Consider the following 72,089-nt stretch of genomic DNA (forward strand, 5'->3'; position numbering starts at 1 on the left):
GTGCTCGTTATGACATCAAGTACTTAGACATTTTCCATTCATATCAATCAAATGATCTCTTAGCTTCAAATGTTAGTTTTCTACATAGATTTTTTAAACTTCTTGCTTGTAATTCCGATCTTGTAGTGATATTGTGCATTCTTAGAATATGAAGCAATTATGTACCTAATTAGAGCACAGGAGAAGACATGAAGAAAATGAGCAAGGAAAGGATGATTAAAGGTAAATAAATGAAGTTAATGTGTGCACCCCGTGGAGCAATGAGATCCATGTGGCAATTCCATGGGAGGAATTAGCTTGAAAGGCTAAGCAGTTGACATGAAACAACGTGTTTTGACAACAAAGTTGGCCACATTGGAAAGAGAAAATTCCAATAATATTTCAAACATGATGAAACATTATGGACCTCGGAAACCCTAAAAGTAAAAAAGGGTATTCATTGACATAAAATGGGATTATCATGAACCACTGTCTTTTTATAGACATGGGATTATGAATATCATTCATAAGTACAATGTTACATATTATATTGAAGAGAGACATATAGCATGTTGTTGTCGTGGTATATTACAATTTTCTAAATGGCACAGTGCTGCATATCCCAAAAAATAAAGTGTATTTATAAGCATATTGATTAATAAATCTTTGAAGGATTTATATTGCCCAAGGCAACTTCCTAAATGAACGGAAATGCTTGAAACTTACTCATGGAATAAGGAAAAAGTCCAAAGCCCATATGCGCTCATTTTGTTATAATAGAGGTACGGCTAGCTACTCTGTTCACCATAGTTTCTATCTATATCAAGATAGTTTGGTTTAAATGTATTGTTGATACATAAAAATAAACAGTGTTGTATATTCATACTCAATCTATGTGTTTTTTTTTTTTTTTGAGAAATAGATAACTTCATTAACTTATCCATGGCCAGGAGGCACATACATCACAAGCTGTCTCATACCAACAATTCTAGATGGTACAAGCTGCCAAGCAAATGACAAGTGACCCTCACTGCAGACAAATGCGCTCACTTATTAAAGTGCCTAGCTAAATGCTCAAAACCCAAAACTATCTAAGCTTCTTGTTATAGCAACCCTAATCGCCTAGAGACCTCAATTAGTGTACAATTAGAGAAGCTAACTTACATAGCACTAGACTCTGAAAAAACAAAAACTAGGCACAAAAGCAGGAAACTTAGAGTTTCCCTTTGCCCTTAGCTTTAGGGCCAATCTCCTGGGTAGCATTAACAGCAGGATAGGTAAGTCGCAAGGCGGTCAAACCCGCTTTCTTGTGAGGCCTAGGACCATTGTTTTTGCTTCCAAGGGGCTTGCCCACCTTCTTCTTCATTGTCACCAGCGCGACATCATCTTCAGCTTCAGTCAATCCAAGAGCTTCCGCATGCAAAGTGGGAATCTTGCCTCCCAAGATAGTTTTGAATTTCTTAGGAGAAGGTTCTGCCACCCCTTGCTGGCCTCTTTTCTTATAGGTCAAAACTTCCTGCTGGCCACCTTGCATAGTGGATGCTGGTGGAAGGTCCTTAGTTCCTGAAGCATACAGTTCCACCGAGGTCACCTCGGTAGCCATGTCCTGCAATACAACCCCATGGTTCATACCTTCCAGAACTGACGAGTTTGATACGGTGCCATCAAGACCTGCAGATGCAGTAGTGGATCGCTCTAACCGTCAAATAGTTGGCTTCTTCTTGTTCAGCAGAGAGGAAGAAGGCATAGGTAACTCTCGGGGGTTCTTGGCAGAGAACGCAAAGGCACCACCCGAGGAAGAAGAGCCGCCACCAAAGTTCACAACCCTATCTAGGATCAGAAAGAGTCACGGGCTCCTCACACTTCGCCCTAGAATGCGTGATCATACCACATTGGGGACATCTACCTTTAGGATGTTCAAACTGGAACTGTAGAATAGGTTCTACACCGGGGGCCAGGAAAACCCGATGCTTGAGAAGAACGGCTTTGAAATATCATGGGAGAAGAGGAGGCGCACAACACCTTTGCAAAATTCTCTCTTGTCATAGTCCAGGTAGCCGCCCAGAAGGTTTCCAATGAGAATGAGGTTTTCGGGTTCCTCATAGAGAGGAGGGATACCCGAAACCCTAACCCACATCCTGAGATGCTTCAGGGGGACATCAGCGATAGGGGTGACACCATCATACTCCTCTAGACAAACCGGAGCCCGATCATAACACCAAACACCACCCTTAAGCACCTTGTTCCGATCTCTGGCCAGATCAAAGGAGAAGAGAAACCTGTTGTCCGCCTTTTCTTGGATGCGGAAGTCCTTCTCCACCATCCAGGTCCTAAAAAACTGAGATTTGAAGGCATTGGAATCCACCGGTTTACGAGTGAGTGGTTTTCCGAGAAGAAAAGATTGCGCAGACCGCGTAACTGGCCCTCCACCAATCTTTTCCAAGTCTGGGGCTATACCCCCTTCAGCCAGCGCCAGGGAGGCAGCAAAGCTGGCAGTTACAGCGTCAATGGTAGCCATGGCGCAGTGAGGAAGAGAACAAGGACGACGGGAAACGCCGACTAGAAAGTTAGGGTTTAGGGGAGGGCTGCTAGGTCGAGAGGAAATCTTGCTTTCTTTTTTACTCAATCTATGTGTTATCACCGAGCAAGTGTTGTTTAGGCACTTGAATAATAAAAATAACTAGTTTAGTAAGCAAAGTGCAATAAACCACATACAGAATGCAGTTGAATTTTTAACTCTTTACTTTTCCTTTTCATGCGTACTTGTGACCTTTTGGTCTCTGCTTCTTATTGATTCTTTGAAAGGTTCTTCAATTTCTTTCTAGGAGGCTCAGAAACAAGTCTAGGAGCCAATGAATGACTCTCATGGCATAGGTAGAAAGCAACTGACGAGTCGAAGTATCTTCTTTACGTGGACGCCTCTGATTATTGGTTTTCACTTGTAGTTCCCAAAGTAATGTAGAACTTGGATTTATGATTCTTCTATACTCATCATTTTATTCCTCAAACCACTTCTCAAATCTTCTCATATGTGGTCTCACATGAACATCGTTTAGATAAAAAAATTCAGCTTCATACCTATTCTCTTTTTTGCAATTCTATTTCTATTTCTCTTAAGTCATGTAGCCGAACTAAGTTCTTGGCCCACGAATCAAAAGAGAAAACTGTCGTAGAGGATTTAATCCAGGCCTAATACCATCGATCGTCCCTCATTTTTACCGCCCATCTCTCCTCTCCTTATTTCATCTTCAGAGAGTTGATGAGGAGGGTGAGTTTCACTCATTCTAATTCCTTCTTAATTTTCTTTTCTGAATTTTGTACTGAAACTCAACTTTTATCATCAGTTGCTTAGCTTAGGAATTGAAAATTGATTTTCTAAATTTTAGTTGCTTTCTGATAATTGAAATGGCGAATGAGAAAGAGAATTGCGGAAGAATGATAGTTAAGACATTTGGCCAAATAAAGCTGAATTAAAAGAACAGAAAAATTAAAAAGGTGTAAGAAATTGATCCACAAGTACGAGAATGTAGATTGATTGTTAACGTTTCTCTATAGTTGCAATGTAATGCTATTCATACATGAGATTTGGTTCTATGATAATTAATGGGATCACGAATTTGGCTTAGACTACTTGCATAAAAATTCAGTTATCTCGGGCATTCTAGTTTTAAGTTTTCAAGGGTATCCATACATTTTTTCAACAAGGACTTTGCTTCGCCATTTTTCTCCACTTCGTACAGATGCAGAAGCGTACCCTCAAATTGTACATTAGTAGAGTCAATTGACCGAAGGTCTCCATAAAGCGTGATGATCACTAGAAGGCACTCTGAAGCAGTTACATGAACCTATAAATGAGGACACAAAATGCAACATACATTAATAACTAAAGCCAAGTAGTATCTTTTCAGGTCAAAATTACGTCTTACTAAAGGCAAAAGTTTTTCGGAAATCATCTAAATCTCGGGTAAGTATTAGTTGCTAAATTAATATTCATTAACTTGCAAGAAAAGGACAGTAAAAAAAACTAAAAAAGAATCATTGAGACAGTCCAAAGTAGCAAGAGAAAGGTGGAAAACAAATAAAAATGCAATGGTTGAAAAGAAAAAGAAGATATGCAAGAGGGCGGTTGGTAAGGTTTTGCAAACAAATTTACTATTTTTCAATGAATTTATATGAAAAATAAATGCATTTGAAAAAAATTCTAACAAAAAAAATGAATGTAGAACGTTTCACCTCCCCCCATTGTACCAAAAAAACAAAGTTAACTTTAGTAGGGTTCTCAGATTTAGATAGCTTTTGTATTTTCCAGTCCAATAAAAGATGAGCAAAATTAAGAATGAAAAATAAGGTCAATCCAGAGTCTAATTTAATAAAGTGGCGGGTAGGGCATAATCTTTACATATGTTTACTACACATGGGGATCCATTACTTTTGATTTCCTGATATTTACTTTAAAGCAATGGACAACAGGATACCGAATGTAATGTGCACAAGATACCAACAGAGGAAAAAGGTCACAAACCTGCCCAACTTTAATTGTGCTTATGCATTCGACAACTTGAGGTGCCACTGAGTGAAACAACTGAACAGAAGCAGTGAGAAAAAATAGATCAATAAATAATTAAAATAAGAGTTTACATATTGCATGGAGATATATAAAGGATGAATAATCTCGCCTACCTCCCGAACTAACAAAATTATGTTGGCATGAGCATAAGTTTCTTTGGAGTCACCCAGAACCTTCTGGAAACTTGAAACAAGTTCCTTTATCAATGAAAGGGCAGATATTTTGACTGCCACGAATATCAAATACCAAAGGTTTAGTCTTGTAAAGATAATTAAAAAAAAAAACGAAACAAAAGAGGGCCACACCACAAGAGGGTACCTGTCCATGGAAATCCAGGTGACAGAGCAGTAGTCAACACATGCATCAAGTTCTTATGTTGTTCAAGAATATCTTTTATATTAGCCACATGAATGCAAGCGGTCATGCAGTCCAAGATTTTCTCATGTGAAACAGGAACCTGCTCAATTTGATCCTCTTCTGCAAAGAAAGATATGTTCATACTGCTAATCTTACAAATTAAAGCTTAACATCCAATATAAAGATATAAAGTTCAAGGAACTGCAGTATAAAAAGCATGACTGCAAGGAATTTTTACTAGATTGTTTCCATAGAATAAAGTTAACTATATACATGCAGAGGCATGTTGATGCTTATTTTCTCTTGGAGAACCTCTAAGAGTATGTGGACGGTGGGGAATAATCATTGACGATTTTCCCCAGACCTCCCTCCCTTTCCGCACACTACACTTTTCCAATATGTTGTATATCTAAGTTCTTTTATAAAATGTATCAGAAAGTCAAAGTGAACTCCATGGTTATCCTTGCATAAGATCGATGAGAATTAATTATACCAACCTGCTTTAGCACCATTGCCAGCCAAAGTTGCTTTCCCAGAAACACTGAGAGTGGAAGCATTACACATATCGTATAACAATGGAAATGCCTCATTAAAGAACTCTTGATTACCAAAGGCTTTTACAACCTGAAAGCAGACACAAGAAGGAAAACTATGTTAACAGACATGTGTTAAGAACTTTGCTTAAATATTGTTATGGGAAGCAGAAACAGAATATTTTCCACCAAGGCCCACCAAAGAGTTAAAGAAAGAATATGAACGCAGGCATACAACTAAACGGTAATTCTGGGGACTGCACAGTACACTGCAGACGGAAAGTCTGAAAGCTGTACAATCAACTAGTTTGACAGAACATGGGAAAGACTGGAATTAGAATATCATCAGAAAGGATACTCGGGTTGACTAAATTAATCACTCAGGAAAATAAATCAGATTTCAAATTCATCAGACATTTGATTTCTTTGAAAATTCAACCAATACCAGATCTTGTTTACACCAAATTATTGGCAATAGGTAAAGAATGACAATATTCTGTATGTTATTATACCCTAAATGGTTAGAGCTCCCAAATAGGGGGTTCTATATTCTTCAAAACACAAAGTATATGCAAACCAGGTGGGGCCACACACATGAATCGATATTGGGTGACAATGAGAACACAGGACCAATTCCCTCATCGAATTCATCTGGCTCAGCATGAATCTCCCAATCATGATTCCAACCCGGGCTCAGAGTGGTTCTAATGAATAACTTGATTTGATACCATGTTAACATTACAGCGTCTGACCCGGAGCCAACCAGCAATGCTAGAGAGGCTCGAAATCTCAACAGTTCTTGTGCAAGACTTGGGAATCCTGACAAGAGATTGTACATTCTCCAGGTTGCATGTGAGGCAGTGTTTAGAGATGATGAATATCACATCAGGATTTAGGCACTTAAAATGTTCACTGTTTATAAAAATTTTGCAAGATAAAGCACTATCAACAAAAATAAATAATAGTAAGGTTGTACAATAAGGTTGCCCATGAAAATACAGTCAAGTTGATCTTCAGGCCAGAAATTAGTCTAAAACAGAACAAGCACAGCCGCATGACAAAATTTATGCTTGAAACCAACAAGAATATGGTGCAATACACAACTTGACTTACCTTATCGATAAACAAAAATTTAAAAAAAAAAAAGGCATCAAAAAGACAACAAGTATTATAACTTGTTTACACAATACGAAAAGTAATGCAAATCATTTGCAAAATAATATGGTTTTCTCATTCTGTTTTTCCTTTTCCGATAAAATGCAAGATATCATGACAATAAGAAATGATGTAAAATATGATTGCCGGCTCACAAGAATACTGTCTTGTTGATCTTTGCGCCAGAAATTAGAATAAAAGGAACAATTTCAACCGGATGACCAAAAAAATTCCTTGTTCGGAACTGAAGGATATGGTACAAGACGCAAACTTAAGACGAGATGCCTGTGCAACATGCTTACCTATCAGGAACACCTCAACCAAACCACACTGCCTAGCTTTTAGAATAAACCAGACATAAACGACTCGAGAAATGGAACAGGGAGATAAAATCTATGATACCCTATCTCAATACCCTATCCCCTAGAGGCACTAAATCTACCAGCCGTCTTCCATTGCTCAACATTCAAAAGTTAATGAAGCTACGAAAACCCGCAAGGAAATTCCTCCATTTCTAAACAATTTATTTCACTTTCATCACGTCATCCAGAAAAGACCAATCAAAATGGGCAGAAGTTTCCTCAAAATAGATCTGAAAAACCACAATTCCTTGTTCTCCCTAAAAGCTCCTCAACTACTTCATTTGCAATTAAAGCCCAGTCCAATTGACAGATACCTTCATTGAATAAAATTTGATATAGTCAAAGCCATGCACCCCCTCGATCTTTAGACAGTGTCATTGAAATAATCTTATAACTAAACGGGAATAAAATCTTTCAATCTCAGGTGAATCAAAAAATAAATCTTCCAATCTCAGGTGAATCTTTCAAGGCAGGCGTTAGCAAAACCATTACAATACAATTCAGTTAAGACCCTAGCAAGTTCTTGTTGATCGCATACCAACAATCTCAAACCAGGCCAAAGTGAAACCATCCTGTCCAGGAGAGAAACATCCCTGCTAAAATAAGATGGCTGCACTTCTAATATCTGCTAAAACAAAACTAAAACCACGCCGCTGTTCTGCACAGGGTCCAACTTGAACAAGTTCCCGTAAAAAAAAAAAAAAAAATTATTTACTTATAATGTTCCTTCCTTACATTAGTAACATCCTGACATCGAACTCTTCCACAACCATCAAGAAATTAAGATATTGTTATAAATTAGGAGTATAGACCAATAGATTATCTAAATTTGTTCATGCATTAGAAGCAAGGCCAACAGCACGAAGTGTGCACCTAGTCTGGGGAACGCAAAGAGAAAAAAAATAGGTACCACGGATCCAAAATGGAGTATTACCTGTTCAAGACAGGATAGAGCTGCTTCACGATATTTCTTTGCCTTTTTCGTGCATGCTGAAGATAATACCCTCAAAACTTCATTCAGAGTATGAGGATCATCAGTTGAAATTGCTTTATGACAAGACACAGAAAGTGCAGCAATTGAATACAATAGAGCTTCCTTTCCCTGCCCACACCAGCGGAAAGAACTATTACTTTAAGTAAATACTCTGCTATCGCTAGAAGTGGAAAAGAGCAGTCAGTAAAACATCTTGCTTATTTAAATAAATGAATCTGTTCTCTACCTCCCATAACCGACCAGGAATCTCTTTCATAAGAGATTTGAGCAAGACATTATAGTAAGAAGCCAGAGATTCACCCAAAACTTCACTGATTTTGGAAATGGCCTGGGCTGACTGCAAGTTGAAAAATGAGACATCAAATATGTATATCAATATTTGAATTATAAAACTAATTAAAATGCAATTTCTAAACAAAGAAAGTGATGGCAGGGTAAAAACAAAGCAATAACATTTACCTTCTTTTTACTTGCCCAAGAAGATGTTGCAATGCTCCCACAAATAAGAGAAACAATTTCTGCCAAGTATAACTGGAGGGCTACACGTTCACTACTTGTATGCTCTTCCCACAACTCTTCAAACAGGCCAGAAACATACTTGTCATCGTCAAATCTGTTCACAAACATGTCAGATTATAAGGCGAATCAACAATATATGAACAATAATATGTTTCAACATAAACTACCAGAATTTCATTCATAGAGGTATACCCAGTTGGCTATTAAGGAAACATAAACAAATAAAGCTAATGTAGGAGATTTCAACTAAACTTCAACTAGCCATTTAATGAATTCCTGTTACAGTCCAAATTTCATAATCTTTAGAAAGTCTCTAAGGACGAGAGTCAGCATGTTCAATGTCTAACAAAACATATACAAAAATGAAAGGTATGTTAACAATTTACTGAAGTAATAGCTTAGCTGTCATGCCTACTAAGATAACTCAGCACTGTACTCAAACTCATATGGCATATGTTAATAAATAAAATGATGAAACCTTCACATAAAAAAATGAGAAAATATTCTTTCTGGACTTGTAACAGTAATAAAAGGAACCAGTAATATCCACACCTTGAGATAAAAATTACTGGAAGTATAGCTGCAAGATATCTATCCAAAATGTCTGAGGCCTTGGATGAATAGCTTTTCAATAAAACTGCACACGCCACTTGAGCATTTCGGTCACCAATATGCAAAGCTGCAGTGTCATCGATCAACTTTTCGGCCTGAGAGGCTACTGTATGTTTTAAAAGTACTGCACATGCATCAGCAAAGGCTCGTTTTGATGCAGCACTTTTTTCGTCCTTCACAACTGGAAACAACAGCCTCAGTAGCTTGCTCGTATATGGTTTGATTTCAACACCAACTTCTTGAACTAGTAAGGTAATAAAGCTGGCAACACCAACCCTGCACCATATATACAATAAGTCGTTAATAGAGAATTCCTCATGTCATTAATGTTAGGTAGTGTAGTGGGGACTTCTTTTGAACTAGAACTGGAAAATGCTTAAATTCTTAGCAATAGACTACAAAGTTATCGAAGAGAACAATGTAAGCTCAGCTCTTATTGCCTGTTGTTAACTCTCATGACAATGTTGGGAAACATTTTAACAAGATAAGCTTTTGCAAACCAGTGTAAGGTACTAATAAAACTAAACATGTGCGGAAGCAATAGATCCTACGAAAATGCTTTTGTTATATGTCCTTTCATTGTCTCCCTAGTCTTCCTGTGTTTGGCTGTTATGTTTATATTTACATCCATAGGCGTACAAATTTAAACATAATTGTGCTTTGAAGAACGTGCTTATGGGTCAGCATGGTTACATATGTCATTCCCACCAAGCTCGATCTCTCCCCAGATGAACCATATAGTTTGAGAAACCATGAGCCAGAATGGAATAGCTTTCCCCACCCATAGTCATTCCCCCCAACCCACCAAAGTGGAGTTGCATAAAGCAGAATTTTTCGACTTTAAACGAGGATGATGAAGGCTTGGATAGTTCAACTGGAGCACATGGGTATATGACTGACAGCTTTATAATTGACATCATGGGTATGGGGCCGTTAAAATCAAGATGTTGGATGGTGTCATGCGTACTTAGGCTGGTGTGGCAATGTTGGATAGTGTCATGCCAACTTGGGATGATGTGGCGTATCTCCCAAAGCTACAGAACACATGCCGTGCGTACTTTGGCTAATGTGGGCATATCTCCCACAGCTACAGAACAATTGAATATCCTTGAACCACAGGGCTATTAGTGTTCCATACCAGGCAGAACCATCAAAATCATGCCAGGTAGCATGGTCCTAATGAAGGGAGAAAAGTCTAGTTTATAGTATCATCCGATAGGTACTACTCAGGCCTCAATATTATTGAGAAATGAAGTGAACAGAAGATCAAGAACTTGATGCAAGCCTAGTTTGCAGACATGGTAAATCATAATCCTCTTAAACTCCAATCCAGTGCAGAAGTTCCCATATACAGATCCATGACTGGGAAGAGCACAATTTGTTTTGGGAATTTAGTGGCGCTGATGACAAATGCAGAAGTGATACTTCTAACTCCACCAGTTCACAGTGTTTAGAATGTAGAAATATAAGTTTTTATTTCCTCTTATTTAAGCATGTTTCTTATCAGCAGGAGAAAAGAAAGAAAAGATCCAGTCATCTGATATTTAATTTTTGAGTAAAACCCACCAATAGGGTCAAAACTTTTCTTCACCGGACAAAATGATACCCAACTTTCAAAAGTGATCAAAATGATACCTAAAGTTTTAAAAACAAATCAATTTGATACCTCGGTTTAATTTTTTGTAACTTTTTGTTAAAATTGATCACGTGTGGTGCAGTATTTTATGGGGTTATAATAATATTTTACACAAAAAACTATTTTTCAATTATTTTTTATTTTACTTTGTTAATTCTCTTCTTCTTCTTCTATCTCTTCCTCTCTCTCTCTTCCCATTTTTCTTTGTTTCTTTAGAAGTTGGGAAACATCCGAACTTTATTTGTTTCTACGATTGATGGTAGAATTGAAATTGAATGGAAGATTTTTTTTTTTAATTCTATAGAAGAAGAAGATTGGGTTATAGATGATTGATGGCCCTCTGACCACAAATCACTTCAATTTTTGTGCTTGATTTTGCATTTGATTTAACAAAGAAGTTAAAAAAAAAGGGCTAAATACTGACTACTACGTAGTTTGGGTCTAAAATCAATTCAATCTCTAAACTTCTAATTTCATTAAGAACACCCTTGCACTTTCAATTTTGAACTAATAGGTCCAATTTGTTAGTCTTCAGACAATTGAGTCATTTAACTTATTGACGTGGCTCATATATGGCCTATGTTTTATGATGTGGTGTTGAGGTGGCCTGCATAGTCAATTTTGGAGTGAGTCATACTATTAGAAATCTATTAAATAAATAGTTTTTCAACAAATAATCCAACTATAACTTGAACTCATAACAGAATATTAATGAATTGGACCTATTAGATCAAAATTGAAAATACAGAGGTGTTTTTATTGAAATTAGAAGTCCAGGGACTGAATTGATTTTGAACCTAAACCACAGAGTAGTAACTAGTATTTAGCCCTAAAAAATAAACTGAGGTATCAAATTGATTTGTTTTTAAAACTTTAGGTATCATTTTGATCACTTTTGAAAGTTGGGTATCAAGTTGATTTGTTTTTAAAAATTTAGGTATCATTTTGATCACTTTTAAAAATTTAGGTATCATTTTGATCACTTTTGAAAGTTGGGTATCATTTTGTCCGGTGAAGAAAAGTTTTGACCCTAGTGGTGGGTTTTACTCTTAATTTTTAGAAAAGAAAAACCATGAGAAAGTGATTGGAGTGCAGATAAATCATATATGTTCCTAATTGTCTGTTCCTTATGTTGTGCTACATTAAGTTGTAAAATTATATACCTTGTATTGAGACCAACCCCAGATCGAACCAATTGACCAAGACGAGGAACCAATTGATCTAATGATCCTGCATCCACGACTTTTATGCAGAGATCAAGAGTTTCCCACATGGGAGAGCCTTTTGCGATCGAAATTCTCAAACTTTCGAGCTTCTCTGTCTGTATCCCAGCATTTGCTGCATGCAACTGGAAGTGGAAAACGAAATTGAACAAAGCTACAAGAAGACAGAATGAGCTAAATTCTAAACACAACTTACAAATAAAATCTTGCCTACCTCCACGTAATTAAGCCCTTGGTCCTCAAGGCTCGATAAACTTTCCAGCATGCAACAAACTAGATCAGATAAATGTGGACGAATTGCAATGCCAGCCCCCTGAAACAAATCAAAAGATAAACGATGGTTGTCAATAACAATTGAATTCTAATTCAAACAAGAGAAGATTGACCATTTAAGGTTGAATACACACACACACACACATGTTAGAGATGCTAACAGAACCCTTTTTTTTTTCCATTGTATAAGATTCAAATTAGGTAAGCATGAACAACAGAACTATTTTTAAATCTCAAACAGAGGAAGAAAAAACCATATATATCCGGGCTCAAGGAGCTAACCAAGTTAAGGTCTAACCAGCTTTTTGGTCCACATTGGCAAAGATTCACCTAGGTACCACTACCATGTTCAGATAGGTACTGTGGTCAACTGTGCTTATAATGACTAAATAGTAGTAGCTAGACATGCCACAAGAATAGAACAGGAAAAAATAATATGTTCCCTTAAATGGAATTAGTAACAAAACCATTTACCCTTGCTGAAGGAGCCAGCTGTACACTTAACACACCTCAACAAAATGTAATGAAATTGAAAGTTTATCATATCGTGGAATGTTCAGCTAGTTAGGTATTGTTACTTGGTAAAATGGAAAGCATTATATTATGCTGGGGTTCCATATGGCATTCCCCTATAAGACAACTCCATAATGTATTTAATAAATACTCGACTTCCCTTGAGAAGTGTTTATAGCTTTTGGACCTTTCATTTCTTGCATATCATGTGGAAGTCTGACTATCTAACTTCCACAGTAGGGGTAGTCTATTTCTCATGTATTTTTTTCTGTTACTTGTTTTTCTTTGTATGAGTATCCTCTAAGTGGGCCTCTGCTAACTTCTTCTTTTATTTTTCTATAGGAAAAGACTTGTTTGGGTTGCTGACGATTGAGCAAATAAAGTTGGTCCGTTTCCAAAACCAAAGTTAAACAAAATAAAACTAAAGAGAGAAAAAAAAAAAAAAAGCAATGCCATTGTTAGAGAACACAACTTTGTGTGCAGTCCAAATATTTCTGAACTGATCATAAAGCAATGCTAACAGGTGAATAGTTATTTTTCTATAACGCAGAAGAACAATACTGACCTTTGCAAGCTTCATAACAACCTCGATAGATGCCTTTCGAATACTATCAACTTTACTTAGTATGCCTTCTGTAAGCAAAAGAGGCAGAACAAGATCCATTGTTTGGCTTGCATCTGATACATCAGTTAGGGTGACATCAGAAAGCCTCACCGTCAATGAAGTTAAAACACGGCATAACTTGTCGCCAGAATTTCGAACAGTCTCTTTAATATCATCCATGGCACGGAATGCTGCTGACCATAACTTCCTTAAATGCTTCCCAACCTTTTAACCCCACAAAATAGAAAGAAATAGAGCCAACAAAAACCATATTAAGATTTTATCAACATAGGAACAAACAGAGAACAAATGATGTATATATGGAATTATGCTGATCAAAAGCGTACTCACTCAACATAAATAACGATGACAGAAATGAGTGGATAGAAATATGAAAGTTTTTACTAACTCCCAATGCTATGAGAAGACAAGCACCTACATATAGGTATGAACTGAGGGGGCAAAACTCAAAATATGGCAAAAATAAATACTAGATCAGGACAGACACAGGCCATGTTCGGGAAGTCTGTGAGCACACACCTATACCTACTGCAATTTGCACTATATAAACGATATCTATATCACCTGATCAAACTTCCGGCCCTGGATGATATCTGCAAGGGCAAGACAGGATGCCTCTCGTGTGCGCCAAAGCCTAGATCCACATTGTATTAACAAGTCATCAATAATGAGGTCCAAGTGTTCATCAATGGTTTTCTTTGAATCTTCCACCAGTGACTTCCATATGTGTGACATAGCATCCTAGATACATCGTATGAAAGTATGAACAGAAAGTTAATACAAAGATGGATACTTTCAACCTGTGACAACTCGTAATAGAAGGAAAGATGAAGGATGAAATACAACTAACTGAAGAATATAGGAAAGACACATTAATAATCATTTGACATTGAGAAACAGATACCACAGATGAGTTAGAAGTTATAGAGTTGTCACTGTTAAGAATCCATAGCTTTCATAGTTTAGGAAGAATACCGACTTATCTCATACCTGCACATTTTTGTCAGGATCGTACTGATAACGAACAAGCCTTGGAATTAAGGACCGCAAGTGTGGCTTCAGAGCATCACCTGCTTGCTTTGCTATCTTTGAAAAACCAAAGGCAGCACCCCTTTTTGAATTCAGAGAAGTTTGATAATTAGCCAGATCCATAAACTTATAAATCAGATCTGGTTGTCCCATCTCATTCGCTACATTGCACAGCTCCTTGTATGTACTGAGTTTGCCTCCACTAAGACCTTCACCAATAACTCCCTCTTGAAAAACTTCAGAGTCTTCAGCAAGCTAAATAACAAAAATCTAAACGCCTAAGAATACAAAGTATTGCAGATTGACAGAAAGAGACAGACAGAAAGAGATGTATATACTGACCTTTATAGCCCTTTTTTTCTTCCCGGAACCTGTCAGAGTGTTTACAAGTGCATTTACCAAGTTTCCTTTCATTGATGCATCACCAATTTCATACACAACGCTCATCCCTTGTGAGGCCAGCTCCTGCGTGAGTTCATTCTGTTCTCCAAGAAGGTGTGAAAAAGCCTCCTACATGCACACAAAAATTTATAATCTCATACATCAAGTTACAACATCCATCACATGTCAATTTAAATATTCATCAGAAATGACTGATCTGTATAAATTTCCTCCCCATAACCATAAGCTTCAGGGTAGACATGAGTGATTTTAATAAATGAATGAGACTAGATATGTATGTCCATAAAATCATAACAATAATTTACTTTTTCATAGTATCAGGAAATGAAGAATTAAACAAAGATGAGTTTCATGGTGAAGCAACAGTATATTCTATAAATGACGAACATGTCAGAAGGAATTTAAACATAGAAAGAGGGTTTAACTCAACGACATAAAAGTAAGGATACTGCACTACCAAATGTCATATTCTCATTGATCAACATAAAGATCATTTTTCCTTTAGTTTAAGATCTTGTGTTCTAATCAACTGTAAAATCTTAAATCCTTGCAGTTATAAAGACAACCACCATGACGATATTTTCCAATCAGTCTTGAATTTGTGAATTCCTTATCCACAACCAACTTTTTTTTGTAGCTCACTTGTTCTAACAGAACTTTATTTCTCCTTACAAAATAATTTGGAATATGAAAACAGTGCTGATTCCATATTTGACCATGGACCCATTACATCCGCGATTAAAATACCCTGATGGCTATGATTAAAGCACTTTCATTTGAGTATTGTAATGTATGAGAAGATAACTCTTTAAATTGAATCCTGTGAGAAGGTGAATCAAAAGGATATGAATGGCTAAATGATGACTGAAATTCTCCAAGCAAAAACCTGAATTTCTGGCAGCATTTTCTGAATAGCTGGTTGATGGCCACAATACATGGTAATTGATAATAGCCATACAGTTCCAGCACAGCGATCTTCTTTTCTTGTACTGTATAGAAGATCGTCAAAAAGCTTTTTAGTAATTGCTTCTCGAACCATGTCATCACGATCTTTATTAGCTTCATTCATTTCCATGGGGCTATGTTTTGAGAGAGATAAACTCGCTTCTCCCATGAGAAACTTAGAAGCCATGGAGAGTGAATAATTAGTTCTGAGAATCAAATCAGCAGTCACTGGAACACCACCCCACAAAAACGACAGTGCCTCGCCAGCGGCAAAGAGGATATCCTCAACCTGTGTTAATCAACAGTTTCAAGGATTAGAAATTTTACTTTTGTATGTGGTTGCAACTTAGTACTTCCACCTAGGAAATCAGCGCACCAGCCTTTGTTAATTTTCATCCACTACCAGACTTTTTCAGGAGCTTTTGACTGAGTAATGGTGGACATATTTAAACCCTTGGTAATTTCTAAGTATGCAATTATTGACTAGTGAATAACAAACATGGATAAGACAACCATTTACATGATTTCTATATGTGCACTACCTTACTAAGTATAAATGACTCCAGATGCTTAACATATATTTCCTCACTGGCAAACTTAACTTTGCTTAGAATTTTTCTTTTTTTCTTCAGTTAATAGTTGACGTACCCACAACATATCCCCATATCATTATTAGATTTCCTAAACTAAGTAACCAGAACCAACCTAACAACCTTCAATAATTAATTCAAAAGCACTCTTGATTCTTATCTTGTTATCCAAGTCGGTTTAGGAAAATAGGAACTGAATTCCTTTCTTACTGGTGGAGAGCTTACCTAATAAGAAAATTAGTGTATAAGAAATATAAGAATTAGTTTGTACAAACCTTAGATCGGGAAAGACTGAATATTAACTCCAGAGCAATATTAAGACACGCGGATGATGTTTCCTTGACACAGATGTGGCCAATGGATATAATAATTTTCTGAATTGCTTTGGTATCATCACCCTTAAGTAGCTTTCTCAATCTTTCTTGTAAAAGCACCAGAATATCAACTGCAGTTCAATTCATGAGTAATAAAGATCTGTATCTTATGGTAGGGATAATACATGATGAGAGTAAAAACAAGTGGGTTACCTGAACAAGACTCAATAATAAGTGAAGGCAATGCAACGATCAGTCCAATATGACCTAACGCTTGGACCGCTACTGATGCTAGTGTCGCAGTCTCAGAATTAACAACATCGACAAGTAACTTTAGGGTAGTTTGAAATAATGCCTCTGGGATCTGCAGAAATATAGACGTCGTCAGACATAATCACATAAAACAGCGAACAAAACAAGTTCAAATTTGAACATAAGCAAACTGAAGACTTTTATTGATATGGAAAGGAAAAAGAAAAAGAAAACAAATGAGCAGTAACTGAAGACAAAAAATTTATTTGGTAAATAGCAGACAAAACCGAAAGAACTGAAATAAAGAGTAACATAGCATGCATACTAATTACCAAGGGAATTATAATTCTATACGTTGCAACCGCTAGCCCAAGTCAATATGGGCCAGCTAGCCCACTTGGGTATCCTAAACCCTGCCAGCACACACACAATTTTGGATTCCTTACACAGAGAGCAACTACTAGATAGGCTTGATGACTGAACATCTGGAAACAAAGGATGGACTTGGCATACTTATTTACTATTCAGCAAAACAACTGAACAAAACAAAAGAAATAAACAGAAAATCTAATGAAATACATTAAGGTGAACAGGGGCTATCAAGGCCAGATTTCTTTTCCTAACAGAAAAAATTAAAAAATTAAAAAATTAAAAAAATTAAAAAAATCAAATTTTTCTTTCTGAACTACTTCATGTTTGAGAGTAGTCTTCTCCTGTGTATTCAAGACCTTCCTTATTTTCTTTGTTTATTAGGATATGTAATAATACAATCATGCCCACCTAAGAGACAGTTTTAATGAACTGTGAGGGACATCTCAACCACATATTAAATTTAAAAGCTGAAATTATAACAACTTAAAACTGTACATTTATTTTCATCCATCAGATTCACTTGTCCCTCACAGTGCGTCAAAAAATGTCCTTTAGCTGAGCAGGCCTCGTATAGATATTATAAAGGAAAGCTCGAGTATCACCCAAATAACAAAAATATAGAATTAGAGGGAACAGCATCATTTATATAACTTACAGCTGGTTTTCTAGACATACAATCTGCAGTTACATAACCTAATGCACATAATGCTCCGTGTTGAACCTCAAACCTGGTAATATTAACCCAAGTCATAAAATGAGAAGTTATGTCATTATAAAAGCAAAATGTAAAACTAGAAGACAATTTTGCTAATCTCAAGCAGGTAAACATTATTTTTTGTAAAAGATAGATGCAACCAACCTTAACTTATGTATTCCCCTTACTGAGGCAATTATTTCAGAAATAAGATCACATGAAGCAGCTGGAGGAAGAACAGAGGAAGCAATACCAAGTAAACGTGCTGCAGCTTCACGGGTATCTAAGTCAATATGACTCAATAATTGTTTTAGCCATGGAACTTTTTTTGCATAACGTGAAGCTACAAGCTGTAAAGAACTATGATTTGTCAGATGTGCACATGAAGAGATCAGGAAAATAGGAAATAAGATAAAATGCAGCCATGAGTCATGATCACGACCTCTGGAATATGAGATCCAATTGCAATCAATGCATTGGAAGCCTTGGCATGCAACTCAACAGACCCTTCATATGCCATAGCATGTTCCAGAAGTAAGCACATTGCTTCTACAGACGAGTGAAACTGAGTTGATCCTTTAATTGAATTGTTATGCTCCAATTCTGACTCAAAGCACTTCAACAAAAATTCAATAATAACTAGATACGTTTTTGAGGGAAACTGAAGCTTCTGCTCCCGTATCTCAGCTGGTTCTGACAAGTTTGGCTGCTGTGAAAGAATATAATCTAACATGTCTCCAAGTTTGGGGTAATGTAGCTCTTGTATCTTACTCATACTTGACCCATCATCTTTCATAGGAAAAAGGCCTTCAAATGCAATCTCCCTTCATAAAAGTTAATACTTTAGGGTTCCCATAATAAATATATCTATACAAGGATATTACAAAGAAAAAATGCAATAAAGAGGATGGCAATAGTTATTCTAGGAATAAAAGGTTTATAGAAATGTGTATATGTATGCATGTACATATATTATTTTCCCTTTCTTTTACAGAAACAAAGATACAATTAAACTAAAACAAGATACAAACAAGGTGGATATGAACCTAGTGAGAAGCGAGGAAAAAACAGAACCAACTGAAAACCCAAACAGCAAGAACAACTAAAGCCTGATAAAAGCAAGATGGGACATTCGGACTAAAGAGCTAGAAGAACAGAGCCCCTCCCATATATGCAATTGCTGAGAACGAGTCATCCCTGAAGTTCAACAATCTTAGAAAGGTATGCAGCTGTCCAACAATTTTAGGTCTAGGGACATTGTTGTTAGTCGGATGATGACTTCTGTAGTTTGAGGATCCAGTGTTGGATTTCTGGGCCACTGTCAATGTACTAACTTTCTGTTTTTGTTGGATTAGAGCACATGGCCCAAAAACAGATGGGAACTATAAATAGAATATGATCTTAGCCAATAAAGGTTAGACAAGTAGTCCAACACAGCAGCAGTAACACGAATAGGAGGCTCAGATGGGGAAGCAATTTTCAAGACTGTACTTAGCTTTCCATTTAATAAAACGCTCTGCTTCCTATAAAATGATATAAATAAACATCCTGGATCCAGTTATCACTTACTCGCTTACATCCACAATGAAATGAAAGAATTTGGTAAACGGATGAGAAACAGAAGTTGGAGTGGGAATAAATAAGCTGTTGGTCAGGTTGGATTTATCGTGGGAAATCTGTTCTCACCTACTGCTTCGTCTCTGCACATATTTAATCCGTTTGTTATTATTTTATGATAATGACCCTATTACATGGCCTCCTTATGAGTTAGGACTTTTTATTCTGCAGGGTGATACAGACATTTCATAATTTGGTGAAGCCTATGACAACAAACTCAGGATTTGTACTGTATTAGTGTAGATAACTAGGAAACCAAATCCTTCAAGCGAATAGTATCCGAAGTCCAATGCAACCTAGGCAAGGATGAAGCAACTCCAAAGTGGGCATAGCTTATGGTATTTCTTGTCATGCCAAGTGGTTTTGGCTTGGCTCCAGTAAGATTGGAAGAAGATGATTCAGCGGGGGTGTGGATAGTAAAGATAAAATAAAACGCATAAGCAAGTTTATGCTTATTCTAGAGTTACCAAGAATAGAAGATTTCATTACCTTATATCCAATTTAATATCAGCAGCCCCAAGCATACAGATATACCGGCTTGGACAATGTTGTAAGTCAAATAAAGAAGTCGCCCATCTTATAGCGCAGAATCTTACTTCACTTTGTTCCTGGTGAGCAAAAGTAAATTAGAACTCGATTAGGAAAAGTATTATGAAACCCCCATGAAGAATATATTCTAATCCCAGAAATTTAGAAAAGAGATCGATTCCACCAACATGCCAGAGTAAGATACCTCTTGAGTATACTTGAGCAAAAGAGTCTCCAGATCCTTTAGTACTGTTGAGGGGGCTCCCTGTAGGTTAGATAATTACCAGGATCACTAACTTGTATTATGCATTGCAGTAGTTGTTCAAAGGACATAAAAAAATAATTTAATTAATTAATAAAAAATCATATGTATGTAAACTCTAAGTGGCATTCATATATATATATATATATATATATATATATATATTTATATATATATATTGGAACCATAACAAGCCATGAAGATAGGTATTTATATATATATATATATATTGGAAGCATAACAAGCCATGAAGATAAGTACTCCTATACAAGAGCTCATCAACTTTTCCAATAAGAAAGGTTAATGAAAAGCTACAAACTCAAGGGAGAATAATGTAAAACTTTGACCAGAAAGAGAGAAACTAGTATACCTTATACGCAGTGGAAAGAGAATTTGTTGCTTCTTGAATACTGAGGCGAAAATATTGGGTCTCTACCTTCAATGCATCAAAAAGACGCACAGCCATGTCAGTCGTATCTCTGAAAAAAGAAAATTCAAAATTAAATATTGTTACACAATAAGTTCGAAAAAGAACACAGATTTTTTATTTGAACACCCATACTTACTAGATATTAACTAATAGTAAATGGTACAGAAATTTCCAACCAGTAGAAAGAAAGCAAAGGAATTGAACCTGAAAAGCTGAGGCATCCGCTGTGCAAGCAATCCAATAGCTTGATAAGCGAAAGTTCTGGAGTCCCTATGAGTAGCATCTGGGTAAATTTGGTACCAATATCAGAGTGAGATTTTACCACTTTAATATAATGGTAAAAGATACAAATAAACGAAACTTGCAGGTTTATGGAATAACCTGATTCTGAACTTGAAGCAGTGTCAAGTGACTTCAGTATTCCACTCAGAATGACAGGGCCCATAAGTTTAAGTTGATCGATTATGGACTGCACGCATATAAATTAAAAGAAAGAGAAAACATAGAGAAATAAATGTTAAGTGACTGGACAAGAAAATTCAACTTAAAGAGTTAAGACCAATAGGAAACAACATTAAAAAAGATAAAAAGAAACATAGAGGTGAAATACAAAGAATGAGTGATGAAATAAGAACTAACAAAAAAATTGACAGGTTTTTATATTAGTTTGCATGTAAATAAGGACCTTGACAACTGTCTCAAATTGAACACGAACTCTAACTTAATAAACCCCAATAATTTTTCTAATAAGCCGAAATCAGACTTCCGTAATGTCATCATGTGAAATAATTCAGGTACTGAATTGGTGGATCAAAATCCACCAAATTATATATGTTTTATTCTTTTTCTTCTCCATTTCTCAATTTTTCATTTCAAAACCGAATAGCTAATTACTGACAACCATAAAGCTAACATGTCAAACAGTAACCTAGGAGACGCCTTCTTCAGCATACCTCCTCAAAAAAAGTTTCAGAGGGAAAACAAGATATGCACCAAATCATAAGATCCTTACATGTTTAAATACCCAGACAGTGAATTCCATTCCCAACTGCTTCAACCTTGATGTGGTATCACTTCCTATTAAGTTTCAAAACCAACATAACAAAAAGAATTATCAGTATTAAGGCTTTCTATCACATTGCAATACATAGGTGACATACAAAATAGAAATAATTATGATCAAGACAAGTATATCCAGAAAAAAGAGATAAAATGGATCAAAGTTGGAAATTGTTTGCAGCTGATATCATCTTGACATTCAGTCAAGAGGAAGTTGGTTACAGCAGATGTTATCTTCAGATGCAGTCAACATCACTTAACTAGCATTAGTGGAATTCTAGTCCTATGTGTTATATTTTGTTTCTTTTTCTTTCTTCTTTTTTGGATAGATGAGGGCCTTAAAGAGACTTTGTTTATCCTTTTAATAAGGTTAGCTTCATTAAAATAATATATGTAAATAAAACATAAATACTTTTGCAGCTTGCAGATTGGAGTACAGAGATGGCATCGAGCTGATAGAAAGTCTGAATGGTTGCAGCTAATTTCCATTTGTGATATTTAGACACTGTTCCTACAATTTTTGGATTCCTCTGCTACAAATTGTTTCTAATTCAATGGCATTGTTGTAATTTCTAAACAAAAAAAGGGCAAAATCATCCACATATGCATGAGATAGTCGTTCACCTAACTCTGAAGAACAATTTAATCTGACGAATGATCAAAAAACTTTGGACCACACTGAAACACTCGTTAACACCTTTTGGTTGCAAATGAGAATATGGATCAAAAATATGGGAATTCAATATCTTTTTTACCCTGAGAAGACAATTTCCATACCATATATGCAACCAAAAATGCACTGCAAGGTTGAAGGGAAACTGTTAGCGGCTGTAATAGACCGGCAGAAAATAGACATCATTTTTCCTTTCAAAGCAGGACTTGCTGGAGTGACTCTAGATTCAGGACCAACATTTTGAGATGTAGCAGTTCCTGCATTTAATTGGTACATAAATGTGTTAGATACAATAAAATAAATAAAAAGATATTGTACATGAAAATGAATATTCGTTTTAGCCCCTGTATATCAAAAAAAAAAAATGCAATCTAACTTGACTGATGTAAATAAAACTAAAGTATAGATAAAAGGCCTGAACTCCATCCATGTATATTAAAGAAACAGAATCAAGGTTTAGAATACAAGTACAATGGATGAGAAATTTATCAAAAACCTCAAGACAAATACATAAACCAAAACAGGAATGTGTTTGATTTGTCCTAAAACTAATGTATAAAAAAATTAAAAAATTAAAAATAAAAACTGAATTTCATTTTGATAACTAAAATATTATCTGAAACCTGAAGAGAGCAAAGCCCAAAGAGATGCCCAAAACGAACCATATCCCATAATTGATTCTCACCCCAGCTTCCACAAGATCCTTTTTTTCCTCTGCATACAACGACCCAAAAAATAGCCAACAAAGCACCTCTCCCTAAAACCATGCCCCCTTTCCTGCCTCTAAAGACAAGATGAGATGTAGAAACATAGGCTATACTTCTTTCATTCATTCCTGTAGCGGATGATTCGCTTCTCCGCGGCAGTCTACTCATTCATTGATTAGCTGGTGGTATCTGATACCGCTCTATCTGTGCTTTTCTAAATAGAAGGAATAATTACATCCCAGGTGACAAGAAGTCTACTGATTTGCAAGCTATGTGGGGAAAACTATAACTCAAAAAAGCAATAAACATCACAACAGCAAGCAAAATAGAAACAAAAGAGCTAAAACACAGCAGCACTCTAATAATAAGAAAATGCCTGGAATGGACTATTTGTTTTTTTTTTTTTTTTTTTTGAATAAATGGGGACCAAACGGCCCAGCAACAAAGAAGAGAAAAATTACACTCTAGGAACTACTGTCCTATATCTAGGATATTCACACAAGTCATCCAACAAGAAGGAAGTAACTTGTGGAGGGGGTTGCTCCATAACATGCACTCCAATCTCAACATCCACTCCAGATTTAGAAAGCACATCAGCAACCTGATTAATCTCACGATAAATGTGGCTAACTTCACAGTGAGAAATCTGTCTAATAAAAAATTGGCAGCAGTCAATAAGAGTTTTAGAAGGATGTAAATCATTCACACCCTGCTTGATCATGTTAACTAGAACTTCAGAATCACTTTCAACCATCAGATATAGGCATGAAAGATTATGAGCCAATCTTAAACCAAGAAGAAGACCCCAGATTTCAGCATTAAGAACAGATCCACACCCCAAATTAGCACTGAATCCAGAAATCCAATTACCATAGTGACCCCTCAAACTATTTCGGAATTCTGAAAAGTCAAGAAACTGACCCCAACTGGAGCTATAATTTTAACTAACCATAAAAGTCACCCTGTTATGCTAGTTTCTGATTAAAAAAGGACTATGAGCAGCAGAGTAGCTCAAACATAGCTCCACATAAGGCCAATACAGATACTAATGGTATAATAGAATTTAGAACAATCAGAAAAGTGAAAATCAAATCCAAAATTATAAATGGCAACCAGCACATGTAAACCAATTAAAACAAAACAAAAGAACTTTATAGCCCTACCATTAAATAACAAAAAAAGTCTGTTTATGAGGACTGAATCATCTAAATTAGCTCCAGCAGCCTTCTTCTTTACAAGCTCCTCTCCTCTCTTGACGACAAGCTCTTGACTAGATTCAATCAATCATAAACAAATACAAATCCAAATATTAAAGACCTATCAAAATATGAAGGACACTAATTAAAATGATATTAAGATTACATATAATGGGAAAATTAGTATATACCAATCTATGGAGGCAGTCAGGTACAAAGGATAAACGAGCTCAGGGGCCAGCTCCATGGCCTCAACAACATTCAAGATCCCTAACTGCTTGCAGACAACAAAGTGACTAAATGTCCTATTACCCAATATATGTTTACTCTAAAAATAAGATTGCTACGAGATAATAATCACACGCACCATGAGTAATATGCAAGGACTAATAGCAATAAAAAGTTCTACTGTTAAATTAACTCTTCTGTAGGTAAAAGAAAATATAAAAACACACCATGAGTAATATGCGAGAACTAGTAGCAATAAAAAGTTCTACTGTTAAATTAACACATCTGTAGGTAAAAGAGAAGTTATCTTTGTTTCTTTTCTTCTTCTTTTTTTTCAGAAGACATGATGAGTTTAGTATATAATAGAGATAGACCAAGGGCGGATAACCAGTCCATAGACAAGGGCTGTGAGAAAGAATCTACAAAAAGTGATAGAGACTAAGAGCTAGAATAACAAGAGAAACAATTCTCACTTCATAACAGCCAAATCAGTATAATATAAGGGAGCAACCCTTAAAACCAGTAACGGCACTCGATCCTAAAGCTTTTCCACTCCCGCACTTTTCATTTCCAATCGAGAAAAATCAAGAAACTAAATAACCACATAAATAATGCCAACAGCAAGCTCTCCGTATCTCTCTTGCCTTTCCCCAAAAGCCTGGAAAAGATTACTCAACAGCTGAGGAGATCCCTATGGAGTATAGAACAGGTTCCAATCTCCTTGAGATTGGAGCATGTGAGGCCTTTCATCGGTTTGGAAGATGAGGAGACGAAACGGGAGGTAGACCTTTTTCTTTCACCCCAAAGATCCTTAAACCCCCAATTTGGGAGTGGAAAGAAACAAAAAAGTTTATAATGCTTAAATTTTTTGCCAACATAGCCATTTAAGAATTACAAATTTAGGGAAAATGATAGGGGTTTCTTTCTGCCCTAACTCTCATCCAAATAAGGGAAAAACACTTTCCCAACATTTTCTTTCTTCCATTCTCTCTCTAACCAAACAATAAAAAACAAGACCAGACATATTGCATAATGTCTTCCTACCCATTTGTCCCGTAAGTAAATGTAGCATTAGATAAACCATCTATAATGTCTATATGATAATAATTAGTATCACAGAACAAAGGTTTTCAGCCTGTACTAAACCTACCTTTCTTGTTAGAAGCATATCACTGTTCAATGATTGTCTAGCTGTTACGCGGTTGGCTTGAGCAATTGAAAGTCCTGGCGGGCATTCTCTGTTTTGAAGAGGCATGAACAATTTTTAGTTTGATATTGCAAAAAGAATGTTGTTTAAAGAGAACTGCTTTGAGATTTATATAACTCCACTAGACCTTTGAGATGACGGCTGATATAAGATTGTGTGAAGGCAAAATTCGATAAAAACGTTTCTGTCTTGAGAATCGTTTACCAGTCCATACTTTGCAGCAACTTCTCCATCTATTCCGCTTGTGTGACATTCACCAATGACCTGAAATCAAGTGAGAACACAGTTATAAATATTCATGTAAAAAAGAACCCACACATTGCAACACTTATTGTAGGATTTCCTTTGCAGAGGTTTGACTCAGATACCATGCCCAGCTTTGTTGGTTTACCATCTTTTTTGTTTTTAAAGAAACAGCTTTTTATTGAAGAAACAAAAAGCATAATAAAAAGGAGCGGACAGGAAGTCCACAGAAAACACTAAGGAAGATAGCAAGAGCATTAGACTAAACATCTCAGCTTTCAATAAAACAGCAAAGTCTGAGAATGCTAGACCACAACAGCTTGCTATTTAGAATAATAGAGGAAAGTGTAAAATTGAGGCCCATAGACAGCCCAGAATTTGACTCTCTCCCACAGATCTTCAATCCACGCCACCATATGCTTCAAAAATCCTTTAATTTCTTTCCATCCATACCACCGCGCATCCCCAAAGGATTTGGCATGTTTTTCCTTTGCCAAATGCAGAAGGCTTTCACTTAACAAATAAATCCTCCCAGCCTCCCCAAACAACTTTTTCCATAAAGAAGTAGCCACTTCACAATGCACGAAAATATGATCACACTCTCCCCTTGAGCATTGCATAGAATACACCGGTGTGGAGGGAAACAACAGCCTGGTCTCCTCCCTTGAAGAGCATTACAAGTATACCTCCCATGCACAACAAGCCATCCCAAAATCTTTACCTTAGGAGGAACCTTAGCTTTCCACAGAAAGTTTGCCAGAGCACAGACCAGATCTGAGCTATCACTATTCACTAATTAGGTAGCTGTGAAAGGATTTGCATGAGAACTTTCAAGCACGCTTGAGCCACCATCTCCTTTAATCCAGGCTGGAAAGTGATTGGAACAGCAAGTTTTTCAACTGTTGAGTTGTTGGTTTACCATCTATAGTAAATATTTAGGCTATTAAGCTGTGAAGCAACAATTGTTTAGGCCAAATTCACTTTGTTTTTTTAACAAAATTTGGCCCCAACTCCTAAACTTTAAAACTCAACAGGGTTACCATTACTTCCAAGTTCCAATCATGTCAAATTGTTACTCATCAATCTCTGTTAACACAATGCAATGAGCCATCACTTTTCTATTAGCGAAATCAGCGAATAGAAGCTTGGAAAACCATATACAACTGTGAGATACCTTTACAACAAGTCTGAGTATAATTTCTTGGTGCTGTTGAGGAAGCTTGGAAACCCCTAACAGAAGCATGGGTGACAAATTTTCTTTTTCCTACAACAGAAACATGAGATATCATTCGATTTTATCGACACAAACTAATGAACATAAGAACAGCCCAAAGGAAGGAGCAAGGAGAGAGACCTTTCTATCGGCACGATCCATTGCCATCTCGAGGTAGAGAATGCAGAAATTCCTGACCATTGGAGCAGAATGAGCTTCCGAGTATATAGTCCATAATTCAGTCAAGGGCAAACCAATCTCAGGTTGATGCTTCACTCGCTTGTTCACATGACTAAGTATTTCTAGCACCTGTCAGAAAAACCCCAATTTCAATTCAATTTCAAGTCCACAATCTAAGTCTGCAGCGATATAGTAGAATTTTAGCTTTGAAATTGAAGATTAAAAACCTAGACACACAGAGCTTAGAGAGCGAGAGAGAGGCGACCTTGTTCCGGACGGCGGAGGAGTTGGAAGAAAGGGAGGAAATAGTATAGGGGAGGAGCTTGGAGAGTAGAGGTTGGAGGTTGGAGTCGTCGCAGAGAGCGAGGCGGGTGAGCAACCGGTCGAGCATCTCTTCTTTCTCTTCATCTGATTTGGAAGATGATACAGCCGATGTTTCCGCCATTTCTTTCACCGCACGACACACAAATTTGACGGTAATACTATTTTTGCAGACTCGACTACTGGGTTTGATGTCTTATACCCTTTTTTTTTTTTTTTTTTTTTAATGTCTTGTAGCTAGCTTGTGCAACATTCAAACTAAAAATATCGGCCCGTCATTGAGAAAAATGGCTAAAAAGCATGAGACTTATAGCTAGCTTATGAACAAAGTTTATTTGTTGCTGATGTATTATTAACAACAAAATAAATTATATTCTAAGTAGCGTTGATATTTTTTAGATTGCCAGTATTCATTTATTATATATAAAACTTGAAAAAAAAAATAAACCGCAGCATCGCGCGGGTGAATTTGCTAGTATACACTATAGCATATGACAGATACGGCTATTTACTGTTAGTTATCAAAAAAAATTACTGTTTATTCTCAAACATTAGTTATAGTTGGCATCACTGGTCAACCATCACCGAAAGGGGTGACTCCAGTGGAGTTGGTTTTTTTTTTTTTTTTTCTCTTTTTTTAAAAGAAGATCAAATGATTTCACTCCTGCCCCCATGGTAACTTGAACCCATGACTTCATACATAGGTAGTGGAGTTGGTTTCATCTCTCGCTTATGACTTTTATTATAGGAGCTTTGTCCACATATGGACGATGAATGAGTAATGTACCTAGAAAGGATTATAGATAATATTTTTTTTATTATGCTTTCTCCCTCCACATATTTTTTATGTGCATAATTGGTAACGTTGGAACTGTAAGGAAAAGATGAATGGCAACGGAGCTCGAGGTGGCTGTAGGTGGAAGAACCTTGTGCAACTTGTATGGATGGATTTCGGTTCTGCTCTTCGATACACCGTCGTGGGTGATTATGAAGGGTGATTGAGCTCGACCAGTAGCTAGACGGGACCATATGTTTCTTTTGAGACCAATTCCATGGCCGGAGGTGGCGAAAGAGCAGAGGAAAACGAGGTCATTGCGGGTAGTACACACGTCTCTCATCAGCACCGTTAACCAACTAATTGTTACCAACAAACTTTTGCCTTTGATTGAGAGACACTTAATCTACACCCTACTAATGTTTATGCACTATAGGTGCATGGAATAGGCTTCGATAAACTACACTTACAAACTTAGTATAAACTCTTTCCTGATACATTATTGGACCGCACAACTTAAAGTCACAAAAGGTGTCCCTAGTTGGATTGTACAATTAAAGCACACCAGCTTCTTGGGTCGGTAGTTAGTGAGTTCATACACACAATTATAGGTTGACATTTAGAGGAAAAACAATCAGAAGAAAGTATGCTAAATTGACAAAAGACAAGGAGATTTCTAGTAATTTGTAGGTCATTACCTTACAATCTATTGTTATGTAGTATTAAAATCAGTGTGCTCTGTATAGTATTTATTTATTTTTATTTTTTACGTCTTGTATAGCAGTGATTCACTATGGGTTGAAATTCTCAAGTAAGAGCAACTCCGATAGCCTCCCCATATTTTGATTTTTCTCTATTTTAGGAAAAAATGAGCCTCTCTTTTCTCTAACAGATTTCTTATAACTATTCCCATTTCAGGGATAGTGAGGAAAGAGATAATAAAATTTACAACAATATCTAAAATTTTAAGGAACAATTATGAAGATTTTAGAGATTGCTGTAAAATAGGAATCTGTTGGAGTTAGATAAGAAAAATTGCTTAAAGCTTTGACTTTTGCTTTCTTATAATACAAAAATTATACAGAAACTGTTAGAGTTGCTCTAAAACCTTCTCAAGAAAGTATTCCTAAAATGACATAGAGAAATGCTAGCAAACTTTCCTTCCAAACTTTCCTTCCATACCTTTCACATTTATTGCTCGCCATGTGTATTCCACTATCCATAAAAGTCAAATAATTTATAGACTTGAAAACAACTTTGCAATTTTCCTCTATATCCTTACATATTGACGAAAATCTAAGGATATATGTACCCTTATTTGTGGAGTATCTTTATCGAGAAAAATCTTTTCCAATAAAAAGATACAGTTTACAATGAAATAAAATTTCCTCGCTGAAAACAGTGACGAAAACATGGTCGCCCAAAACTATTTATAACAACGAAAAAATTTTCATCCCAGAAATTGTAGTTCCAACGCAGACGGAAAACATATTCCTCGTTGTTGAGTATCTTTAACAAGTAAATTTTTTCTCGTTGAAAGAATACATGATATGATGAAATGAAATATCCTCGCTGAAAACGGTTTATAGCGAGAAAAAACTTCCTCACCCAAAGCTTATAACGACGAAAATTCATCGCATAAAATGTAGTTTAAGTTTTTTATTTATTTATATTTTTAATTTTTAATTATCATTGGCGAGAAAATAATTAATTCGAGACAAAATCTAGTATGTAGGAAAATATATTTAACGACTATTTTCCAATCGTCAAACTTTTTTAACGAGAAAGAAGTATGGGTTTGAGTGAGGAAAGAAATTGTCGCCTCGTCGTTGAAACTTTTCTTGACGAGCAGTCTCCGATGAATTGAAGGTGAAAAAAATTTTCTCGCAGAAGTACTTCCGCGACGAAATATCTGTTTTTAACGAGGAATTTATTCCTCAATCGCAAATGAGGTTTTTGTTGTAGTGTGCTATATCTTTTTGGGTATTTTGAAAATACTTTGTGTAACTGGGAATTACCCCCCTTAGTAAATGGGTGAATGGGTATTTCCCCATGAAATTATTGAAATAGCAATGAGATTTTTATCATTTCTTAACAAAAATTAAAATTTTAGACCAAAAGAAATAATAATCTAAATTAGAGTTTTTTTTTTAATCATTTCCGTATTATTATTATACTCTATACCAAAAGCCGGTTCCCTGGGTACTGTTACTACTGTTCATCAGGCAATGAAAAGGCCCTTTCGCCCTTGCTTTTCTTTTTGAATTACACATTTCTGTACGTGATTTACACTATGTCGGTTGGGTGCATGCGTCTTTTGGCAGTGGAGGGGGTTGAAAAAGACGTTTATGTCCTTCCATTTTTGTTAGAATATCAGGTTTTTCTTGCTGTTTGACACGATGTTGCGTGGGTATACGTGTCTTTGCGCACTTGAAGACGGCGTCGGGTTCAGAAAAGCAAGAGAGAAAATAGGTTTCTATACCGCATTCCGCTTAAACCCCTTTTGATATTTCGGTCCCAAAAACCCAGAGAGAAAATATATAGAAAAAGAAAAACCTCCTTCCTATGGAGTTCTTGCATTTTTGCCAATCGAGTCTTCAAGTTCTACCCACCCGATTTTAGTCGTTAATTTCACAATTACATCTTTCTTTAGACTAGTGAAACCCAAATGCTCCTAATCGCTTAAAAGCAGACACATTCTCTCTTCAAATTACAAGATCTTCATTTCACACTTCAGGTAAATTTTCCTCCTTTCATCGTCCTTCCATTTCAACCAAGCAGATCCTGTTTCTAATTTCATACATTTGAGCTTATAATGATTTAGGGTTTATATGGGTAGGTAGAAATTTTGATCCATATGTTAATTTCGACCGAGTTATGATACTGAGGGTTTGTTAGAAATGGGTTCGATTTTTTTATCAGTTCTTGATTTTATAAATAAGTTTGGCAATGATGATATAGGTAGAATTGGGGTTCGTTTTCATTTGCACTTGATGTTGATTTTATAAATAAGTTTGGCAATGATCACATATTCTCTTTCCTTCCGACGGTGGATGCTGTTCGAGCCAGTATTTTATCTAAAACCTACGCCAACGTGTGGAAAAATATTACAACTCTCGACTTTAACACCGAAGGGGACTTTTGGGAGGATGGAGATGTGGAAGCTCTTACAAGGATGCGAGGTGCATTACTTTGGGAGAAACACTCACGAATATCTTCCCAGACTTCACGTACAGTGGTGCAGTAGATCACGCTGTCTGAGATTTCTGGAGCAATGGAGTTGATAATCCATGAATGGACCATGTCATTGCACCGAGACCATGTATCATAATCATCCGGATGAGTTTCTGTCGAATGAGGCTTGATAGTGCCATTGACAAAGCCTAACTTGTCCTTGGCATTTAGAGCGATAGTTATTGCTCGCAACCAAGTTGGATAATTATCTCCATTCAGTGGTTTGGAAATCAAAACCAAACCTGAATGATCTGAATGATGGATGAAGTAAGGATTGGAGAGATTACACATATTTGCTTTATTAATGACTATCGTGTGCATAATTGATTGAATATTGATTACACATATTTTTATGCGCGTAATTACATTATAAACACGTGAATTAAGTTAATGCTTGAGCCAATTATAATTGTAGTAAATGAAATTTTTCGACAAAAAGACAAAAAGTCAACCACGAGCTGATATCATTAAAAATGGCGAAACTTGAATAAATGAAACAAAATAAAATTGAAAGGAATTAAACTATTTATATATTAGGTTTAATTGGAAGTGCTGCAACATGAATATACGTGGTTAATTAACCACTTAATTAAGTCAACACCACTAAGTACGTGTAGTCTTAGCCTATTCTCTTTTTCTCTTTCATTCTCTTCACGCGTGCCATGCGATTCTTTTTTATGCTTCTCTCTTGCTAGCAGCCACCCCCACACATGCAATTTTCATATTTATTGATTCTCTCTCTCTCTCTCTCTCTCTCTCGTAACAAAGACCAGCTAACCACATACACGCACCTATATATATATACTATCTCTTCTTACACCGAGACTCATTCTTTCAACAACTGCAACGCAGCCTTGGAGAGGGCTGCTGCCTTCTCCTTCCCTCCATTTTTCATCTTTTCTTTTATGTTTCTCTTGAGAATTTATGAAATTTCTCACACAAGTTTTAAGTAATCATCAAGGGATACAAGATTCAAGATTTTGTGGGAGTTGTAATTTAAGGATAGTCATGTTAGCTTCCTAACTAATTGTCGCTACCCTTGTTTTCTCCTACAATTCTATAATCGTTTGTTTTTGAATTTTGTAGCTTTGATGTTTATAATTATAGGCTATGAGTAATTTTTTTGTTAGGGGTTAGAGTTGTGTGTCTTAGCACAAATTTATGTAATGGATGTTTAATTTAATGTCATGATGCAATTTTATGTTATGGATGCTTATATCAATTATTGTTGGGTTGAAATGCATGTCTAGGAGCCTAATAAACTCTAGGGTGCATCAATTTCGATGACAAATTGTCATATTCGACTCATTATAAATACAAATTCAACTCATGAGAATGTGGTTTTGCCCAAAATAAGAAAGCCATCAAGGTGTGATATGACCAACATCCACCGTTCGTTTAATTGACCATCATAAGCTTATGCGTTTTTATTTTATTTTATTTTTGAAGCGAAAATATATACATGAAGTCAAATTTTTTATTTTTTAATTTTCAAACAGTACTATCTCGCCATTGATACAAAATTGAAATATTATTATTAGTAAAATAAAGAAAAGACCTTAGAAGGAATTGATACCCTTATTGTATCTGTGTAGCATATAAGTATGTCTTGTGATCCTGCAATATTCCATCTCTTTATTAAAAATGACTTGGAAAAATATTTTGTCTTAATTAATTGTCTGGTAATATAAAGGACCCGTAATATAATGTAGTTTAAGTGCCCTTGTTATGGTTAGTTTAATCTTTATTATGTCCTTATAAATTTGTCTTAACTTTCAAATTTTATAAATAATGGTGACCATTTGATTAATATTAGACAACTTTAAAAATAACTTATACAAATTTATGAGTAACATTAATAACAATTGATTTCACATTGGCATCGAATAACCATAAAAAAAATCATAACACCTTCAAACACACGCACTCATCAAACTTTGAGTGATGCTATTTCTTATTATTTCTATTTCTTATGCACCATGACCATGATATTCTTCTTGTGCATCATCATCCATCTCTATCCCACCACTTGACATGTCACCCAAATTTTTTCCAATGAGGATGAAATATCTATCACGATATATATGAAGTGTCATGGTGACAATAACAATCTTCACTTGCTTCTTAAATGAATAACCTCGCATGTCATTTAAAATCTTTCATTTTTTTTTCCAAACTCCAAATGTATGTTTTGTAACTTCTCTAAGAGAAGAGTGTGCTTGGTCAAATATCTCTTTTTCCATTTCTTGGTTCTTGCCTACGGTATTCTTGAAAATGCTGTCTTGGGCTTTTATAAGATCCCAAAAACTCATTCATTTGTGGGTATCTCGAATCTACGACATAATATTCCTGCAACTCTCATTCTTCTTCTTTTCACCCTAACACTACTACGACTCCGCTTACGATATCAGACTCAAATCTGTATAATCATACCCGACTCTATAACCGTGAATTTTCTGTCTTCCAGTGCTTGCTGGGCTCTCCTCATGCGGCTTGATCTTTAGACTCACAACTTCTCTCTTTGATACCTGAAATTGCTTCGATTCTCAGAAATCTCTCTTACTTTTCATCGTTGCTGAAACCCTAATTGTTATCTTATGTAATTTCTCTCTGAAATTGCTGATTTAGACCACTACTCAATCCTATGTAGTGCGCGATTTTACTCCCAAAGTCTGTTTCTTTCCATTAATTGGTGAGAGTAGTAAGATCAATAAGGATAAGGCTGGTGCGGAGTAATGTGAGAAAGATAAAATCTTTGAAAAAGCAAAAAGCGGATCTTGATAAGAAGAAGAATATGACTCATCAAATTCAATCCGAAATGTTCTCTCTCAATGAGTTATTGCTTGATGATTAGCAGTTAGATTTTAGTGATCTGGAGTTAATCTTCTATGTGGATGAGTTACTGCTTGATCAACGTTTCAGGTGGCAGAGGAAAAGACTAGTATTATCATAGCTTTTGGTGATGATTTCAGGATCTAACGGCTTGATAATTTCTTTACCAGGCTCACTAAAAAAATCTAGTGCTTGTTCAAATTATTTACTAATGGTTTCACCTGAATGTTGAAACCGTTCTTTTGCTGACATATTTCCATATCAATGTCCTAGCATATGCAATAACATTTCCACAACTTCAATATGATTTGTTATGTTTTAATCCAACTCTCTAAATTTAAATTCCAAATCACTACATAAATGATAAAATACTTCATTGTCCATTCTAAATATATTGTAATGTCGACTTTCGTTCTCTCGTAATACTTTCATTATCTACTTATTACATGTTTAAGAAGATACCATACAACGAACCAATGACTCTTATGAACATAGTTCACATAATATTGTTGAATGAGCAGAGCATTAAGTTGTACATTTTGTAAGAATATCTCATCCTATGTTGTCTAGGTAATAATTGATATTGCTAGCAATTGCAAAATTGCTGGAGTTTTATTAATGCAAGATTTCCACACATTTTTTGGACACCTTATTTTGTCCATACAATTAATTTCGCTTTGAAGAACATCTATATACCAAGTGCAATTGCTTCTATTAGCGTTGCTTAAGAAGTATGTAATTAGGTTACAGAAGTTGCTGATGATGTGTGGTTCATAATTTTTTTTTTAATTATGAACCATGGTATAATGTTGGCTATGTTTAATGAGCATTCTCACTTGAAGGTGATATCTATTACTGATACATGATTTGCTTTGTTTGTCGTGATGCTTAAGAGATTCAAAAAGATAAAACAAGGTCTCAAACGAATTGTGATAAGTGATTAATGAAATGCTTATGGAAATGATGATGTGGCAAAAACAAGGGAGATATGAAAGACATGATTTTGGATGATGATGCTTGGTCAAAGATTGATTATATATATACTTCCTTTCACATTACCCATGTATGAGATGCTTACGAGGAGTGACACGGATGAGCCATATCTTCACAAGACTTATGAGTGGTGAGACACTATGATTGAGCAAGTAAAGATTGTTATCTATAGACAAGAAGACAATGAACATGGAGAGCACTCACAATTTTATGATGTATATATTAATTTGGTGGGTTAATGGACTAAAAGTTGCTCATTTCTTCATTGCATGACACATTTAATGAATCCAAGGTAAGTTTGAGGTATTTATTTGAGATTTAGTTTTACATTTTTACTTGCAGCTACAAATTGTTAATTTTTTTCTAATTATTATTCATATGGAACTTATAGGTATTATAAAATAGAATGTTTTCATGGAGCTCCTAGTCGTCTTCTTCCACACCAAGATAGTGAAATTTCAAAGGAAAGAAAAAATGTCTCAAGAAATACTTCGCTAATGAAAAGGAGAGACGAAGTGTCAATAATGAGTTTGCCTCTTTTCAGCATGCTTGGATGAATTTTCAAATAGTGATTCTATCAATAATAGAGGTTCTTAACCAATGAAATGGTTGGTTGCATTGTCTATGAGTCTAATACACAAAATCTCATTCATCTCAATTGTTTAAAATCTATTTCTGTATAACGCGCCCCACACAATACGAAAAAGAGAAAACTCTCGACGTTCATGCCTGGGAGGGGATGCTGATGTTGCATAGCAGCGGGCCTTCAGGGCAGTGGCGCAGTCCAAGGAAGAGGGACGGTTCTTTGATCACGGGTTGGGCCGACAGATCTCAATCTATCCCTCTCGGATCGAGGACGACGGGGGCCGTGGAGCTGGGCTAGATGGCTCTTTCGGGTGGTCGGATCGGATCCGGCGATCTGTGTTGTGGCGAATGAGATCGAAACCAGGCCAGTCTCTGGCTTGGTTTTGGATCTGGGTATGGCAGTTCGTCGGCGTGTCCTTTGCATCATTTTATGGAGTTTTTGTTGGCTTTGTCCAGATTATACACCCTCTTGTGGTGATTATGCTGGCTGTGTCCAGATCTACTGCTGGTCTTGTCCAGATTACACACCCACTTGTGGGGTTTATGCTGGCTGTGTCCAGATCTAGAGGGCCTTCCTCCTCCTTTTACTTTGTTATTTCAATTTCTTGTCAATTAGCTCGAAAATTCTTCAAATCTGAGATCAGCCCCTGCAATTCCTCCCACCCAATATCACACACCAACTCTCCTCCCTCTACCACTGACTTTCATGGAGTTTCTCATGGCTACCTCTATAAAGTGAAAATCACTTACCAAGAGGAGTATGGGTGCTCACGCGTGGGTGTTTCACCGTACCCCCTATTATCCATTGTATTTTTTCTTTGTTGATGACTTTTGTCCCCCTTTGGTGGCAGTGGTACTCTCCCGGATCGTTGGGTTCTGGTGGAGTGATGAATGTCAGTCTGCGTTATTGGCTCCTCGATCATCCGTATCATCATGTATTTTGCGTATGTTTGGATTTGCTTTCTGGGCTTATATTGACATCGGTTCGTCGGCGTGCAATATGGCTAGGGTGGCGGCTGCAGTGATATCAATTTAGGATATTTTCTTTTTAAGTTTTTAGGGTTACCTTCTTATGACCAGATTCATATGGAATTAGGTATGAAGTGTAATTTTCCTACTCTTGGTTAGCTTGTAATTCAGAGCTTTGGGCTCTCTTTTAGGGTTTTATCCCTTTGGGTTTATTAATGATTATTATCACTTTGACAAAAAAAGAAAAGAAAAGAATAATACACAAAATCTCTAAAAGTTAGCTTTAAAAATATTAGGACAACCTTGTTTCTCCTCAAGGTATGAAAGAAATTGGAATGCGCATTTGGACACGTGGACAGATGCGATCCTCCGAAATCAATAACTGGCATGGCCCCGATGCATTCCACCACCTATATAAAGGGAGTCTCGTCTCCATGCTCGGGGTAACATTCATTTTCCTACGTACTCTCACTAATTTTTGAGTTAGTTTCCACTATATCAGCATCTGACTTGGGCATCAGATGAGTGAAGTTCCGACCACTCTGAACTCCCTTTTGATAGTCTTTATCTCTGTCTGCAGATCCCAGTGGAAGCATACTCTAACAAAACCATCCCATTCCGGACCCATCCAGAATCACACACTAACACATCCTAAGGCAATGCAATCAAGGTTCTATGCATATCATGAGGACAAAATGGGTATGTCCCCCATGTGGCAAGCTCAAAGTAAATATTGATGGTACATTTCAAGCTGGTTCTGGGAGGGGAGGTATCGGTGTCATTGCCAGGGGTGATTTGGGGAGCTGTGTAGCGGTTTTGTTTGGACATATCCCTCATGTGCAATCTGCTTTGCATGTAGAGGCAGAAGCTATACGCGCTGGCTTACTTACAGTCAGTCATACATCAACAATGGGGTGAAGGTGGAGTTCAAAGGTGATAATGCTATAGTACTGAATGCCTTGGCATTAGATGACGAGGACTTGTATGAGGTTGGTGTTATTTTGAATGATTGTAGGTATTACTTGCAAGCTTCCAATTAATTCTTTTTTTACTTAAACATGTTTATAGGGAAGCAAATGGTGTGTCACATAGGCTTGCACACTTTGCTAATACATTCTATATGAATGAGTTTTGGGTTGATAATACTCATGATATTATTCAAGATGTCATTCTGGAGGATGGTTGTAATTCATTATGAGGTACAGGCTCTATGTCCCCCTTGATTTACTATCCAAATATTAATAATAATATAGGGAGGAGAATTACCACTCAAACCTAACGGGAGCCTTTTCCCGTTATGAAAAAAAAAAAAAAAAAAACTAGTTTTCAATTTTTTTTAATCAAATCAACAACTCAGCTATTGTGAGTTGAACTCACGACCTCCCACTTATAAATGAGAGACTTATTTATTTTTTGAATGAAAAAATAGTTTAAATTATTTATAAATTACAAACAACTTAAAATGAATATTTTAAGTTAATAAATTAATTAAGAGCCTCACATCGCTCTTTATATTTAGGAGCTTGATAGGTAGAGCCACTTAGAAGTCTAGTGCAATTGCTCTCCAAAATAGTTAAGAAGCTAAGATAGCAAGTCTACTAAAAATAATTTAGGAGGTTGGTGGATTTGCTAATATTTCAAAAAGCTAAATATATAGTTTTTTTTTTTTTTTTTTGATCAAAGAAGAACTTCATTAATAATGAACTACTTACAACGAGTTTTATGCGACATATCTTACACAGAAATGACCACTAGACTTCACACTGGAATTCTATAATGACTGACTCCAAACTTGCACTACAACTATATGGCAAAGACAAAAAGCGCAGGAGCAGTGAATCCTTGATATCTCACCTCTCGTCCAGCCAGTAAGAACTCTAAACTAGACAACTCACCTAACTCACCAACCAGAATCCTCCTGACCAGCTTTGATCGACCAAGTCGACACTCGTTGTGACCTAAACTCGACCAAAAGGATTGCCGGACATTCAAACCTAGGACTAAAGAAAACCCAACACCATCACCACCCTATTGTCAACACCGTTAATCCTCAACTACTCCAAATCGCCATCTCCTCCGACCCGAACCCAGATAGGAACGACCCAGTAGAAGGCCAAGGGTGATTGTTTATGCTACAGCCAGACATTTTCGCCACTGCTGCTGACCCAACTCCAGAACGGGAACGACCTTCAAGACGACAAGAGAGAAGACTGTCTCTGCCACACCCTTTGTAGTGTCTGATTACCAACAACACACCAACTGCCAAGCAAACAAAAAACTAAAAGCTTTAAAACGTATGACAACACCTAATGGACCTAGAGAATTGCCCAAGGCCCAGACCGAGCCCACAATCAGATTAAGGCCTAGACCGCCGCCGCCGTCAACCAAGCATCACCAGCCAATCCCCAACAGAACAACATCCCCCACCACCGTAGCATCACCCATCTGGTCGCGCCTCATCCAAACCACCACCAGCCCCGCCAGACAGTCTCCATTGTCCCACCATCGTCGCCATACCTCATCATCCAATTTGCATCTGGATTGCGAGCACAACCACCTATTGAACAAAGGTAACCAGGAGCCCAGCCTCGCCGACACTGTGCCATCACCATGCACCGACCATCTCGTCCAGCTCTGGCCACCCTGCACCACCCCGCCTCCAACCCAGCCCCGTCATCGAATCATTCCAACAAAAGCTAAAGCCGCTATCCAGATCAGATCCGTCAAAACCATCCACCAAACAAGACACCACCACTCCCTGAAAGCACGCTCGCACAGTGAAGAGGGACGACGAGAGAGGAAGCAACCCGTCTGACGACAACGCCGCAGGGACGTGCCGCCGGACGAGCTCACGAAACGATCGAGAGAAACTCCTAGGCGCGTGCGGCACGTTCTAGGTCTGGTTGTTTCAGCTAAATATATAGTTAAATGAAAAAACTTTAAGTGTTTATATATTCTCACTGTAGCCATCTATCTCTAAACTTTTTCTACCAAAAGATGTTTTATTGTTCCCTCGAAAATCTCATATTTTATAATGAATTAGTTCCAAATTTGACAAGAAAATGATTATATTAGATCTATCTCTTGATTTCTAAACCCCTCCAATTCTAACAAACAATAGTTTCTTCCTTTAATATATATTGCGACAAGTATTCTTATTCCACTGCAGCATAGCCTTAGACATATTGACAGTTTTCTTTACCAAATTTTCAAGTTGGATTTCCACCCCCTATCCATCCGTAGAAGTCAATAAAATTCAAACTTGTAACCTCCAAAATGTTAATTTATCATTTATCAATATAATCAACATTCTTCTCATAGCTAAATGGCAGTTCCATTTTGGTAACTTTCAATTTCACCAAAATGAAGAAAACATTTTGTATTTTTATATGTGAAAAATCTCACAAGACGGGTAGTTTCACTTTTTCATTAGAAATTGCCAAAAAAAAAAAACAAAAAAAAAGATCATCAGAACGACATAGTTTTGAGGAGACCCAATTCGAAAGCCTCTGCAGTGTCACTCTTCCCCAATTCAGAGAGCAGTAGAGACCTTAACCAGGTCCTCCTCTCTCCCTCCTCAAAAGCCATGGATTTCGTGGAATTGGAAGCCATAGAAGGCCTCCGATGGTCCTGGAACTCCTGGCCGTCTTCCAAAGCCGACCAAGCCGCTCTCGTCATCCCCCTAAGCGTCATGTGCACGCCGCTGATGCAACAAGCCGAGCTCCCACTCCTCCCCTACGACCCCGTCACCTGCTCCCAATGCGGCGCCGTTTTGAACCCCTACGCGCGCGTCGACTACACCTCCCGCATCTGGTTCTGCTCCTTGTGCCTCCACAAGAACCCCTTCCCTCACTCCTACTCCAACATCGGCGACACCAATCTCCCCGCCGAGCTCTTCCCCACTTACAGCGCCGTCGAGTACGCCCGAACCGCCCCAACTCCCGCCCCGGCCCACAATTGGCCCAACGGCGGGCTGTCGTCCTCGTCCTCGCTGTCCTCGATGGTGTCGTCGTCGCCAAACTCCGGGTCCGACGATTCGCGAGGGATCCGACCCGCGTTTGTGTTGGTCGTCGACGTGGCCACGCCCCGGGATGAGCTGGCGGCTCTGAAGAACGAGCTGCTGCTTGTGCTGGAGCAACTGCCGGAGACTGCTCTGGTGGGTTTAGTCACGTTTGATTCCATGGTGCGTGTTCATGATCTCGAGTTTTCCGAGTGCTCCAGAGTCGTTGTGCTTCACGGAGACCGGCAGCTCTCATCGCTTCAGGTTAGTTCTCTCTGCTTTCTTTATCTGCTATATATTTGAGTACTGAAGTAGAAATGTGGACTTGAATGTATTGTTCTATTATGAATGGGTTGCTTTAGTAGAAATTATACACTGTATAATTTGGAGATTAAATTTGAAGGCGAATGGTTGATACACTAAGTAGGTTTTCCACCTCAGGCATTTTCGAATCCTAAAAGTCCTCATCCTATAGATCTGAGTTTACTTAGAGAATGCAGTTGTGTTTCAACTGATCATGTGGTTTTGTAACTCTATAGATATCAGGCTTCCAGGTTTTTAAATATTCGTGAAAAGTCGAAAACTCTAAATCTACTTGTTTGGCTCAGATAGTGTGACCTATAGGAATCGGCACTAAGAGAGAGGGGGAATATTTTGTCGGCAGAAAGGATGATACAGGCACTCCTTCAGCTTTCGTTTTCGTTCTCTTTAATAGATAAATGAACTGATACATGTTTACTCTTACAAAACCAATTGGGAAACAATGCTATCGAGTTATTAGATGACAAAAGATTGAGTTTCTATGAATCTAAAGTACGGGATAAAAGAGGCACATTTTCAAAAGAGAATACAACCATGGTAATCAGGTACATTAAGAGCGTAGCAAATGCAAATGCAAATGCAAATACAATGGATCAAATGTCAACCTCCTCCCGGCACTTTATGTATGTTTTGCTCAGAGGTTGAATCCCCAGCTGGTATGCTAGTTTAGGTCCAGGAGTTTTCTTTGCTATCTGATTGAGTTTACTTCTGCTTTTCTTCTTCCAGATAGAGTTGTTTTAAGAGTGCTTTCATGAATTTTTTAGTTTGCTTATAGAATGTAATTTTAGTCTAACTTATCCCCCTTAAACTCTTAGATTCAACAATTTCTGGGCATTAATAGGCCTAGGCAGCAGCAACTCGGAAAAATGCCTTTTTCCCAAAAGCAAGGGTTCTTGCTACCAGTATCTGAGTGTGAGTTCAACATTTCAACTGCAATTGAAGAAATCCAGTCTTCGGCAGTCAAGCCTGGTCATCGCCCAGGAAGGTCAACAGGAGCAGCAATTTCAGCCGCACTTGGACTTTTGGAAGGATGCTTGGTGAGCACTGGCTCCAGAATCATGGTCTTCACATCTGGACCTGCAACTGTAGGCCCAGGAATTATTGTAGATTCTGATCTTGGTTATTCCATCAGAACTCACCGAGATCTCATCAATGGTCATGCCCCTTACTATAGTAGATCTTGCAGCTTCTACAGACAAGTGTCACAGAGGTTAACTGATGCATCTATTGTCCTTGATTTGTTTGCTTGTTCTCTTGATCAAGCTGGCTCTGCGGAACTTAAGGATCCTGTTGAGAGATCGGGTGGTTTCATGATGCTAGGTGAGTCCTTTGAGTCGAATCAGTTCAGAAAATGTTTGCGGCACATTTTTACTCGTGATGAAGAGGGGTATTTGAAGATGTATTTTGATGCAACTATTGAGATAGTGACCACTAAAGATGTTAAAATCTGTGGAGCCCTAGGTCCTTGTGTATCTCTTCGGAAAGTTAACAATTTAGTGAGTAGCACTGAGATTGGTGAGGGTGGTACCTATATATGGAAGTTTGGTACTATTACCAATAAAACATGCATCGCCTTTTTCTTTGAAGTTAGTGATGAGCAGAAAGTTCAACTTGGCTCGGCATTCTTTATACAGTTCATAACACGATACCGACATGGGAACATGGGAATCCGGAAACGGGTGACAACTGCTGCAAGAAGATGGGTTGGTAACCGTTCACCAGAAATTGCTGCTGGGTTCGATCAAGAAACAGCTGCTTCTGTGATAGCCAGGCTTGCTATTCACCGAGCTGAGAATTGTTTTGCTCGAGATGTTATTAGATGGCTGGATGACACGTTGATCCATTTTGCTTCAAAATTTGGAGACTATGTGGAGGAAGATCCATCTTCTTTCCGCTTGGCATCCAACTTCTCTCTTTTTCCCCAATTCATGTATTATTTGAGGAGGTCTCAGTTTATTGATGTCTTTAATAGTAGTCCTGATGAGACAGCTTTCTTTCGGCTGATGCTGAACCGTGAGGGCGTGGTGGGTTCTCTTATCATGATCCAGCCTACACTTCTCCAATATTCCTTTGACGGTCCACCCATTCCAGTCCTCCTGGATGTTCGCTCTATCTCTCCAGATGTTATTTTGCTCTTTGATTCTTACTTTCATGTGGTTATTCACTATGGGTCCAAGATTGCTCAATGGAGGAAGCTTGGTTATGATAAGGATCCAAATCATGAGAATTTGAGGAAGCTGTTGGAAGCCCCAGAAATTGATGCACAGCAGTTGGTGGCTGACCGTGTTCCTGCACCGAAGCTCATTAAATGTGACCAGCATGGTAGCCAGGCAAGGTTTCTTCTTGCAAAGTTGAATCCATCGGTTACCCAGAATTCAACATACACGGATGGCTCGGATATTATCTTGACTGATGATTTGAGCTTGCAAGTATTTTTAGATCACTTGCAGGAACTGGCAGTGCAAGGCTGAGGAGGAGGTTCATTGTATATAGCTATTTTGATTCTGTCTTCATACAAAAAGAAATATGTGAATAGTTTTTCAATAGTAATGGTGTAGTTGCATTCTGTATTTACCAAACAGTTGCATATTTGAGTACAAGTAGTATATTGGCTTTTCCTTTCTGGTTTTCTCATTTCTTTATCATTTTCGTAACGAGATAAGCTACAGTATTGGAGCAATCATGCACATCGTCCTGGATTCGTGCTCATGATATTCGCATTCTCCACTCTTTTCTCTCAAACCCTTCCACCATTATCAGCCATGTCTGGGCTATAGTTTTGAATTTTGGGTACTTATTTCTTTTCTCCATTGTTGGATTTTAGGTTTTTGTTTTGCATTTGAATGTTTGGCAATTGTCTGTCTTTAGTTTCGTTCGTTGATGTTGGTTTTGTTTGATTCTGGGTAGATAACATACTAAAGCAATAACCACTGCTGAAAGGGTTTAGTATCTTGCTCTTTGTAAATTAATTATTTTCCTTTCCTTTCCTTCTGAATTTATATGGTCTGATCTTGAGCAATCATAGATATTGAATTGTAGAGACATGAGTATTAAGTTTCTATTTTGTTGTGGTGTTAAAGATATGCTGATTTAAGAGAGGAAGTAATACTTGAGTTTTAAGACTACTACGAGAACATTGGTTTTATTATTTTTTCAAGGGAAATTAAGTCAAAGGAATAACTGCTTATATGTCTTGAATTCAGGGCATTCAAAGTTCGTTTCCTAAAAAGGCGACTCAGCATTCTAGAGGAAGAATTAAAAAAAAAAAAAAAAGCATTGTTTTCAACTTACTGTGAGTCGGGGCTCTTTTGCAGATGATGATTGCTAGTTTGTTATGGGATAGGAGCTACTTCAGGATCCATTGGAGGAAAATGTTAACCAACTTTGTTGAAGAGCTTCAAAGATGATTGCTCCATGTGAATTCCACATGTGAAAGTGAAACATTTGGGAAAGATTTCCGACTGGGTAAACTGATGTTGTCCCAGGTGAATATGGTATGACTAAATAACTTTAAAGTTTCTCATTGTAGAGTAGTGTCTGTGTTTAGTGTGCCTTAAGTATGTGCTTATCTTTGTACCTGGCCTGTAACTTCTTTCATGATTCTGAGTTCTTGTTTTTTCGTTGATATCTGATTCTGCAATGTAATGGCTCGTTTCTGGACTGGACGTACGACAGAACTGGCGATTGCTGCTAATCTGGCTCTAGATGAGCTTACCTATTAGGTAGGACATATCAATAGAATTTTTGGATTGCAATTAAGACCAGCTTTCTTGATTAGAGTATCCTTCGTTCCCTACCATAGGCTCAAAAATATTGCTGTCAAGTGGTAACTGTTCATTGGGATGAGAAGACATTGAGGAACTTGAAATGTGTGACTTGAGGTAATGACGTTGAGATGATTTTCATAGTCTTGTTTTATTGAATCTTATACCAAGTTGGTTAATACTACTTTTGCAGGCTTTTTTATACGGATAAATTAGCCATGGTGGGCTTATCTTTCATGTCAGCTTTCAAGGAGAATTGAACTTAAGATCAACCTTCTGAGGGATGGCCATCTGTAGTTTTCTACCTACTAATCTCTGGAGAAGATTTCGAAGAACCAGGTGCAGTCATCCATGCAAGTACTCTGGTAGGAGGAACCATATAGCAGTTGATACTTACCATGACCAATGATGATCATGGTCTAAAAGCAATCTGAATCAGTCCCTCTGCCCCTAAGTACGCCCTTTCCTTTAAGTTGCTTCCTTTTTAGAGAGCTCTCCATCATTTGACAGGTAATATCGAAAGGGACTAGAAAGGGGCTATAAAGGCACAGAGACATATTGTAATAATTCGTTCGACTTTCTTTACCAATTTGATTTCTACACCAGGCGACATAATTTGCAGTTTTGAATGATTGATTGTTTTTGTGAGCTAGTTTGCATTGCCAAAACTTTGATCTTTAACTTGGGAATTAAATTGTAAGCTATGTTATTAGTAATATATTTTTACATAATACGGGAATAATATATGTATTGACATGGTTTTTGGAAATATTTTTATACTTCATAGTTTTGAAAAGGACTAATTAATTTTTTTTTTATGCCAAATACATGTTTTTAATGCCTTTTCTTCTTCAAATATTACACATATTATCAAGGTTCTAAATATCGGCTGACATCTCCCTTTTTAGAGCAACCAATATATCATATGAGGGGAAGATATGTTGTTGAAATATCCCCGAAAATATATAATATCTCTGATACTCACTGACTTCTAAAATTATTGAAAAAGAAAAAAAATACTTTCGAAAAAAAAAGAGAGACATATTGGGAAAATCCTATTTAAGTATAATTTAGGAGGAACAAATGTGGTAGAATTAGACTTTTGAGACATTTCCCTATAAATAATTTACCGTATCTTAATCAGTGATAGAAATTAGTCCTTACATCAGAAACCTCTTCCAGTTCAAATTGGTTTCTCATTTCTAATAAGGTTTGTGATGTCTCATCTATCAACTAGGTTTCCAAACGGTTTTTGGGAAAGATTACAATACTTTTGGCAAAGCCTACCATAAAAATAAGGGAAAAAAAATGCAAACAATGTCTGATTTTGGCCCATTAATAACTTTGATATCTTAAGTTTCAAAAATATCACATTGGTGCCTAAGGGATTAATCCCACATTGAACAAAAGGGAAACCTCTTCCCTTGTCAAGAGTATATAAGTCAATTCAACCACCTCCATTAAAGGTAATATCTTCTTGTCTCTTACTATTACGCTGCCAAATTACATACATAACTTCACTTAAGCATCAGAGAGGTATAGACCGACCAACTCGGTCTGTCCCTTTGACGTTGTGTGTTTCCTTTGATAGGGTCAGCCCTTTTACTCATCTTCGGGTACCACATTCTGTCAGGCTACACCGGGGAAACCAACAAAAACACTCCAAGCTAGAGGGCTATCTATGAAAATGATATCATTTTGAACCTTACATTTCACCTTTTAGTTTCTTTACTTTCTGTTTGCACCCTAACACCAACACCGAGTTGAAACCCTAGCTTTAGGGTTTCTCGCAAACTGGTGGTGCATGTCCGTGTTTGAAGTTAGTATAGCCAGGCGAAGTTGTTTTCTAGGTGTCGTTCTCGGGCGTGGAGAGAGTTTGGTAGATCCTTGATTTCGATTTGACGAATGATGAGTTTGATCGTTTTGATCTTGGGTTGTGGTGGATGTTGAAATTAAAACCGCAACTCTCTTCTCCCACCCCCAAATTGAAACCACAAATTGCCGTCAGAGTACGACTTGTGCCGATGGTGATGGAGATTTATCACTTGGTCCCAGGTCTAATTTTTTCGGCTTGTTGCTCTTTTGGATTTCGTTGGCGCTAGACAGACGTCGGTGCACCATGGTCAGCTGGAAGGGTTGGCCGCTGGAGAATTTGACGGTGGGCAAGTAGGGAGCGGGGGCATGCAGCTTATGCTCCTACTAGTCTTGCTTGGGTTTGGGCCTCTCAGTTTCACCTGGGCCCATATGATTAGGTTCGTTGATGATTTGGGTGGTTCCTTTATTTTTTTATATTTTTTATTATTATTATTTTTTTTCTCTCTGTCGATGTCAGCTTCATAATTGAATATAACGAACTGTACTATACCCAACTAGTTAAACTATATCACTATACACATTAGGGCTGGGTTCGGATCGGTCCTGTCCGAAAAAGTTGAAAACCGAGACCGAAACCAGCACTGTCTGTTCAATCCGGATCGGTCTTTTAAGCATGACAAAACCGACGAGAACCCGAACCGAACACAATCGGTCCAGTCTTTCGGTTTTCCAGGCCAGGAAACCGTTTTTCCAGATTTCAATCAACAACAACATTTCAAGAATTCAATCAACAAACTGAGATGCAGAAACTGTAATAAGTTCAAACTGAAATGCAGTTGCAGTAGTTCATTATTTCAATCAACAACAACGTCTCAAACTGAAATGTAGAAACTGTAAAAGTGAAAATTGCAAAGTGCAAACTGAAATGCAATTCATTATTTCAATAAAGTGATAAACTGGAATGTAGTTCAATACTTCAATCAACAACAACATTTCAATCAACAAACTGAAATACATAAACAATAACTTGAATGCAGTTCAATATTTCAATAAACAACAACATTTATTAAAGGGAAAAACGTCCAAACAGTGTCTGAACTTTTCCAGACTATTAATTTTCATACCTATACTTAAAAAGCTATCAAAATGGTACCTTAGTGTTTGAGCCCGACCCAATTTCCGAACCTAGTAACAGTAAAATTGTCAACGCCGTTAACTTTTTAGGGGTAAAAGCGGTACTTCTGAAACAATTTTTTTTTAGTTAACTCTCTGCTTTCATTTGCTTTTAGATTCTTCTCTCTCATTCTTGATTGATTGATTCACTTCACAACAGTTTCTTTAGAGGAAGAAAGAAAGAAGAACGAGAAACTGATTTTGATGCAGAGCGGGGGTTTATAATTAGCAGCATGCGAAGCAAGTCGGAGGAGGGGCGAGTGTGAAGGCCAAGATTAGGAAGCTATTTCCGATTCCGGCCAAATTGAGGCATCTCACCGGTATGGATGGCTTTGTCTTGATGTTCCCTTCATGCTTGTGGTCTCGGTTTCTTCAGAAAAGCTTCCTAGAGAGAGAATCAAATGAAATAAGATTTTGACTTTTCCGGCAAGTTTCCATCTTTTCCGGCGACCTTCGATTTCAAGTCAGGTATGAAAGTTGGTCAGTTCATTGAGCTCTACCTCTCTGTATACTTGAAATTGAATTTTGTTTCGACTTCAAACGGCGGCTCCGGTGTGTTTGAAACGGTCATCCATTCTCTAATCCCTACAGCAGTCAATTCTTCTTCCATGTTCTTTGTTGAAGCCAACACCTCACAATCATAAACGACCTAATCCTTTCCACTAGACACCCACAAACACTTGGTCCTTGAGGAGAAGTTCTGAGAAAGGGGGAAGAACCTGTGGCTTTGGTTTTCTAAGTCCGAGCCATTTCGGCCTCAATTTCTTTGATCCTTTTAATGATCCCCATTGTCGCTCGATTCTTTCAGTTGTTACCATTGAAAAGCAACACAAGAAAAGTCGAGAAAGATGGTGATTGAGATTTCAATAGAAAGCTGAGAGAATGGTTGATTGAGGTGCGATGTCACAGAAATCAAACGAAGAGTGAATTAGAGAGCTGCAGATAGAGGATTAGCTTAATTATCGTAATGGGTTCCGGAAGTGTTTGTGTAATGGGTTCTGGAAGAGTTTGTCTGTTAAATGGGTAATGGGTTTGTGTGTTGTCATAAAAAAAAAAAAGGGTTTGTGTGTTGCTTCGGGAAGTTATTAGAATTCTTGATTGTGGTGTTTTAGTTGTTGATACATATGAGATTTTGTGGAATTATGATGAGGCCATTGGATGGGTTTCATGGGAAATACCTCTTCCAAACACAGAGAGAGAGAAACAAACCAGTTAGATGGAGAAGATGGCAAGTTTTTTTTTTATTGTTTTTTTTTTTAATATTTTGGAGAAGATGAATACTGAAAGGACGAAAATATACTTAAAAAGTTAACGGCGTTGACGATTTTACTGTTGCTAGGTACAAAAATTGGGCCAGGCTCAAACACTCAGGTACCATTTTGATATTTTTTGAAGTATAGGTATGAAAATTAATAGTCTGGAAAAGTTCAGACACTGTTTGGACGATTTTCCCTTTATTAAAAGTTTAAAACTTCAAGGCTTGAAGCCATGTCTTGAACCCTCGAAGACAAAGGCAGAAACCAGGAAATTCATGAATAACGAGTTAATGACAGTTGTGAGTTATAACACCATTGATTCAACTCATAGGGATCCATCCTGCAAACAAAAGGGACATTTCGACGCAAATAAAAAATATGCAGAAACATGATTTGCAGATCAATAGCTATATTGAGTATATTCAAACGATGTGTTAATGTTAGTGACCAAGGGGTCTAATTAACGTTAAATAGAGAGAGAGACACACACAAGAAGTATAATGGTTTGTCTCCCGCTTTAGCGAGAGACTACGTCCACTTGAATGTTTAACTATGTGTGTTGGGCCTTGCGGCCCAAGGGGGATTACAAAATATGTTGTAATGGGATGATGAGTAAGTGGGAAGGAGTCTCCTTTTATAGGGGAGGGAGGCTCCTTCCTTTACATGTTCTTCAATGTGGGACAAGAAGTCCCATTCTAGTCTAGAAATACAAATTATGGAGGCATATTGGCAAGGCCGGAAAGGTTGCTTCCCGGCGAGGTCTTGGCCATTTCCGACTACCACGGGGTTGGTTATACGTTGGGCTACGGGATGCATGTCTCGATTGGACCCCACCATGGCTTGTGGGCCCCCCTAGGAGGGTGTTACTTATGCTTGGTGAGATAGCAAAACTAGCTTGCAAGTAGAAGTATCTACAAGTCCCTGAAGTCCCCAAGTAAGAGGAGCTTCTTGGTTGGGGAGTTATAAACCTGAAGTCATCAAGCATAAGTGACATCTGAGCGGTGCCCAGCCCCTACAAGTCCCCAAACTCCGTAAGCAAGAAGGGTCTCTTTAACCTGTAAAACAAAGATAGAGGCGTGCACATGTAGGATGCTTGTTATGTTAGGCAATGTATGTGAGTTGCATTGATATGCATTGGCATATATGAACGTATGAGGTGCATGATACATGTTGATGTATACATGTGAATGGCGTTGAGTACGATCGATTATGGCGTATAAACTCGAGAACGCGTATGGTTGTGTGAACATATCACGGATAAGCATATGATGCGCGTGGTGCTCACAAGAGGACGAATGAGGTCGAGTTGTCTAGGTTTAGGTTACGCTCGGTGTAAGTTGCATGAGTGCCATGAAGGCAAGCGTTTGTAATTCGTGAATGATAAATACGCGAACGCTTGTGTTTGTTTGTTTTTCGCTCTTATTAATGGAAAGCGAAAAGAATTCGATTTGAGGCAATCGAAAAATAGTAGAAGAATTCAATGTTCTATTAATGTGCACTATGTCAGGGAGACGTGAGTGTAAATCTCGGGATTGCCGGGAAGGCATGAGCGTGAAAGCTCGGGGATGCCGCGAAGGTAAGAGCATGAAAGCTAGAGGATGCCGAGGAGGCTTTAGCATGAAAGATCGGGGATGCCGCCAAGGTAAGATAGTGAAAGCTCGGGGGTGCCGCCGAGGCGTGAGCGTGAAAACTCTGAGATGCCGCGAAGGCAAGAGCGTGAAAGCTCGGGGGTGCCGCAGAGGTTTGAGCGTTAGAGCTCGTGACCGGGAAGCTCGAATGTGATGCCCTGAGGCATAAACGTAACCGTTGCTAATTACGCTGGGCTGTATGTACAAGTCCTCGAAGTCCCTAGTCAAGGAGGGTTTTCTCATGGGGTTGATACCAAAGCGTAGCTTTATGCTGTATAACGAGCATAATTAGTGCAAGTGCGTCGTCCATCTAGAATTTGTCGGAGCGAACACTTATGCCCTTTCGGGTGGGCCCCTGCTAGACCCTCCAAGGAGTCCCCCACTCCTGGCTATAGACCTTCGTGTGGTCGGAAAATTGTTTGATTAGGGGAGCTGCATATAAGCAGTAGGTGTTAGGTAGCGAGCCTAATCTTTGATACCCAAGCGTCGGGGATTAACCGGTTCCTTTACTCTTTCCCGGAGGAGAAAATCGTTACTACAATGCCGCGTAGCAGTCATTGTCATTATAAGGCGTTGCCTTACCGCATGGCGGTTGGTCATAGACCATAGACTTGATCTTGAAGTCTAGACCCGTTTAGGTTTCTTTCCCTTAGGGAAAGGTTTGACAAAGTATGGTGCCCGAGGGCTAGACCATATATTTACATATAGAATATATGTAAAGTTTGTAATTGTATGAACAATGACAAATAAGTATAGCAAGTAATAATATATGGATATCCATATAAAATTTTGGGAGTAGCTTCCAATGAAAGCTATGAAGCATTGTGAACCTAGAGCTTAACTAAAGCATGTTGGATATGTTTGAGTGAGTTAGGTTGTGTTCGAGCAAGTTGGGTGTAGTTGAGCGGGTAGGCGCTGTGCGAGCATGCAGGGCGTGGCCTAAGCAAGTCGTGGCCATGCTCGATACCCAAGCGAGTCGTAACCATTGCAAGTGTTTATCCGAGCATGTTTTATTAAGTCATAATTGTCACAAGCTTCTAGATGTGGCATAGTTTGTTTAAGTGAGTGTCACATTTTATTGAATTTTGCAATTAAATAGAAGCATGACATGTGTAGCATGTACTTGTAGTAAAGTTGGTAATAATATTTTGCATTGAAACATGCTTAAAGATCATTGAGATCGATATGTGAAGCATGGTATATCTAGCATGTAAGGCCTAGAAAGTGTTGCCAAATCTACGAAATGTTGTAGGCATGCTCAAAACTTATAAAAGCATGGCATGGCAATAGCTCAAATTGAAAGAGCGTAAGATAAAGACTTATCTGGAGCCGACCGGACGAGGTTTTAATTGAGGTATCCGATCATAAGACTTTATTTGGAATGCCTCAATCGACCATCGAGGTATTGGTTCCATTTTGAGGAAGTTGCCGAGAGGGATAATAGAAGCTTAAGACCAGGTAAACAATTAGCATGTAAGTTTGTGAAACTATTAAATGCTTGATATGTGCATTGAACCGGGGGGGGGGGGGGGGGGGGCAATGGTAATGTATTAATTAATACTGTGCACTAAGTGGCATGATGCTATACAATTTATAATGCATCACACTATATACCATGCTTTGACCGGCATGGCCTATTAGTCATTCACCTAGCTGCATAACACGTGTATATGTAGCAATATATGAAGAGAGAAGCATGTTGACTATGTACCTCTAATTTGAATTTCAAAAATAGGTAATGAAATTAATTGACATATACATACGTAGACTTTGTAAGCATGTGTGGTCACAAAGTGCAATTGTGTCAAAGCATGAGTGAATACACTATCGGTTGAATGCTAGCTCATAGACCATATTATTGGTCTCAAGTTGTATAAATTAATTTAGATTCTTGGCAGTTGTCAATGGTAATAGACTCACAGCAAGTACTATGTAGAATCTAGTAGTGAGCTAGAGATAATGATTGAAACAATACATGAATATTACTAAGCAATATTAAATAACCATGTGAGGTTGATGGAGACAACACTCAATTTCAATGATATATAGTAGATCATGTAAAGGAATTATGGATGTGTGTTGTACGTGTATGCCTATCAGGTTTTGATAAGAGGCATGGGCTTAGCAGCCTTTTTGTATGACGTTGTATATATATATATATATATCATGTATGTGGCACTATATTAGAGTACACCAAACCATGTGTGTGTTTTAAAACATGACAAGTGCGTATGCATAGAAGTATAGAGTAGCTATCATTTTACCAGTTATGATAACTAGTGAGCGATATGGGTATATATGGCATGTCTGACTTGATATGATGGGCAATATAGGTTGGAGGGAAACTTATCTCATTGTCTGGAGGCTGTGTGCAGTTTATGGCATGTTCGAGTACTTTAAGTTTCTCAGTGCCCGACAATCAGTTCTATACTCGAATTGCCAATGATCAATGGGTGCCCAGAGATGAAGACACTCAGTTCTCAGGTGCAAATCAACCGTGGGTGTCCATAGTAATATTGGGGGAAAACTTAGCTTGCCGTAAAGAGCGAGCTGCTATATAGCTGGGTATAGATAATATAGCCTAGATACCGCTGACCACTTGCTTGAATGCTCGGATTGAGCATCATAGTGGTGAGAAAGTGATGGATCCAACTCGGATCAAGTGAAGATATAGGCGTGGTGATGAACAGATCATTATTCAGCGGTGATGATGGAGTTGCCATAGTGCCCAGAGTAGTATTCTGGGTGTGGAGAGAAAGTTGGCCAGCGGTAGCGGTGTTCATCCAGCGGAGCCTTCTCCTTGAGGCTTTGGTTAGCCATTTGAAGCTGACAGAGGGTCCCTTGGCGGATGACGCTTGGCAGTCGGCAGAGCTTTTCCTAGTGGTTGACTATGGCGGAGCTTTGCCTAGCAGTCAGTTTATAGCGAAGCATGGTCTGCGGAGTGGAGATTTGGGACCTCAGCGAAGCTTAGACGGCAGAGCTTTTGGCCAGCGGAGCCTTCGGAGCTCAGCGGAGGGTCGGTGTCTAGCGGAGGCCTGGCTTGCTAGAGGTTGGCAGTAGTGGTGTACAGTCTAGCGGAAGATAGCTGAATGGAGGCCGCTGCTACTGCTGGCACTTTGATGTGGTAGCGGTGTATGGCTAGCGGAAGAAGCTTTGGGCAACTACGGTGGAGCCTTGGCCTGCGAAGGATGATTGTTAGCGGAGGATTGCTGAGAAAGATGGAACATGGCACTAACGCTAGGTTTGACTTTTGCAAGATGATCCACAGATTTTGATCGATCCCAAATATGGATTTAAGATGAAGAGCTGATGATCTTGTTCAGTGCTGATGATGGTTAAAGAATTGAAAACTTCTTGTCATTGGCCTGATGCAGCGTTGATCAAAGGCTTGAGATTGTTGCTGTTGGTTTGGCCGTAACGAACCAAGGAGAAGGCTGCTAGTTTGGTGTCTCAAAAGATTGCCGTTAGCGTTAGTTGACTGTCGCTGACGGTAGTCGCTATTTGAAGGTAGCAGCAGCGGTGACGAATTTTAGATTAGCGTTGGAGCTTAGCGGTTTCAAGGGAAATGTTTTGAACTTTGGGCTAGCGGTACAAGCTTTTCGTGTAGAGAAGCCATTCTCTCTCTCTCTCTCTCTCTCTCTCTCTATATATATATATATATATATATATTTTTTTTTTTTTACTATCGCTGGCCTGGGCAGAGGTTGCCGCCTAAGAAGATTGATGTTTGAACTGGGAGCTAATGATAATCAAAGAGGAATTAATGATGATTAAACAAGTTAGGTGCTCAAGTGAGCGACTAAATTTGATGACTCAAAAGAAAAAGAAAATTCTTTGAGCTTTGTTATGCTGGATTTAACACATGGTAAGTGACGAAGCCAATGTATCAGCTTCCCGCAGATGGCGCCAACGTTAATGTTAGTGACCAATGGGTCTAATTAACGTTAAATAGAGAGAGAGAGACACACAAGAAGTATAGTGGTTCGTCTCTCGCTAAATAGAGAAAGAGACACACATAAGAAGTATAGTGGTTCGTCTCTCGCCTTAGCGAGAGACTACGTCAACTTGAATGTTTAACTATGTGTGTTGGGCCTTGCGGCCCAAGGGGGATTACAAATTATGTTGTAATGGGATGATGAGTAAGTGGGAAGGAGTCTCATTTTATAGGGGAGGGAGGCTCCTTCTTTTACATGTTTTTCAATGTGGGACAAGAAGTCCCATTCTAGTGTAGAAATACATATTATGGAGGCATATTGGCAAGGCCGAAAAGGTTGCTTCCCGGCAAGGTGTTGGCTACTTTCGACTACCACGAGGTAGGTTGTACATTGGGCTACGGGATGTATGTCTCGATTGGGCCCCACCATGGCTTGTGGTCCCCCTTAGGAGGGTGTTACTTATGCTTGGTGAGATAGCCAAACTAGCTTGCTAGTAGAGGTATCTACACGATGGTTCAATCATTCAAATGTTCATGTAATCAACACTCGAATGACTTAAATTAAATAATCCATAAATTCTTGGAAACTGACCAAGTGACCAGCTATATTCAGCTTCATGCCTTCATATAGTTCTTTATTTTCTAGGCCTCTTTGAACTTCTAGCAGCCTTTAGTCCCTTCACTGCCTTTTTTGGTGCTGCCAACGCTCATTGCTTGTTCATTGCTGGAACAACTTCTTGCTTTTTTGTTGATAGAGCTGCTGCTTTGATTCCTTTCCCTTTGGCAGCTTTGACTTGCGCACTATCTGCTGTATCTTGAAGCGCATGGTCTACAAAAGAAGAAATTCACATTATCCCAAAGGTGGAAACTGCGAAGTCATTAAACACAAAACTCAAATATTCAAATATGGAGGCATATTGGCAAGGCCTGTACTTTCAATTTTGATCTAATAGGTCCAATTCGTTAATATTATGTTATAGGTTCAAGTTATAGTTGGATTATTTGTTGAAAAACTATTTATTTTTAATAGTAGGACTCACTCCTAAATTGACTATGCAGACCACCTCGACACCACATCATAAAACATAGGCCATATATGAGCCACATTAACAAGTTAAATAACTCAATTGTCAGAAAACTAACAAATTGGACTTATTAGATCAAAATTGAAAGTGCAGGGGTGTTTTTGATGAAATTAGAAGTTCAGGGACTGAATTGATGTTGGGCCTAAACCATAGGATAGTAATTTGTATTTAGCCCTATTATGAAATATTTTTCGGATCAAACATTGGAAAACCCTAGCTAGTGAGGAGCAAATAACAAACTTATTTTGAGCAGATGCTAAAATGATCATTGATTATGGCCAATTTGGGGATGTTGTTAGTTTTGATACAACATATAAGATTAATAGATCTAATCAACCTCTTGTTGTGTTTGTCGGATTTAATCATCACCGCGAGACTATTATATTTGAGGTGGCTCTAATGTATGATGAAACAACCGATTCATTTATATGGTTGTTTGAGACATTTTTGAAGGCAATGTCTGGAAAGGCTCTAAAAGCAATATTTACAGATCAAGATGCTGCAATGGCAAAGGCTCTTCGACATGTTATGCCTGATGCATATCATAGAGTTTACAAATGGCATATGATGCAAAATGCCATAAAGCATGGACATATGATGCAAATGGCAAAGGCTCTTCGACATGTTATGCCTGATGCATATCATAGAGTTTGCAAATGGCATATGATGCAAAATGCCATAAAGCATGGACATAGTTTTTTGAAAGAAGAAGGCGGGATCACAAGTGTTTTGTCAAGGTTCATGGAAAATATTGGGGAGGAAGATGAGTTTATATATGCTTGGGACGCTATGCTTGATAAATATGGTGCGCGTGACAATACTTGGTTAAGTAGCATATATGATTGAAGAGAAAAATGGGGCTTTCCGTATGTTAAATGAGCATGGTCAGCTGGAATATGAAGCACTCAACTGAGTGAAAGTTTTAACTCGGCCTTGAAAAAATATTTAGACTCTAACCATAATTTGTCAGAGTTTTTTATACACTTTGAGAGGATGGTAATTGATAAAAGGTACAAGGAGTTAGAAGCAGAATATGATATGTGCTTCAGGTTGCCTATTGTGAAAATGCATGTGAAAATGCTATATGAAGCAAGAAGAGTTTACACTAAGCTAATATTTGAAGATCTTCAAGATCAATTTGATCATCTCTTGAAGCTTCTATAACAAATTGTGTTGATATTGATGGTGGAAAGATATATACAGTTATTAGAGATGGTTACTCTACAGAATGCCAAGTGAAGAGAGATAGTGATGATATACTCTCTTGTAGTTACAGATTTTTTGAGATGAAAGGGGTTGTATATAGGCACATTATCAAGGTCCTTAGAGAAATGATGAAATCAAAGAAATTCTTGAGCATTATATCTTGAAAAGATGGACCAAAAAAGCTAGAGCTGAAAGTGTTCAAGACATTCACGGGTGTGAAATTCAACCAGATCCTAAGTTACAGCAAGCCTCTTGGTATAGATCCTGATGTTCCACCTACATTAGGATATCAAGCAGGGCTTCTGAAAATGAAAAGGCATACAAATTAGCAATGATAAATGCAGAGAAATTAGCAAAAGAAATTGAAGACTTGCTATGGTCTGAAATGAATGCTAATGTGGATGAGAATGAACATACAATTCAATCCACTCCTATTGAACAACTCAATGCCGATGGTAATGTGGTGAATGCAAAGGGGCTGAAGACAAAGGAAACTTCTAGAGGAAGAAAACGGCGGATCAAGAGTCAATTGGAGATAAGCATGGACAAAAATAAAAGACAGAGACAATCTAGTAAAAAAGCAATTGAGGTATTCTTGTTTCTATAAAACTAATCTCTTATTAGTTGTTTAAATTTACTTACAGCTATCATTCTTGAATTTTTATAATTCAGGTAACTCCGGATCCAATGAATAATGTATACAAGGTGACTATTGATCCACCATGTGATGAAGAGAATATTACTGCTGATCTAACAAGTAATGTAGATCAATTTCTGGAACAAGATATTTCTGCATCTTCACTTAGATTTCTTGCTTGTAGTCAGGTACATCAATATTTATTTAGTTGGTCTTAAGAATTGTGGTATTAGATTTCAATATTATTAACCATTATGTATTTCACTATATATATATATATATATCCTAGGAGTTTGATTTAAACAACGATCCCCAATGAAATGCATGTTTTCATGGCCTCTGGATATGAAAGGTTTGTCTTCATATATTATTTTGTCATATATTGGTCTTTCATATATTGTTTCTGTAATTTATATGAAATATGGTCTATTTGGTTTGTTTTTAGTAGGTTGTGCATCATTCTGTTTTGTTTTTGTAAGAGAAGAGTTGCAAGCTTCTGTTTTGTTTTTATAAGAAATGGAAAGGGCAATTGTGCAGTGCAGCCTTCTGTATAGTTTTTGTAAGAAATGGAGAAGGCAATTCTGCAGCTTACTATTTTGTTTTTTAAGAGAGGGTAAATGTGCAGCCTTGTGCTTGCTATTGACTCCTATTAGTCATTATGTTACCAATTTCTGAGTTACATATATAGAATACCTAAATGACTTCCAAACTGGATTATGTCTGATTTGGCACTCTTTTCATTGCTTTTGTTCATATTGAAGACTTGCTAACTATAAATAAGATTAGATGAACTGAGAATGGTGAAAAGAAAATTTATTTATGTTCGATCAACATGATTAATTACATAAAAGTAAGGTTTGTCGAGTATCCTTTATAAACAAACAAAAACAAAGAAAATTCTAAGTACCAGCCATGAAAAAATCATGGCTAACATCTCTTTTACTCCACCAAGGAACTATACATAACAAGTACTTTGGTTTTGCCATTGGCTAAACTACATAAGAGGTAAGCTAATTCAACGAGGTTGCTGGATGAAGCGGGGGCTGCATTTTGGACTCACAAACTAAGCTGGCTTCTCTGCATACTTCCTTGGCTCCACCAGCAACTTTTGATGCTTTCAAATTCTTCAGAACTGCAGCACTCATATCTAGCCATGCTGTTCAATACAAACTGTTTTGAGTCTATCAATCTAAAATTGCTTATTTGAAAAATAAAATTTCAACACAATGCTTTGGGGTCCATTCACAAACCATTTTACCTTCAGTTTGGGACGACTGGATGAAATCTTCAAACTGAGCTGCTTCAAAATTAGAGAAGAAAACACATTGCAAGTTTGAGCCTGACTAGTACTTATGATCATCATCAAGCATGAATCAATCCAAAAAAGCTCACTCTTCCAATTCCTCTTCATTGTAAGCCATTTGCATTGAGTTGTTCCAATGTAATTGATAATATAAACATGCACAAGTAAAATTGCATTAATAAAAAAAGGCAATCGAATTTTCTCAGCTTTTCATATATAAGCATGTACTTTTTAAAGTTTAACGAAATTTCTACATTGATTGCCACAAATCATTTCTTTTAGGGACAGATTGACTAGAAGAAATTCAAGTTGAAGGAATTAAAGAAAGACAAGTAGAAATTAGTTATCTTCAGATCTGTATCAACAGGAGCTTTGAGTCCTCATGTGGCTTCTTCTTTTGCATTGTATATAACTGTTTCTTTCCCACTCCTAACGTCCTTCAATTTGACAGTTCTGCATTGGAATAAATTCAGGAACATCAAAATTCAATATACTGGATGTGTTAAATTATCACAAACATGTAAAATCAACCAAAAGTCCAAACAACTCAATCCACTCCTATTGAACAACTCAATACATCCCCAACGATTGACCCAGAAAAGCATGAATCAATCTAAAATGCATATGCCTAAATTGGAGGGATGAAAAACAAGCCCAGATAAGGAGAATTAAATCAACCAAAAGTAATCAAACAAATTGAAGGATCTTGAATCTCACATTGGAAATCGCCCAAACCAAAATCAACCAAAGCGCCGATGGTGAACTTGTTGTAGCTGAAAATTATGAGTCGGTCTAAGCTTCAAGTTTGGGTCGTGAGAGTGAAGAACAATAGAGATAGAGGGAAGGAAAAGAGGAGCTGTAGACCATTAGATTTGAGTTTGGACACGTGTCGTCATCTCGTAGAAAGCTCAGGTGTTTAATGTGCTCAGGGGAGGATCCTCTCCCAACTAAATGAATTCCAAAGGAGCTGAAACTTTACAGAGAGCATCTAGACATCTTGAAGGTCATTTCTTATAAAGATTACAAGAGCTAGTTCAGAATATAAGGCCTATAAAACATCGGTGCAAATTTTCTCACTAGAAGACAAAAACTGTAAAACCAGACCTGTACGAATTCCGGCAGCATTTTCGGTCAAATCACACTGAAATAAGCTATAAAATTTTACCAGGATGATCTACATTCATGGAAGAACATTTAGTATGAAGAAAGGAAAAGCCAATTCCAAAGTCTTGTTGGAGATTTAATTTAAGGGGAAATTCGACCAAAGTGCGCAAAAGGACAAGAGCTAGCATGTGTGGAGGGCAATGAATGGCTGTTGACTAGGCTTAGGGACTTTAGGTGGGAAAATATGATGTAGGTTGTTTTAAAATTCAAAATTTGAAAGATAACAAGTGGTCCTCCTCTTACATCTTACACATTTGTCTCCCATTTATTGTCAAGTTCTCTTGCACAATGACCCTCATACCCTTACTTTATCTCCTCCACCAAAATATCTACAGTCTTTTGAGTTATTTTTATGTGAAATTAAAGACTAAATCCACATTTTAAACTTACACCTTTGTCAATTACATTTAACCCTTCATTTTCTTTGTTCTCCATTCATCACTTTTAGCCTATATATAGACCATCCCCTCACTTTGGACGTTTTTAAGCTTCCTTCATCCATTTCATCTCCTTTTTCTCTCCATTTCCTATTGATTTTTCGTAGTTCTTCATCATTTAGTTTATAGTTCTTAGCTTTTGTGTAGAGAAAAGTGTATAGCTTCTTAGGTTTTATTCTAAAATCGAAGAGTCTATACATCTTTGATCAATCACAACGTTTATTTTCATACATTTAAGTCTTTGTTCTTTATAGTTTCTAAGAGTTTTGTGGATTTGTATGACAATTTGGGTTTAAAAGAACCGAAATTTCCATACTTTGAAACATCTCTCACTAGTTTTGCATCAAGAGGAGCTAGATAGAGTTTTTGAGTTTTTGGTTTGGTATCAAAACTACCAAACTCGTGGGTAACCAACCACTTTCTCTTCTCTTGTTGTCTTTTACTTTATGTTTATTATGTTTATGACTTTGATGTATGTAACTACGGATTGTGAGTAGAATAAATTAGGGCTAGGCCTTAGCCCTTGCCAAAATCATGTGTAAAATAATGTGATTCCATGTTTTTGATGAATATGCATGTTTTGAATCCTTTAGCTACTTTACTTTAATGTTTTCTTACATGTGTTTTTGGATTTGTCACTGACAAGCATGTTGTAGGAATCAATGAAATCAGAGACTTAAGCTTGACAATCTTTTGTAACCGAGAAGCATGTCTAGCTAATAGGATGGTGGTCCAGCTTATTCTCATGGGAAGAACTAGATTGCTTGGGTTCCTTACCTTTAAATTAATGCTTGGTGTCATAAGTTTAAGAGTCGAGAGGCCTTAGGCTTTATGGCATCAAAGCCCGTTTATGTTTTAGCAAATGTAAATGGGACTAAGGTTATGTAATCTAGCTTTGTTTTAGCAACATGTTTAGGTTGCATGATTAGTTGATATCTCAGTTTTTCTAGCAAAAATTGAAGGGAAATTTATCAAAGCATGTTGTTATTTGAAAATGGGTTACATTATATCCATGAGGGAGGCTAGCTAGGTGCAAAAGCTAAGCTCTTATTTATCTCATTGATCAAAGTCTCTATTTTATTTTTAGTTGCTTACTTTATTTTTGTGCACTTTAATTTTGTTTACTTTACTAAAATTAAAATCAACCAAGCCATTCACTACCACAACTGTTAATACCATCCTCATGATCTTTAGCTTCCAAAGGGCTAAGGTTGTGAACTTATCAAAAGGTAGACTTTACATGCTTTTTTTAGGTTTCTTTTCATGGTGATCTAGTTTGGGTAGAGTTACTCAATCTCTTGGTTACGATACTCTCACTTTCCCTTGACTAAAACATGACTTCCTATACTTGGGAGTAGGGCACATTATTCATAAATTGCATACATTTTCATACTCAATGATGTCCCCAACAATCTCTTTAATCCTAACTCCAATTACATACAAATCATCTAAGTTGCGCACCAAAGAAAATAGACATGGAAACGTTATCTATAAACCGAATTGAAATTTACCAATCATACAATCAATCAAAATAGTTTCTAAGTTAAATCATTATAAGTTTGCACATAAATGGGGCTTCATAGTAACACTTCTAACTCATAGAAAGTTAGTTACTCATGCTTTTGAAAATACAAAACATAATCATGATTAACAAGTATAAAGACCGAATTAGAAGAGAAAGGGAAAGAACATGTATTGATGAACTCCTTGATGTCTTAAGGAAACTTAGAGTTACGGAAATAGAGGAATGGAACTCGGCCTTTACACTTGCACTTGCTAGAAATCTCAAAATCAAGAGAGAACTATGCAAGTGAGGAAGATGGTAAGTTACATTGTGAAATCAAATGGCTTTATATAGTGTTTTAGCCTTACAAATTCATCTCTCACACAACTAATCTAAACTATTTACAGAAAGGAAACCTAATCTAGAAAGGATTAAAACTAGTCTTCAATGTCCTAGAAGCTTCTTGAATCTTCTTGATCTTCCTAGAATGTTCTTTACAGCATAGCCATAATACTTAGATGTTTTAGCTCCATGATACTCATGGCCAAAGCTTGTAATGTTGCCAAAATTATTTCTTGAATGTGTCCTTAAACGCTAAGTAATCATTCTCCAAAGTGGCTTAGAAATCCTTGTCTAAATAGACTTTGAAAAGTCAACAACAACTTCCCTAAAAATTAGGAAAGTTATAAATAGGAAAGTCCTATATTTGAGGAGAGATTTTAGGAAAGTATTTCCCTAAAACTTAGGCCTATGTGGCGCCATACACTCCCTTGCACATGATCAATTTCGATCCACTTGTCTTGCACACTTCATTTAAATGTCACATGCCTTCATTTAAAATGCACATGACACTTAGCTAAAATTTTGGGATTTTAATTCTCACATGCAAAACATGTGACTTGACATGTAAAACTTCTCATGTGCCGAGCACACTTAGATTTCGCCGCTTTCCATCATTCTATTGAAATAAAAAATTCACAAATTCATTTTGAATTAGGACTCTCTTATTGAAGAGCAATATGAGTATTTTCGGCAAAATAAAAATATGAAAAAAGAGAGAGAAGCATGGTACTTCTAGCTTTATTACAACTCTATAATTCAAAGCTGATCTAAAATAGACGAGTTGGAGTTTACTTCTCATGAAGAAGTTAAAAGTTGAGTCCAAGTCAATCTCAAATGGGCGTAATCAGTTCAACCTCTACCACCCATGTTACATATAAAAGAGTCCTCACAGTCAAAGAAAAGAGAGGAGACCAAGGTGAGGAGGACAACAGTGTGAGGAGGACCGTGAAGAAGCATAGGACAACAGTCGAGGAGATGAAGAAAGCAAGAAGTTCGACGGTGAGACTTTCACCATTTTGCACCTTTTCCTTTGATGTTCTCAAATGATATAGGCCTCCAGCGAAACGTTATCAATATCATGCTCTGAGACAGTGTGCCTAAGGTGCCGATATTGTCGTTGAGCTCCTATACGGCGTGCCTTAGGGTGTCAATATCTTCCTCAAGCTCCTGCAGGTTCCTTTGGGTACTGTAGGGGCAGGATGCTGCCCGGACATCACTTATGCTTGACAACATTATGTTTATAACTCCCCAACCAAGAAGCTCCTCTTACTTGGGTACTTCGGGGACTTATAGATACTATAGTATAACTATTTCACCAAACATAAGTAACCTTCTCTTAGTGGGCCCACGAGTCATGGAGGGATCTGACCACAATATACATCTCGTAGCCCGACATCCAAGCTATCCCATGGTAGTAGGAAGCGGCCAAGACCACGCCGGGAAGCCACCTTCCCCGCCTTGCAAAGATGCTTCACAATAAGCTTTTATGCACTAGAATAGGACTATATATAGCATCCCACATTGGAAAACATGTAAAGGAAGGAGCCTCCCCTCCCTATAAAAAGGGGACTCCTTCCCATTCACTCAACACTCCATTATAACTCTTGTAATCCTCCCAAACACTAGTTAAAGTTTTCAAGTGGACGTAGCCTCCCCAAATCGGGAGGTGAACCACTATACTTCTCATGTTCAAACAAACACTAACATCTCATTTCTCTAACATTAACTCCACAACGTTAATATTGGCGCCGTCTGTGGGAAGCTGATACAAAAGGCTTCGTCACCTCACCACGAGCAAGTTCATCATTTTGCAGAAAAAATTTCTCTGGACATCCCCCTCTTGAATCTCTCTGCTCATGCATACGCATAAGGGCTCATCTCTTTCACTTCCCCCTCTTGATTTTCATCTCCTTCACATGAAAATCAAGCAACTAAGCTTCTGGGTTCAGTCTATAGAGACATAAGCGGAGAGAGAAAGTGGATCTAAGTTTTTTCTCTCTCATCCACCACTAGCTTCCAGTCACCGCTGTGACTCACCTCCACCAACATCGGACTCACCAGACTGTGATGAGTCTGATCTAGTCTCCCCATCGTCCTGCTATGCCCGAAAACAGCTCACGCGCCGGTTTACAGGTACCCAGAATCTTCTCTGGGCACCCAAACCTTTTCTTCCCCGTAAAGATCGATGACCTGCAGCTGCACAACAAATCTCGGCCACGATACTAACAGCTCCTTCCTTCTTTGGTTAGCAATGATCACCTCTAGCCTTCGGTAACTTCCAAAATGCAAAAATCTCATGGTTTTGGGTTGGGTTAATTGATGAGAGAGAAAGAGGTGGAGAGAGAAACTAAAATATCAGATTTTCTCTTTGTGGTCAACTAACTTCGATCATATTTGTGTCTCACTACTGCCTCCATCATGCTCATATACCTCCGACGAGCAAAACTCATTCTCCATGTTGTCTGGTGATGCACAAAAGTGAACTCAGGCTCCGGCAAACCAATATCTAGAATTGATTTGGACACCTTGGTATGACACAACACCGCCATGAGCCTATCTCTTCTTCCATTAATCACATTTGCAAACCTCATAGTTGTGGATTCATGTATGAGAGAGAAACAAGGAGAGAGAAGCTAAATCCCGGATGTTGGTATATATATACCTCCCAGGCACAAGTACCGGAAGCACAAGGCTCGTCTAGCCATCATAAAGTAAGGAAAGAGCTCCAAGCTGAGGGTCTCGATACCTATTGGGGTGACATAGGGAACCCCAAACGTCCCACACAGAAGGAAATGAAACCAAGCTCCCACGAACCTGCTATATTAAGGTCATCCCCAACAACCCAAAGAGGTAATTGTTTACAATCACTTTCCATTAACATTATCTTATAATGATACTGACTTAGCCATTGGAGCTTTGAACCCCAAACGTCCCACACCGAAGGAAATGAAATCAAGCTCCCATGAACCTGCTACATTAAGGTCATCTCCAACAACCCAAAGAGGTAACTGTTTACTATCGCTTTCCATTATCATTATCTTATAATGATACTGACTTAGGCATCAGAGCGTTGAAGATCGGCACACTTGGTCTTCCCTCTGAGTTTTGTTTGTCTTACAGATATGCGAGACTGATAGTGATAGTGGCAGACCTAGACATCCTGTGATTTAGCTAGTTCAAACCCTTCCCGAGACAGCAGAAATATTTGGCTCTAGAAGGAGGGCCCTCGCTCCTTGCTGGCATAACAACACACTGCTAATGGCTATCAGCACTCCCGATACCAATAATGACAATCAGCCCCACGAGCCAGCTACCCGCAAGGTCCAGCTCACGCTTGAATTCTTAAGCTCGAATACCGAGGCGCGCTTAGTCATGACGACAGATGCAACCACCACACTAGAGATAGTGATCCCCGACCTAATGGAGACACATGCACATGATGAAATAGAGCGCGCGGCGGCGGCGGCAGCTCACTGAGAGATTGAGAACATAACAAACCAGAATTGCATCACCCGAGAGGCACTCCAGCGGAGAGTCGCGAACAATGAGGTGCTACAGGGCCCATCAGCGGGAGACCCCGATACCGACCATTGGTGGCGCCCCGACACCTGGAGCCATCCTCACCACGGACCCGGGCTCCGGCCTCGCTGGCACTAGAGGTGGCAAACAGACCGGCCCGGCCCATTTTAAACTGGCCTAATCGTGCTTCGTGCCGTGCTTGGGCCGGCCCATTTATTATCGTGTCGGGCTCGTGCCGGCTCATTTACTTAAACATTAAGCTCGGCCCGGCCCGATCCATGGCCCGAGCCCATATCGTGCCGGGTCGTGCTCGTGCCGGATCAATAACGGGCCGTGCTTGTGCCTACCCACTATAAAAACACGATTTTAAAATCTTAATTTGAACAAATAAAAATTAATTTTATTTAACTATTTAGAAAATTAAAATAAATTAAGTTCTACAACGTTTTTCTTAATCTTAACTTTTTAAGATTAGATTTCTAATAATTTTTTATATTTCACTATAAGAAAGAAAGAAAAAAAAAATTAAAATATATTGTTTGTAGTATATTATTGTGAGATTAATCTTTATTAATATACTAAATCATCTATTATTTTTTCCTTCATTCTATAGTTTTTTTTTCTTTTTCTTTTTTCCCTTCATTCTATAGTTGTATTATTATGAGATTAGTCTTTATTAATAAACATATATTTAATATTTAGAAAAAATACTTATGTCAAAACAAGGATATAATGTTTTGTTTCATTATTTTAACAATATAAAAGAAAGCATTGGTGGAATTGTCATGAGATTTTAAATAAAAATGTCTCATATTCAAATCTCATCATTGTAGTTTTTTAATATTTTTAAAAACAAAATGAAATTTTGTGTTTGTAACTGGCCGACCCACAATATATCGTGCTCGGGCCGTGCCAGGCCGGGCCAATGGGCCAATATTCGTAGGCCCAGCCTGACCCGTTATTCTAACGTGCTCAGGTCGTGCTGGGCCACTAACGGGCTTGGGCCTTGCCAGGCTGCTTTTAAGCGTGCTAGCCCATGTCGTGCTCGTGCTTAGTGGCCCGTTTGCCACCTTTAGCTGTCACATTTGTGCCACCAACAACAGAAGCTCCTGGAAGCCTCGTGGGCCCACTCCAGGCAGTACCAGCACAGGACGACAAGTGACTTATTTAAACTCCCCTCTTTTCCCCAACTAGCTCGGCATAACGCCACCTCCCCAGCCCGTACCCGATATAGCGGGAGCGCCTGGCACCAACACATCTGCAACCACCAATATACCTCCACCCGACCCTAACACCCGGTTGCTCCTCCAGATGAGCGAGACAATAGCTGCCTTGCAAGCGCGGATCGAGAGTGCAGAGAGCCGATCAGGTTGGCAACCGATCACAGCAGGATTCTAAGGAAAGATGGGACCATTCACACCCCAGATACAAGCTGAGAAGCGCCCACAGGGGGCAAAACCCTTCAAGATTGAAAAATACAATGGCACTCGTGACCCATACCACCACTTGGAGGTCTTCCAATCCCTTCTGCATGGAACCTGATACACGGATGCAATGGCATGCCATGCATTCGGGGAAACCCTGACATAAGAGGCCTTACGCTGGTTCCTTAACCTCCCCGCTAATTCCATTGACAGCTTCCAGGAGCTTGGGGACAAATTCCTCCTCCAGTTCATTTTGTGCGGCAGTGGTTATCGCACGACGCCTGACCTGTTCAGGCTCAAGCAACGCCCAAATGAGCGATTGCGGGACTTTGTCCGCCTATGACAAAAGAAAGCTACATAATGCCCCTCCCTTGACCCAGCCCTAGAGGCGTCAGCATTCAAGCAAGCCCTCCAGCTGGGATACTTCCTGTTGCAAATCAACACCAATCCTCCTGCGACATATGACGACCTACTAAACGCCACCACCGCTTTCGTACAGGCCGAGTACGACACATTTGGTCGCAATATCAGCACCAATACACACCCAGTCAACATACCCCAACTCAACGACCCCACCAGGACCACCGACAACAGGAACAAAGACACCAATAGAGACAAGCCTGTCCAACACAATGACAGAACATGGGAACGCCCAAGTTACAACGACAAAAGGGACAAACAGTATTGGAAGAGCCTCGAGAAGTCAAAGTACAACTCATCGGGCAGTCGGTATTGCAATGCACCATATGGCGGTACCCGATACAGGAAAAACCCGAAATACGATGCACCCCGATACAAGATTTACAGAACACTCACCGCCTCATGTGAAGAAATTTGGAATAACCACAAAGACATTATCCCACTCCCGCCGCGGTGCAAACCTGGTCAAGACAAACCACAAGACAATGGCAAGTACTGTACGTACCATGAGGAGGCCAGCCACCTCACCAACATATTCTGGGCACTGAAAAATGCTATCGAACACCTCATTCAAAACGGCAAGCTCTCGCAGTATCGTACTCTCATAACGGGAGCCAACGCTATTGATGTCTACGGACATATACTAACAATACATGGAGGCACCCCAAGGGGATCCGAGACTCTTCACCTACCAAAGCGGCAATGCCCTCGGGGACAGGAAATATTGGGACTAAGTCATGGTTGCCACAACCCGCAGGTAGAGTGGGACTTGATCTCTTTTAATCGCATTGAAGACACAATATGGAAACATCATAACTACCCCTTCTTGATCACTATGGTCATCGACCACTATCGATGCCATCAGGTCCTTGTTGATAGCGGCGCGGCGGTTAGTGTTATTTCCGGCAGTTGCTACGAAGGTTTGAACTGAGACAAGAATAAACTCACCCAGGATCACGAGCCCCTAATCAGCTTTGCAGAAGAAATCACACAGCCCTTGGGATCCGACAACTTGCGGATCACAAATGGTGGAGGCAACACTATCGCTACCATGACAACACACTTTATCGTTGTCGACTGTCCCTCTTCCTACAACGTCATCCTAGGGCGAGATGCCATTTGGGGACTTCAATGCTTTGTTGCAGGGCACATGTTAATGATGAAGATACCTACCCCAAGGGGCATCCCACCATCCGAGGCGATCAGGAGCTAGCAAGACAGTGCAACTCCTTGACTGTCACAAAGAGGCATGGCAGATGAGAAGTACTCCTAACCGCAGACTTGCCCTCCCCGTTCGACAAGCTTGATGATCCAAGGGAAGACCCCGAGACTCTAGACAATGGCGATACACGCAGTAAAAAGAAGGAAGATAAACGGAAAATCAAGCACCTGAGACCAGATGCTTTTGAAGACTTGATATCAGTTTCAATATCTGATACACAACTGGAAAGAAAAGTCAATTAAGACCGGCACCAAGATGGACCCACACTTCCAAGTAGAATTAATCGCCTTCCTCAAGACCATACAGGATGTGTTTGCATGGTCATACACTGACATGCCAGGGATATCGCCAGAATTGCTGACCCACAAACTCACCATCTCACCAGACGTCCCCCCAATCAGGCAGAAGAGAAGGGCCTTCACCGAAGAAAAATACAAAACCCATCCAAGCCGAAGTCAAGAAACTCCAGGATATCGGGTTCCTCAAGGAGGTATCCTACCCGACATGGCTATCCAATGTTGTGATGGTAAAGAAACCCAACGGAAAATGGCGCACCGAAACAAGGCTTGCCCAAAGGACAGTTTTCCCTTGCCAAGAATTGATTCATGGACGCCTTCTCGGGTTACAACCAGATTTCTATGGAACCTTCTGATCAAGAACACACATCATTCACCACCGACAAGGGCTTATATTGCTATAAGGTAATGCCATTTGTCCTGAAGAACACTGGGGCCACATACCAGAGACTAGTCAACGCCATGTTTGCAGATCATATCGGAAAGATAATGGAGGTATATGTGGATGATATGCTTGTCAAGAGCATCACCATCAAAGATCACCTCAAAAACATGGGCATCATTCACCACCATTCACGGTGGTTGGCGGTGGCGCTGCCGCTGTCTGTGGCAGTGGTTTCCGGCAACTTCGTTCCACCCTAGGAATAGTTTATGTTCCTCTTTTTAATCTATACATCGATACAATCATTTCGATATATAGTTTGTAATTTTCAGAAATCGTATGAACAAGTTATGAATTTTCAAAGTTTTAGGGTTTTTGGTTCAATCGGTTTTCGATCTGTGAGGATCCGGCCATCCGATCGACTTGCAATTTGTTTATGTTGATCATATAAGTATTCCAGAGACCTCGGGTGTTCTCTAATGAATTTTCGCCTTGATTGGCCTTACTTTCGGATTGTTGGATTGATTTGGGAGTTCAGAAATTAATTGTTTTTTGTTTCGGGTACTAAGTCGAGGTCGTCTTTTATTAGGTGTTTGATGAAGTTGTTTAGATGGATTGTTACACTTGTGTATCTCGTATGGCGTATGAAGACGCAGTAGGATTTAGAGGTGAGTAAATCTCATGTGGTTCATTTACGAACCGAGTTATTTAAATGTCGGAATTGATTGATAATTGTAAATCATTTTTGAAAATAAAGATTTGTTTGAAATAATATGAACTCGATCGACTACGGTTCATAGGGCTACGACTCACAGGTATAAAAAATGAATTTCTTAGTTTTAATACGTGTGAACTATAGTTGGTATTAGTGGTCATTCCTGCGTGAATAACTACGTGTGTGTGTGTGTGTGTGTGTGTGTATATATATATATATTTACGTGGAATATATATATTGGATGGTGTGACATTGGTGAAGTAATGATTGAGAGTTGATTGAATTGTTATTTCGAGCATTTCTCTTACGAACATACAATTATCATGATGTATTGATTATCATGTAAAAGTGTGTTTTGCTTGAGGAAAGTATTTGGCTCAAGTGGACTTTCAAATGTTCGGTTGAGTATTGTTTATCACATTGGTGATCGAGGCAAGTATTATCGTAAGGCTGAACCTCGGCCGAGGTGACAGGTTACGATTCAGTTAGAGCTCTAGTCTGTCTGCCAATGTACTTCTTGGGGAATAACTTTGAGTTATTGTGTGCCTTTGAGTACATTGTACTTCTTGGGGAATAACTTTGAGTTATTGTGTGCCCTTGAGTATAATATACTTCTTGGGGAATAACTTTGAGTTATTGTGTGCCCATGGGTATATTTGTTTTAAAAGAGAGTGTCGGTGTCTTTTCTTTTGTTATTCATGTGGGACTTGACTTCGAATGAATTGTGGAGGTGATTTTAAATGTAATCTCCTGAACTAAACTATATGCAGGAGTTGCTATGATTTGAATTTTGTGATTTTAGGTGATCTCCTGAACTAATTCTCTATGTAGGATTACTAATTTTTACCGAGTGTGATTGTATGTTTGGTTGTGTTTTGTGGAGTTAAATGTTGTTGCTGTAATTTATCTCACGAGTTGAGAAATTATAAGCATGCGTGACGTGAGTCATTTTAATTGAGTTTACTCACACGAGCTTGCAAAAGCTTACCGGGTTTGTTGTTTTAACCCGGTGCACTATTCCATGGTGTAGGGTTTATTGTACAGGTTAGAATATCGATTAATCGTTGTCGAAGCTGAGGTGTACGTTCGGTAGCGTGAACGTCGAAGGGTACTCTTAGTTTCAAGTCTTCCGCTATGTAGTGAGTTGTTGACAGGACCCGCCCCGAATTTCACCCCGAAATCCGAAGTAGTCCTGCGGGGCCCACCTTAGAAGAAATTCTACCAAAAATTTGGTAGAACTTCCCCTAAAAATGGACTACCCAAAACCTGTAGAAACACACAAAGCACTTCAAGCAAACCAACCTTATACTCCTAGAGCCACCCTGCTCCCCATTTCACAACATT

At 38.3% G+C, this 72,089-nt stretch overlaps 2 protein-coding genes across 2 annotated transcripts; one reads left to right on the forward strand and one right to left on the reverse strand.

Moving 5' to 3' along the window:
* Positions 1–3,484: 3,484 nt before the first annotated feature.
* On the reverse strand, positions 3,485–28,027 carry LOC112168402 (proteasome adapter and scaffold protein ECM29). The gene is made up of 35 exons (XM_024305519.2): positions 27,755–28,027; positions 27,451–27,618; positions 27,271–27,360; positions 25,981–26,117; positions 25,797–25,884; positions 24,610–24,692; positions 24,386–24,492; positions 22,620–22,772; positions 21,796–21,860; positions 21,165–21,252; positions 20,988–21,066; positions 20,724–20,832; positions 20,297–20,356; positions 20,053–20,171; positions 18,389–18,770; positions 18,112–18,296; positions 17,908–17,980; positions 16,842–16,992; positions 16,590–16,759; positions 15,666–16,013; positions 14,720–14,887; positions 14,339–14,632; positions 13,913–14,089; positions 13,289–13,552; positions 12,152–12,250; positions 11,878–12,062; positions 9,019–9,354; positions 8,407–8,560; positions 8,174–8,284; positions 7,888–8,055; positions 5,401–5,527; positions 4,865–5,023; positions 4,660–4,772; positions 4,502–4,561; positions 3,485–3,824 (listed from the first exon to the last, which is right to left on the reverse strand). The coding sequence occupies exons 1-35, from the start codon at positions 27,932–27,934 to the stop codon at positions 3,627–3,629; spliced, it is 5,448 nt and encodes a 1,815-aa protein (XP_024161287.1). The 5' UTR covers positions 27,935–28,027; the 3' UTR covers positions 3,485–3,626.
* Positions 28,028–40,708: 12,681 nt separating this feature from the next.
* LOC112165603 (protein transport protein SEC23) lies at positions 40,709–44,137 on the forward strand. The gene is made up of 2 exons (XM_024302174.2): positions 40,709–41,462; positions 42,335–44,137. The coding sequence occupies exons 1-2, from the start codon at positions 40,785–40,787 to the stop codon at positions 43,988–43,990; spliced, it is 2,334 nt and encodes a 777-aa protein (XP_024157942.1). The 5' UTR covers positions 40,709–40,784; the 3' UTR covers positions 43,991–44,137.
* Positions 44,138–72,089: the final 27,952 nt, after the last annotated feature.

Source organism: Rosa chinensis, chromosome 5 (assembly GCF_002994745.2).
Source record: "Rosa chinensis cultivar Old Blush chromosome 5, RchiOBHm-V2, whole genome shotgun sequence".
In the NCBI taxonomy this organism is placed as follows: Eukaryota; Viridiplantae; Streptophyta; class Magnoliopsida; order Rosales; family Rosaceae; genus Rosa; species Rosa chinensis.

Excerpts from the sequence above, each read along its gene's own strand:
- LOC112168402 (XM_024305519.2), bottom strand. The coding sequence starts at position 27,934 with ATGGCGGAAACATCGGCTGTATCATCTTCCAAATCAGATGAAGAGAAA. Across the intron at positions 16,014-16,589 it reads TCAGTCTTTCCCGATCTAAG|GTTGAGGATATCCTCTTTGC; the intron begins GTTTGTACAAAC and ends TGATTAACACAG. Across the intron at positions 9,355-11,877 it reads GGGGTTGGTCTCAATACAAG|GGTTGGTGTTGCCAGCTTTA; the intron begins GTATATAATTTT and ends TATATGGTGCAG.
- LOC112165603 (XM_024302174.2), top strand. The coding sequence starts at position 40,785 with ATGGATTTCGTGGAATTGGAAGCCATAGAAGGCCTCCGATGGTCCTGG. Across the intron at positions 41,463-42,334 it reads GGCAGCTCTCATCGCTTCAG|ATTCAACAATTTCTGGGCAT; the intron begins GTTAGTTCTCTC and ends TTAAACTCTTAG.